The following is a 72,089-nucleotide window of genomic DNA, read 5'->3' as shown; positions in this document are numbered from 1 at the left end:
CTAAACAGGAAACATGTTTTCCTATAGCAAGTGTTTGATGTTTATTTCTAATTCCTTTACGTCATCATTATTAAATAAAACAACAATAGCATGTAATAAGGGTTTATCTCCTCTAAGCATTCTCATAGGAGGCTGATTAAATTAAATAAAATATTTATGATTATTGTTCCCTGAAAAAGTATAATATAAACAACGCTATGATGGAAATGTGTATATGAGCATGGGTATGCACAATAAAGAAGTTAAGATTAATCAAATGTTTTTATGAAATGCCAGAGGCTAAATTAATATTATTTTGAAAGAACTAGGTAAGAAATGGACTTCTATGTCAGTCTTGCTCTTCTTATTGGTTGTTGTTTGAACTTTACTTATAAAGAAAAATGACTCCATTTTATTGAGTCAGTAACATAAAACCCTGTATTGTCCCAATGATCAAATCAGATTTGGGAAAATTTTTTTTTCCTAATTAATTAATTTTGGTTGATCTATCTTCTTCTGATTTTACTGATTATTTGTGTTTCCCACTAATGCATTCCTTCTTGACATTATGGTAAGACTCTGACATTTAGTACAAATAATGCTTGTGACTCTGATTTAAGATCTCTGTGATTGTGTCTAATTCCATGTTATAGTTCTGGTTCCTCTCTGGGATACTGAATGGGTTATGGAATTCTTGGGTTGAGGAAAAAAATAGGCTCAGAGTTAAGGTTTGGGTAGTTAACAAACTATGATACAGAAGGACATTGAGAACATGGAAGAGATGGAGTCCTCATTTCCTTGGGAAATGCTAATCTGAAGTAATCAAGTTTTACAGGTATTTATATATTTTTTTCTATTTTAGACTACAAAAGTAGACTTATATAGAAGGAGTAAAAATAATTCAATGTAAATTTTTATGTTCCTAACAAATGTCCTTGAGAAATTATATAAAGATGATGGTTTCCTAGCATACCTATTATGATTTTTAAGTAGAGAAATGATGGTCAAAATGACAGATTAAAATTTTGAGAGTATTTATTTTTAGAATCATTGAGAGAGATTAGTGATAGGTGGCATTCAATGAAGAGGCTTCCGGGCAACAATATTTTTCTAGGGAAGAAGAGATTTAGGTGGCAGAATATATAGATAAGATTTCTAATATATGGTTATTTTATTTGTTATTTTATGATCAGACAGTGTTTTAAGATAGTGATATCTTGGGGTTAGATTATGGGAAAATATCATAACTTTCATATATATGAGTTATTCATTAAAATTGTAAGTTTTTTTTTTCTTTTTTACTAGTGGTGATAATTCTTGATTTTTATTGTGTCTGCAATGATACATAGATTATTCTTGATATCTTTCTTTTGAAGTTAGTAATAAACAAGAGGCTCAAGGAACAATAAGCCCACCTAAATAATATTTAAAAGTATATATGTCTAAAGGCTTATGAAATGCCTTTCCAGAAGTGGATCCATAAAATTCAGTATATACTAAAAAAGGTTCTGTTTAAAAATTAAACATGGACACATGCTTTAAAGAGTTCCTTAAAAAATTATAATGGAATATTTCTATCTTTAAATCATTTATAAGAAAATTTAAAAGCTTTATAAAGGAAAGAAAATTCATTTGGCCATGCCACATGGCATGTAGAATCTTAGTTCCCTCACCAGGGGTGGAACCTATGCCCCCTGCATTGGGAGTGCTAAATACAGGCAAGTTCCAAGAAAGACATATAAGGTTTACCCCAGAAATATAAAAGACATATAATAACAAAATTACAGCTACAAAATGTATCAAAATAGATTTCCAATTCCAGACAGAAATCTAGGAGAAAAGCATGAAAGCTACAGAGAGGGAAACTTGAAAACGAAACTAAACAAGAAGATATCATAACCCAGAGTGTGAAAAACCAAATCAGTTCAAAATTCATTGGGCAAAACTGACAAAATAATAGAAAAAAACATATCAGAGAAAAATTTAACACAAATTTTATAAAAGCTGGTACATGAAGCAAACTAAACAAATAGTGAATATGTAGGATTTTTTATAAGATTATTAGAAAGAATAATCCGTATATGAATGTAATCTTATTTCCATTTATTTTTAAGCCACCTAGAAAATTTGCAGATATTTACAGGATTTTAGCCCTGAAAGAATGAAAAAAAATTTCAAAAAATTGACATCAGACTTATTTTCAGAATACAAGATAAAACACAAAGGTTACGAAGGGAGGGGACATGGGTGTACCTATGGCTGATTCTTGTTGATGTATGACAGAAAACCACAAAATTCTGTAAAGCAATTATCCTTCAATTAAAAAAAATCATATTGAATATTATGATATACTTGTAGCTAAATGAAAAGGATACTACATATTAAAATCCAAAAGGTACAGATATAGTATCACTCAGAGGGAACTTAAAGGCAATTATTGAAGAACACATAGTTTTAAAAATAAATTAGCTAAAGTTTCAAGGAAAAAGTAAAAAAAAAAATGAAATATTTAAATATGTAAAATAAAGAGATTTTACTTAAGTAAAAGATGAAAAGAAATCAATAGAATTGTGAATAAAACCAATGGTTAATGAAATAAATAATATATTTGACAAATATGCATAGGACAAGAAAGGAACAAAATCAAGGAAGCACTGCTGGGAATGGGTATATAATTGTGATAATCAGAATATGAATATCAGATATGAAGACATCCTAGAAATACCAATGAAAACAAATTGAGATAAAAATTTTTATTAGTCATTTTGTTAAAAGTATTAGTGAGAGAATGAAAAATAATGGGAGTTTAACTTATGCAACCTTTTTTGAGAGAAATCTACAATTAGGAAATGGAAAGTTTATATACCTTAAAACCAGGCATTTGCATTCTGAAGATAATGGAGACCAATGAATATCTAGGAAACATTCTCCCAGGCAAAGCAAGTGGTCAGGTGCATCCCTGTGACCCATACTGTCTTGAGGGTTAAAGTAGATGGCTAGTAGTAAGTTGGTGTGAGCAAAGAGTAATAGGACATGAGTTTAGAGAGGTGGAGAACAGGTGGAGGGGGAGACCCGCTAGGCGAGCAAAACATTTGACTTTTATTCCGAGAAAACAAAAAGGCTCTGGAGTGTTTTGAGATGAAAATATTCATTTCAGGTTTAAAAGAAGTTATTCTGGATACTGAGACTACACTTCAGTGAACATGGCTAGAATGAGGGCACCAGTTAAGTTGGAAGCTACTGCATTAGTCCATTGCAAGTTAGTATTGGAATGCACCAAGTTGGTTGTGATAGTCAGATAGTAGATTTGTGGAAAAATCTGAAAAGTGTTGATGTAAAACTGCTAGGAATTCTATAATGTTAAGTATTTAAATTTTAGTGTTTTTAAAATATTTATTTCACATGAATGGAATATAATGAAGTACACCTAGGTATTTACAGATAGTAGGAGTAACCCTAAAATGTATACTATTATACTCTAAAGTGATATATTTCTTTGTAAAGAAAATCTGAAATTTTAAATGTTCAGGAATATATGTTCAATTTAATATACACTCACATATAAGCAAACTGTCAATAATAGGACTGATATGTTCGGTGGCATTAGATTCAAATTATCTTACAACCCATAAAGGCAATTTAGCATGCATCTCAGCAGTGTGAGTTTAAGGGATTAATTTGTATATAAATTGTATATAAAAACAAATACTGTAATCTCTATTAGTGTAACTTCAGTAAATGTAAACAATAGGGGCTTAAGGAGATTTTGGATGAAAATACCTGAAGGAAATATTTACAGGTAGTATTTTATGTATATTTGGGGGCACATAGGAAACTAAAGTCACGATTGGTATAATGAAATACAAAGAGTGATATGTTTGTTAAGAATAAATAATGTTAAGACTTTAAATCAACATTATTCACTATTATTACTCAATACTGGCCAAGCAAAAGAGAATAAAAACCTAGCTTTCCTAAGTTCATCATCTCATCCTTTGTATGGTTAAGAACAAAACAAATATATGGGGGGTTTTCTGCATGTGTAATGGGGTCGACTCTGTACCCCATGGACTGTAGCCCTCCAGGTTATCAGTTCTCTAATTCCTCTTTAAGAATCTTAGTGAACGTGAAAGTGAAATCGCTCAATTGTGTCTGACTCTTTGCGACCCCGTGGACTGTAGCCTACCAGGCTTCTCCGTCCATGGGATTCTCCGTCCATGGGATTGTCCAGGCAAGAATACTGGAGTGGGTTACCATTTCCTTCTCCAGGGGATCTTCCCGACCCAGGGATCGAACCCCGGTCTCCTGCATTGGAGTCAGACACTTTAACCTCTGAGCCACCAGGGAAGCCCTTAGTGCTACTGCTAAGTCACTTCAGTCGTGTCCGACTCTGTGCGACCCCATAGACGGCAGCCCACCAGGCTCCCCCGTCCCTGGGATTCTCCAGGCAAGAACACTGGAGTGGGTTGCCATTTCCTTCTCCAGTGCATGAAAGTGAAAAGTGAAAGTGAAGTCGCTTAGCCGTGTCCGACTCTTAGCGACCCCATGGACTGCAGCCGACCAGGCTCCTCTGCCCCTGGGATTTTCCAGGCAAGAGTACTGGAGTGGGGTGCCATTGTCTTAGGTGGTCAATATTCGCAGAATTTATATATTAGTAAAGAAAAAATTGCTGAGACTTGACGTTATAGAAATAGTCACAAAAGTACACTTTGATGAATGGTTGTGGTATCTACCACATGGTCAGATAGCGAACAAGAGACAAGAGAGAATTGGACAACAGGCACACCAAGACTCTGAGCATTTCTGTGCATGAGGATAAGAACACAAGCAAAACTCTCCTCCCTAGATGTCCAAACACAGGAGGTGGGTAGAAATCATCAGGAACATACAAGTTTTTTCCCCCCTAGAAAACCTGATATTTACACATACAAGAATAATATTCTGCTATTTCATTCTCAAGTGTTTCTTTGTGAGACTTGAAGGATCATTGTTGAAATACAGCAGGCACAACTGTGTTACTCTGCAATAATAGAAATGACAAGCATATCTCTAATAAAATTATCACATATTAGCTGAATATGTAACTGAATGCAGGTCACTACAATGCAATTGTGTAATATTGTAACAGTATTTAGAAGTGTGTTTTGCAAATCAACTAGGAAGCTCTTTTACTTCTGTTTGTTTTAGAAAATAATGTGTCAAGTTAAGATCTCATGGTGACTTCTAACACAATGGTATGAAGGTAAAGTGTTCTAAAAAATTATCTTGACAGGTATTTTTTTTTTAATTCAAAATGCAGAAAATTTGATTTGCACAAAGCCCACGTTTGAGAGGGCTTCCCAGATGGTGCTAGAGGTAAAGAACCTGCCTGCCAATGAAGGAGACATAAGAGATGTGGGTTTGATCCCTGGGTCAGGAAGATTCCCTGGAGAAGGGCATGATAATTCACTCCAGTACTCTTGCCTGGAGAATTCCATGGACAGAGGAGCCTGGAGGGCTACACTCCATAGGGTCGCAAAGATTCAGACATGATTGAAGCGGCTTAGCACACACACACATATGTTTGAGTAATTGTCAGAGTTGAAGTTTTGGAAGTGTGAAAAGGCTTATGTGAAATTAATAAAATTGTCTTTAGTGTTAGAGGTATAAAAAAGATAACACTTTGAAAGTCCTGTGGTCTTAATTTTTTTACCACAGTGGGAAATTTAGGACTGCCTAACCTTTTATTATCTATGGCATAAAGATAATAACAACAAGAAAACAATGGATATTTTTTCCATAGCTGGACTATTGTTGACTTGGTTACTGATGTTATATCCATAACTTTAATTCGTTCTCAGTACAGACACTTTTGTCTTAAAAAATACTGTACTTATCTGCAAAACAAACTCTCCTCCAGAGGATCATCTACATCTGGAAATTCTACATTATAAAATTTTCTCACCTTCATTTAAATTATTTGAGCTTTTCTTATATTAAGATTTTTGGAGCAAAATACCAAACACTGTAAAATTTTAACATACAGTATCCTTAAAGTAGAAGAGTTTTATCTAATTTACATCTAAGTAGTGGGATAATTGGAAATATAAGATCATTTACATTTAGTGCTACATAAAATCTTATGTGCAATTAATTCCCAACTGACAAATTTTAAATGATCTCATCAAAGCTCATTATCTAGTAACTTTTGAAAGGTGGCACTTCATCTAGAGAAACACTTGCAGAGGAAAAAATAATTCATTTTTTTTCTGTTCAATCAATTAATATTTGTTCAGTAAAATATGGATCTCCCTAAGAAACTTATTTTTTCTAATTCCTGTGGCTCAGACCTTGGCAAAAAAAAGAGCCTGAGCTAGAAAGGTAGAGAGCAATGTTCCTTTTGCACCTGCATGATCTCCAAAGAAGGAAATTAGTTTGTGACCATTCTGAAGTTTGTCATCTCCCTCTTAAAACTATCTTTGTATATATTAATTTTGCTTACAGTATTTTATTACTAATTATTGCCTAATTTTGTGTATTTGTAGGCAGAATTATTCTTCTTTTCACATTATTTATGACTGCTAATTAGTTAACAGAACAGTAACCTTCACCATTCAAGTAACCAGTAGCCTTGAACAGAGTGGCTGGTCTATCATTTAAGAAATCTACCTATTTTTATCTTAGCTTATTTATCTGAAGTCTGATGCTAAATCAAGTAAGAGAAATTGGTTATACTCATAATGGAAAAACATTGCTGGCATACGTAAGCATCTCATGGACTAGGAGTGTTTCTACCTACCTACCTACCTACCTATCTATCTATCTATCTATCATCATTTTCATCAATGTCATCATTTATCATCTTTCATCAACTAAGAGACAACACAATCACCTACTTTGCTTCAGTAAGCCAGTATGTCAACTTCCATACTCTATCTCTGATTATCTTTCTAGTTCCCTTTTTAGGTACTCATTTTGTTATGAGTACTATATAAATAATGTTCAATCATAAGACTCTTGAATTTAAAAATGTCTTTAGTATTAAACATTTATTTACATGTATTCTTTTAAATACTATTTAAACACATAATAAGTAATTTTTCATATCTAAAAATGAATGTCAACTTATAAAGCTAAGTGTAATAGATCTGCTAAAATAACATAGGGAAAGAACACTTAATATAGAATCATAAAATGAAATTCTTAGTCTATGTAAATCATTTTATACATTCTGGGTTCCACATCGGTGAATATATAAGATGAAAGAGTTGTCACCCATTCCATCAGTGTTCAAATAATAAGAATCCTGCATAATATTCACTTCTGATATTGTGTGTTCCTATTGGGAAGTTATTTGTCTATGTTCATTTCCAACTGCCAAGTGCTCTATATTACATGCATGCATGTGCTCATGCTCAGTTGTGTCTGACTTAGTGGTTCCAGTGAGCCTCAGCCCCCAGGCTCGTCTGTCCATGGCATTTTCCCTGCAAGAGTATTGGATTGAACTGCCATTTCCTAGTCCAGGGAATCACCCTGACCCAGGGATGGGACCCTTGTCTCCTACATCTCCTGCATTGGCAGGAAGATTCTTTATCACCTGGGAAGCCCGTATATTACATAAACCTGAATAAATTGTTGCAATAACTTTTGTAAAGTGAATTATGATGCAAAACAGAATCAATTTATCATTAATTTTCTTGTAGAAAAATATTGGAGTCTATTTAAATTTCTAAAATTGCACATATTGTGTGAGAGACATATATTTGTATTTTGTTATAAAAGAAAACTAATGTGTAAATTTGGACTTCCCTTGTGGCTCAGCTGGTAAAGAATCTACCTGCAAGGTGGGAGACCCGGGTTTGATCCCTGGGTTGGGAAGATCCCCTGGAGAAGGGAAAGGCTACCCACTCCAGTATTCTGTCCTGGAGAATTCCATGGACAGTCCATGGTGTCTCAAAAAGTTGGACACAACTGATCCACTTTCACTTTCACTTTCTTTTTTCAATGTGGAAAATTAGTAGTTCAATCAATTTCAATAATGATATATTTTGGCATAAATATAATGATATATTTTGGTAAAACAATATTTTATAAGTTTGCTGAAGTAATTGGGATAAACACAAATAAACATTAGATTCATTCTGAAATTATATGTACATAATATATAAGATCATGGATTCCCAGGTGGCTCTAGTGGTAAAGAACCTTCCTGACACTGCAGGAGGCATAAGAGATGCGGGTTTGATCCCTGGGTCAGGAAGATCCCCTGGAGAAGGGATGGCAGCCCACTCCCGTATTTTTACCTGGAGAATCGCATGGACAGAGGAGCCTGGCAGGCTATAGGCCATAGCATCACAGAGTGAAGCAACTTAGCACACACATACATGTGATTATATATATATATATATATATATATATATGTATGTATGTATGTAGGTATGAGATTTAGGATATGATATTGAGAGGGAAGCTGAATAATACAGTGGTTAAAATTTCTGAGCTCATGCAACTGCTTCCTCTTGGTATTCTGTTTTCCTAATTGTGAGAATTTGGCAAGTAATTTTCTAAATCTGTTTTCTCATATATAAAAGTGAAAAAGTAATCATCTTTACTGGGCTAGGGGTGATAATCAAATTAAAAAATCCAATTATTGCTCTGTGTCAGTGCCTGGCATATAGGTCCCAATAAATTATCAGCTATAGTGATTATATTGTATAAATAAGTATAATTCAAATTAATGTGTATATGCAATTAATTTCCTTAATTGCTATACATAAGCATTTATAATGAATGAGGGGTGTAAATATAAATTATCACACTTTATCTTCTAAGTCTATACTCAAATACCTCACACTAATTTAAAAAATATATTTCATTTCTTTTATATAACAAAACTTATGAAGGAGACAAAAGAATTTCAAAATTTTTAGAAAAGAGATTTTGATTTAGCATCATTATAATCAATATGACATTACTTAATAAACATGCTTGTTTCTGATTTAAAGAGATCTGATTCTGCAAATTCTGTTTTACAATGGTTTTACTGTTAGTATTGGTGGGTTAAATCATACATATATATACATATATGTATCATATATATATATATATATATACATACATATAAATCATACAACATCCATGGCACAGGTGGATACAAACTCAGCTGTTATTCATTCTGAATAAACCTTTGTTACTTATAAAGAGCAACCTAAGAAATGTTGGAAGGCTAGAGGGGAATGAGGAAAGTTACATATCAATATAATAGATCACACAGTAATGCTTGCTTCCTGTCCTTTCCTATGCCTGGAAATTATGCCATAATTACAGTATAACAATATTCATGCTGCTTTTCCACCTATTTTTTATAGTAATTGCCCTTCTCAGATATCTAGTCATTTTGGCCTGGTTTGTCTACAACTCTGGTGATGTATATATAGGAAAGTTCCCAAGGATCTCATGACTGCTAGCCCAGGTGAGTTTAAGGAGAAATGTGAAGAGGCTCACACACTACAGAAGAAAAGTGGCCATACCCACAAGAAAGAAAACCTGCATGAGTGTTGGAGCTTCAGCGGGATGAAGAGGGTGATCCTGTGCAGAGGAGATGTGACCTGGGATGTCAGCCCACAGGCAGGATGAGGGAGACACATATTAGGAGAGTGGCCCAGAGCAGTGTGATAAGATCCGGGTGGGGTAACGAGGACCTTTTTCAGAGAAGAGAATCTAGCAAGTGGTTTTGGACGTGGATAGAAAAAAAAATCTACTAGGAAAATTTCAAGATCCCTTTTTTTGTTTTCTGGCCTAAGACTGTATCCCACCAAGACACTCAGTGTCAGTGTGCTGTGTTCATGTCCAAGCTCTTTACATGTCAGAGCTGAAACAGGAAGTTGTGGCTTAGCTTAACCAATGTGAAGATGGCTTGATCTCCTGTGTTTGTACTCTCCCTAGTTGGAGAGAATGGATCTCAGGCCAGCATTTTAACCCTCCTGTCCTCTATCTTCTCTTACCTTGGTTGAGATCATTTTGTCACACATTTTTTTTGTAGAGAGGTTTCTTACTACTACTCTTGCAATGTTTGAGGTAATAGCTTATACAAAAAAGTAGTCTAGTATTATTTTAAAAAATAATAATTTGAACCACCTAGTACAGAATAGAAATTCATCCTATAAAGAATGTTAAGATTAACTGTGACCATGTCCCTTCACAGCTGTGATTTGTGTGTGTGTGTGTGTGTGTGTGTGTTCCAGTTTACGTAATCTTTTACATCCATTACATATAGATATTTGAAAACTTTTTTTTTAATATAGAGTGATACATTCAACAGGTATATAATTTTTCTAAGGTGAAATTCATTTTGTTTTCTAACCAGTTTCCATAATACCACATCAATCAAGGCCCTCAACTCATCAAAATATTTTCTCATACTGAGGGTCACTGTTTTCATATATCTCAGTTTTACTTAATTTTATCATTGAACTTTCAGACTCTTTGTTATACTGCATACCTATAGTACAGAGGTAATATTTGATACATTGTATTTCACTTAAAATTACCACATCATTCTCCATTCCTTCCACCCACTAAAGATTTATTTTTTAATGTACCTTATGGTTGCAGTGACTGGGATGGGTATTAAAAATCAATATTCAATAAATTCTGAGTTCTATATAGTATTCTGACATAACTCACAGACCTCATGGTATAGATTTTTGCAGGTATCTCCCATCTGTCATCCTGATTAAAGGACACAGTGTTATACCTTTATCTGTCTAACTTCATCAGTTGAAACTCAGGGGAGATAAATTATATTTTTATCCATGGTAATTGACTAATAAATAAGAGTGATAAAGGCCATAACTTGTTTCTTTCATCTCTTTGACTTTATTTTCTAGCAAACTAATCCTCTAAAACTTAAATATATCAAATTCTATATTGATTAGAACACCAGTTCTCCTTACTGGCTGATGCTGTGATCAAGGCTGTAACACTGCTGATGGATACAGAGTTTCTTTGGGTCTACATACAGACTTTTATTCACAGCCAATTTCCTGGAAGAGAGTTCTGATGAGTGATCCTATTTTGATTAGCAAGTCTGCTTTGTTGTTGTTTTTTTTTTTAATCAGGATGATGAGTCTCTGAGAAATATCTGGATCTGCCTGATTCATTCCTGAAGGTATCTGCAGAACACTTGCAATGACAAACCCAGCACTAATCAAACCGGAATATATGTTGTTGCAGACTGATGGAATGTGTTCAGTTAGGAAAAATGATCTCTACCTAAGATACCATGTGCCATGAAGTTACAACTGGGCATAATCGACACTCAGTAATAAAGTTCTACTTACTGAGGCATAAGGATTTCCATAAATATATTTTGTCAGAATAATCTGTAACGTCACAGTGCTAAGTCTGCCTCTCTCAAGACTGCATTTCCATTTTCCTTAAATGATTTCATCCGCATTCACATCTGACATATTTGAGGGAGCATGTTAAGCTATGATATACCAGGTAGGCTGCAGCAATCTGTTTCCCATCTCACCCAGGCAGCTCTCTTAGCAACACATCATCTTGATTTATGGCCACAGAAAGTACAGAAGATCAGCTCTTCAACTTCTTTTGCCCTATTGATATGAAATATAGTATTTACTTCAGGACATCTTAAAATTAACCAGAAGCGTAAGCTAAGTCTATAAACCATTATCTTAGTGATCATTGCAGTCAAGAACCTATAAATTGAGTCATCAGATGGTTCTGTGTCATGTCTTCTTTTAAGGAAGTCTTTAGATATAGCATAAAAATCAGCAGGAATCCATTTCTTCCTTAAAACCGGTTTGGAGATTTAACTCAATATTAGCCACTAATACACAATTTTAGCGTGCACACCTTTTGTTTTATCTCCTGTGTAGAGATGATGGCGTGGAAATATCATGATTACACCATACTCTGCAGTTGACATAATTTGTGACCATTTTATTCATCTGCTATGATTTATTCCTATTTCCATTAATTATCTGTTTGAATTATATAATATTCCTCCCTGGATCCCACCATGACCATACTTTCTAGCAAAGGTGCTGGCATGAATAGAGCTGTTAATAATAGCAATATCACTAATATTTCTAGTTCGCACCACACCAGGCGGATGTCTTGGGATTAGACAGATAAGTATTCACAGGACGTATAAAAATAAAGAGGGTAATTATTAGAAAATCTACTAATACCATACTAACAATTTGAATTTTTTTGTTTGTTGTGCTCATTTAAAGTTTAAGGGTTATTTGACAAATTCATCATCAGTTACAGATTTACAAATTCAAGTCTCTTCTCTCCCTCTCTCCTCCCTAAATGCGTCTGTTCATCTTCTCTGTCGTTTTCCTTTGCGCTCTCCCTCACTCTCACTTATTCTCTTATTCTCTAACTCCCATCCCTCCATCTGTCTATAGATGAACCTCATATGGAATGTGAGGTTATCAGAAATGTGGAAATATCAGAATCATAAATCAGGATTAAATCAAATTAAAACAAGTGGGCTCAAAATCACTACTGTTATTCACCAAACATTTATTTTTTTTCTGGAATTAGCAGTAAACTTGAGTATTCAAGAAAAAGAAATCAAGTAAAATAATAGAAATGATACACATTTGTAATTATTTTCTACAATGTTATTTAGTTTTTGGAAAATCAGTACTACAATTAAAGGAAAAAATGAATACCTATGATAATAAAAGTATGTAAAAGTGTTATACTATTTACATACAAATAGCAATGGCTTTTATTTAAATCAACAATAGTTGACCCAAAAATCTAACAAGAGAAAATCTTAGTACAATAACAGTAAAAATGATTAAAATAATCACACACAAAAATCACTAAGTGACAATTAAAACTTTTAAAAAAGTTTAAATTCTATTGATTTAACCAAGTAAAATATATAAATAGAAGAATGTAAGTCAATATTTGAAATATGTCAGTTCTTATACTAATTAATTTAATGTAATTTTTCTTACAAACTTTACTTTTTGTTTTGAACATGAGAAAGCAAACTATAAAACACCTATAAAGGAGTAAAGTACAGGCAAAGATGGAAAATGTAGAAAATGGGATGTAAAAATGAAAGACTAAGCTAATACTTTTTATTACTGGTTATCAAATATGTAGATTGTTTCAGGAAATAAAATACTGCCTAAAGCAATTCAAATATATGTGAAAATCCAGTGTACATTGAGATGGTATTGTGGGGAAAATATAACCAATAACATTATGACAAATTACAAATCATTTGAAGAATTAAAAACTGAGAAATCTTCCTGATTGCATATATCAAAATTAATTCCAAGTTGATTAAATATTTTAAGTTTTAAAAGTAAAGTTAGTGAAATAAATCATTGGAAACATTTGCTTAATTTTAGAGTGGAACATTTTATTAATAGTTGATTCACAGAAGAAATAGCCAGGTAAAAGTTAAGAAGATTATCATCTTTAGTTGAGTTTATAAGTTAAGGCACAATTACCATATTGGTCTTTTGTATTTACAAATACTTCAAAAACAGGATGATATGAATGATTTGGTTTTGACTGCAGATAAACAGATGATCTTATGCATTGCTTATGCAATGTTTAAGTACTTGAATGTAATACCAACTTTTTAATCCAATATTTCTTTTTGTTAGCTTATTTTTTAATTGAAATCTAGTTGATTTGCAATATTGTTTTAGTTTCAAGGAGACAATAAAGTCATTTGGCTACACACACACACACACACATATATATATATATATTTATACCTAGTACTTATACACACACGCACACATACATACAGTTCTGGTCTTTGGAAACAATCTAAATACTTAAACTTTTAAAGTTGAAGTTTGTCAAGAAGATCTCTCTTATAAAGGATATTTGAGGCAACATCTAAGAGATGCAAAGTAACAGAGCATGTGGGTTTCAGCAGAGAGAATGACAAGTTCAAGGATTATGAGGCATAAGTATGTTTGTCAAGTTTGGGAAACATTTTAGAAGCCAATGTAATTGGGTCACAGGGAGCTGGCAAGAAATGGTTTAGCAAGTGGATGAGTGGTAGAGGCATTCGACATTATTGGAAGCTTGTGAAGGTAAAAAGGCCACTTTGCCTTTAAGAGAAAGTAGAAGCCACTGCAATGTTTTGAGTGACAGAGTGTTTAAATATACCATTAACCACACTTTCAAGCCTGAAATAAAGTTTTGTTTTCAGACCTTATTATTTGGGTACATATTTCCGAAGAAATAATCTAAATAATTGTAAATGGATGTTTTGGGTTACCATTGCCTTATAAATTTTATTACTTTTAAGTACACAGAAAGCACGATGCATAAAAATTAGTCTTTATGGACAAGGACAAATGTATATATACTTAAATAAATAAATATATATATGTATATAGTTAATTTAATATACACTTATTCACTCAGTGTTATAATAAAAATATAATGAGCTAATGTACAAATGTGACTAGTGTAGAATATTGGTATTCAGTGAATTTATTTGACATTTATTTGGAAGAAAGACTTCATGCTTTAGAATTAAGGATATCTTGATTCAAACTGGGCTTCTCTGGTGGTTCAGACAGTAAGGAATTTGCCTGCCATGGAGAAGACCTGGGTTTGATCCCTGGGTCAGGAAGATCCCCTAGAGAAGGGACTGGCATGCCAGTATTCTTGTCTGGAGAATTCCATGCACAGAGGAGTCTGGCAGGCTGCAGTCCACGGAGGTTACAAAGAGTCAGACATGACTGATTCAAACTGCTGCTTATTATCTTTGGTAATTTATTTAAAGTCTCATGGTCTCAGTTATATAAGGTAGGACACAGAGATAATGAGATCAAATTTGAGGTGTCCTTGTTTAGACTGCAATTGCTAAACTTTCATGTGAAGTTCTTCCAAAGCAGATACCATATAAGATGATATACAATATACAGTATAATGAGCTTTTGCATTTAATATATATGTCATATTATATATTTGTATTTATCTCATATATATAACACAAAACATATCAAGATGACAAAAAAGAAACTGGCTTTCTATTTCTGAAGCATGCATAGAAAAGCATGATCATGTACATATGCAATGATTTTCAAAAATGCTAAAAATATTGCTAGAGTGGTTGTCATTTTTCTCTAGTTTTCTCTTTTTAGTTTCTTTGTATTATGTTTTGAAACAACTTCTTTTGAGATATGTTTGACAATATTTTAAAAGTATTTTTTCCTAGTAAATGCCAGTGAATGGTATCTTTTAGAAAATTTAATTTCAGAATTTCAACTGAATAGCCAAAAAATAATTCAAGAATACCTAACTGGTAGTTTATTTTTTTAATGACAAAAAGGGGTACAGTTATCATCAACAATTGTTTCTAGTGTTTTGGTGCTGTGCTGCTGCTGCTAAGTCGCTTCAGTTGTGTCCAACTCTGTGCGACCCCATAGACGGCAGCTCACCAGGCTCCCCTGTCCCTAGGATTCTCCAGGCAAGAACACTGGAGTGGGTTGCCATTTCCTTCTCCAATGCATGAAAGTGAAAACTGAAAGTGAAGTCGCTCAGTCGTGTCCGATTCTTAGCGACCCCATGGACTGCAGCCTACCAGGCTCCTCTGTCCATGGGATTTTCCAGGCAAGAGTACTGGAGTGGGGTGCCATTGCCTTCTCCATTTGGAGCTGTAATAAATAACAAAAAAACTTTTGTTTGGCAACCACTCAACTATTTCCCCCTTGACCTGGCTATGGATATATAGTAAATGCTCAATAAAATATGTTGTTGTTGTTTTGTTGATTAGTCATATCCAACTCTGCAACCCCATGGACTGTAGCCCACCAGGCTCCTCTGTTCATTGGATTTCCCAGGCAGGAATACTGAAGTGAGTTGCCATTTCCTTCTCCATGGGATTTCCCGGACCCAGGGATCAAACCCACATGTCCTGCATTGGATGGCAGATTATTTACCACTGACCCACCAGGGAAGCCCAACAAAAGTTGATGAGTTGTAATTTATAAGATGAGATGAAAGAGGGGAATACAGCACTTCTTGGACAAACACACTTGGGCACAGCAACTCACCAACATCAATTATAGTCAGTGTTGCCTGGGTATATTTTCCTCAGCATGAAACCTAGGTAACTGTCTACATTCTCCATAAGAGACAGAGACAAACCAGTAAATGAAGAACCATCAAAATCTGGACTCTTAGCAGACAATAATTTCTGTGACCAAGAAATATTTTTCTACATTAAAATCTCTCCTATCAAGTCTTTCTAATTTTCACTGGAGACAAGTGAAATCTGAAAATGAAAATAACTGTGAGATTTAACCAACTAGTATAAATACTAATTAAACAATAATTAAGGGCATAAAATATTTTCTAGTTTTAGCATTGCAAATGATTATAAGCTAGAAAGAATGTGTTACTATGGTGGAAGAGAGCATTTCTCTTGATATCTGTCAGAGATAAACTTTGTTATAAACTGTATTATTTTTAGTATGTTACCATACTCAACAGACAAAGTGTAACCTATTCATAACAATAATTATAATGAATGCATGTTAGTACCCTATGAGCATTACTTAATCATGAGAATATAGCGAATATTTTCAAATCTGTTGAAGTACAAAGAGCTAAGACTATGTATTTAGAAAGATTTTTCTTCCCCTTAACTGTATGTGATCCTCTTAATAATATCTATTCTTAAAGGAACTTAAGATAATTATAAGATGACATTTACTAAATGACATGTTCTTTTATAATATTTTGATTTTAGATAATATTTAAAGGCAGGAGCTAAAATAACTGCATCTTTAAACATGTTCCTGCTGGTAAATGAGTAAAATGAGAAATTTTATTGTCATATTTGCTAATACTGCCTCATTAATTAGGTTGATTTATTTTTACTTCCTTTGAAGAGTTTATTTTGTTGTGGCTCTCTGAGTATTATCAATGTCATATGTGCCAGTTATTCTAGATTCCTTAACAGCCAATTGTCATTTCATTTTATTTTATTAACTGATCAACCCTGTTATAAGTGTTAATAAATATGGCATATTACCAAATAACTAAAAACATGCTCATTTTAATTGCCAAAAAGTAAATAGATTTTGAAACCTTTAGTAATATATGAGTTGAGTTCAATATATGGTGCACATTTGATATATATTTCATGGACCACACTTCTTAACACACTGTTTTGGGGAAATGGTCTCCTGATTGCAATGATGATTTTTAAAATGTAACATTAAGTGAATATTTGATAAAATAAGCATATTCCGTCTATAATAACTAATGCTTATTGTTCTGCTTCAGCATTAGTCCTTCCAATGAATATTCAGGACTGATTTCCTTTAGGATGGACTGGTTGGATGTCCTTGCAGTCCAAGGGACTCTCAAAAGTCTTCTCCAGCACCACAGTTCAAAAGCATCAATTCTTTGGTGCTCAGCTTTCTTTATAGCCCAACTCTCACATCCATACATGACTACTGGAAAAACCAAAGCTTTGACTGGATGGATCTTTGTCCAGTGGTTATGTCTGTATTTTATCGACTGAAAATACATTTTTCAGACTCTGATCTCCACATAAATAATCATGTATTTGATCTATGTGTATATAGAGGGACTTTAACAAGATATTCTTTCCTATTTGAGCTTTTAATGATAAAGAATGGCTGAAGAAGTAAAAGAGAAATGTGTCTTTAGCTAAGCTAAGTAATTTTTTTAATTCAGTCAATGCATGCATATATAAATCAGAAAATGAGAATATGTCAATATAAGAGGTTTATATTTGTATAGAAAAATGTGCTATATTTTATTTTTAATGTATGAAATACACTTTCTATCTCTGCAGTGTTTTAAGACAACCTATTCTAATTTGATGAATATTTTTTTTAATTTGGTCAAATAAAATTTTATTAAATTAGCATCCTGTTTCTTTAAGTTTGAATAACATCTGACAATAATAAAATGGAATTTGTTCTATCTATTTTTCTTTAAGAGACTACAACCCTTTTAATAGAACATATCTTGATGGGAAAGTATATTATTTAATATAGGGGGCTTTTGTTTTTTTACACAGATTCATAAAAGTACCCAATTCACTAAATGTTCATTTTCTTTTTATATATTTTACACACCTGTGTACTCAGAAACAGATTTGTAAATAGAATTTGACAGCAAGGCAGAAACTATCCAAAGTACACTTCCAGTTACCCCACCATCAGTGGTAATCATAATTATGACCTCTAGCAGTACTGATTATATATGCTTGTCTGGCCACTTTGTACATGTATAATCATATAGTATGTATCTTATGTATGTGATTTGTTTCTCTCATCATGCTTATGGGGTTCAGCAGTTGCTATGTATTATTGTTGTAACTACATGCCATTTTATGACTATATCACAATGTATTTTTCATTCTACCCTTGGATATCTATCTGGGTAGTCTCTAGTTTGGTGCCTGAAGCAGTAAAAGGCTAAAGGAGTCTCATATTTGTATACTCTTGCCAAGTCAAGTGTGCTAGTCTATGGCAGTGGTGGTCAGATGAATTTCAATAGGACCTATACTTATTAAAGCCTCTAACCAGAGACTATCAGTCACAAAACCTGCAGTCAAGCAAAGTTGGATATAATGGTTTGTTGTGGAAATGGAGGATGGGAAAAAGAGACAGTGCGGAGTCAGTGAAGGATACTTCTAGGACATGGAGGACTAGACTTAGCTATATGATTCATTATAATGTGTAAACCAGTAAAGTGATTGACATAATCAGTCCCTTTATTTTCAAAAACATGATTCAGTGCAGAGTTACTGCTAGGCATATCAGTGGTCTTGTATACAGATATAAATGCACTGGTGAGGTGTTTGAGCTTATCTTTCATGTCATATTTGGTATTGTCTGCTTATTTTGCAAGTAGCAGTAACATTTAGAAGGTGGTTGTTTCTGCTTCAGTTTTAAGTTCTGTTATCACAGTCAAGCTGCTAGTAGGTCTTCTTCTTCTTTTTTTTTTGCTAAGATTTATGTCTCTGGAAGAGAATTGAAGCAGGAGACAGAAGCCTGAATGTGCTCATTAGTTTCCTACTACCACAACAATTTAATTTTGATTTTAAAAAGTTATTTTTAAATCAAATATTTACATGCACATGGATATCAACATACCTGACCAAACTTTGTGAGAGAAAATCTGTATATTCAATTTAGAGAAACTTTGGAGAGAAGTGAAGACGTGGAGAACATTATCTTTTCAGACTTTTTTTTTTCCAAATCATGTGTCAGTTCAAAAGTTTAGAAGTGATTATGCTTAGGCCAACTAGTTTACCAAAAGACAAATTACTACCACTTACAAGAGAATAGACTGAAAATGGAGTGATTGTAGGGCAATCAAATATAGTGCTTCTCTCTGAGAGTCATGCTGTTTCTCTGTAGGGACTCTGTTGGCTAATAAGAGGGAAAAGATATTTACCAAAAGCTCCTATTCTCTCTAACACAAGCTAGATAAATAATTTGATGGTCTTCATCAACATTTGTACTTACTGAAGTTTATTTTCTAAATTAACCATGGGAAAGGGGACAATATTTATTCTAATCTACATAGGAAATCTGTAGTTCAAATGGTAAAGAATCTGCCTGCAATGCCGGAGACCTGGGTATGATCCCTGGTCAGGAAGATCCCCTGGAGAAGGGCACGATAACCCACTCCAGTATTCTTGCCTGGAGAATCCCACAGACAGAGGAGCCACAGAGGAGCCACATAGACTGGGGCAGGCCACAGTCCATGGGGTCACAAACAGTCAGACACAACTGAGCAACTCACACACACACACACACAGAGGAAAACTAATTTTTGAGAGTGGAAGTGAATAAACAGCCTGTTGCTACAGCTTTAAAACTCTAAAAATTCTTTGAATTGTAGAAATTAAATAGGGAATGCTGTCAAATAGAATGTTTAGTCATAAACAATTCAAGCAGGTAATAACTAATATCCAATGATTTCAAAGAGGATTCAGTTATCTTCCACTTACATGTTTTGCAGTCTACAGCTATGTGTTTCACAATCCTCATAACTGCTCAAGCCAAAAACCTCAGAGAAGGTTAAGTTGTTCTCTTTTTATGACATCCTGTACCCAGTTCCCATGAAGGTATTGGGTGTAAAGAAAAAAGTGACAGTTTAATCCTGAAGTAGCCTAGAAGTCTGAGGGTTTGGCAGGCAATGGGGCCTCTGAGAAAATTAAGAAAAATCCCCCTCTTTCTCAAGACATTCTCAGCTTTGCCCTAGGGATCAGGGCTTGGAGAGTAGACAGCTTTTCCCACTACTGGAGGCCACTGTGTGGATGTCAACCTTCACACACCTAGACCACATCTCAGTATTTAATCCACCAGCAAATCCTGTCATTTTTATCTTCAAAATATATTTAAAAATATAACTCTTGTATACACTCCATTGCTGCCACCATATTCCAAGAAACTGACATTTTCTGTCATCTGCATTAAGTTGTGTCCTACCATATGGTCTTCCTGATCATACAGTTGTGCTCTTATAGCTTATTCTTCATACAATACCTTAAGGGATTATTTCAGTCCTTTTTAACATCCTCCTCCAATATCTTCCCACATCACTCTTTTCTTGAGCTCCAGAATGACTGCAGATGGTGATTGCGGCCATGAAATTAAAAGACTCTTGCTCCTTGAAAGGAAAGCTATGAAAAACCTAGACAGCATATTAAAAAGCAGAGACATCACTTTGCCAACAAAGATCCATATAGTCAAAGCTGTGGTTTTTTTCAGTAGTCATGTATGGATTTGAGAATTGGACCATAAAGATGGCTGAGTGCCAAAAATTGATGCTTTCAAATTGTGGTGGGCTGAAGAAAACCCATGAGGGTCCCTTGGAGTTCAAGGAGATCAAACTATTCAATCCTAAAGATAATCAACTCTGAATATTCATTGGAAGGACTCGTGCTGAAGCTGAAGCTCCAATCCTTTGGCCACCTGATGTGAAGAGCCAACTCATTAGAAAAGAGCATGATGCTGGGAAAGATTGAAGGCAAGAGAAGGGGGCGGAAGAGGATGAGTTAGTTGAATGGCATCACTGACTCAATGGACATGAATTTGAGCAACTCCATTAGATAGTGATGAACAGGGAAGCCTGGCATGCTCCAGTTCATGGGGTCGCAAAGAGTCAGACGACTTAGTGACCAAACAACAAAAAATCACTCTAGACAAAACAGAAACCACTTATAGTCATTAGAAACAGCCCATTGACTCTTATCAGTAATCCTGAGAAATACTAACTACAGTTTTGATAACTATAGCCATTTCTGAACTTTTTCCTTTCACTCTTCCTAGAATTATTTATTCTACAAATGAAGATGGCCGCATCTTTGTTTACCTCAGACTATCTACTTAAAATTGCAACCATAGTGGTGAAAAATCTTAGCTGGCACTGACTAGCTGACTAGTTGGCTAAATTTATAACAGCGCTAGCTAGGTCTTTAGAATGTGCCATTCACACCAACAGCAATGGCAATCTAAACCATCAAAAATGGTGCATCCAACTGCGACACATATTAAATGCTATATTTTACCTTCACAACAGACTTGAATAATTAATATAGTCCCCAGTTTTAAAAAGTAAACTGAGTTTTATAAGTGTCAAAAAATTTGCCTAAGATTATAGTATTTAAGTCAGAGTAGAAAGTGAACTCCAGGCTGTCCTGAATTAGCATCCTCATGGTTATGAAAAACCTGCTAGTAAACTTCTGTCCTTTACTATTAGAGCTTTCCTGTTATTTGACACATTAGATTTGCCTTCCACCTTGAAACACTGCTCATTCCATCACCAGATAAACAGGAAACAGAAATAAAATATTCTAAAACTGGTTAATTTTGCAGTCACTGTTTTACCTGCTGTGACACCTTAACTGTGGACACTGTCCAATACTTCATACTCATTTCTAGATTTAAAATCCTATTTTTTAAATCCTATTTTTCCTAATTTAATTGTTTCCAAATTACTGAAATAGACAAAATTAAAATATAATTGTATCTCTCCTGGGTCTCCTCATTTCTGCTGCCTCTAGATAAAGGTGTTCCAACTAAGCATTCTTATGGTCCTCACTTTAGAAATTTGTCACCTCATGAAAATCATCTGTTTTGATTTAAAAAGGGAAGATCATGGCTGAGAGGTCACACATCTTAGATGTTATAGGGCTGAAACTGGATTGTCAGACATCTGCATTTCAATATACTTCTTCTGTCTTATGATCTCATTAAATAGTTCCTCAAATGTTAATTCACAAATGGGCAGTTCTAACTTCTCATTCATGTATAAGTACATATCTTCGATTACACATTTAATCTTGGGTGACTAGCATAATTTCTACTTCAGCAAGTGTGAATTCAGTTTCATATTTTTTAGCAGCCATTTCTAGAAATTCCCCTTCTTAGTTTTCTTTATATTTCAATAGGCACAAATATCTTCCTGGATATACATACTAGACACCTTGAATATTTTTTAATTCCTTTGATCTTTATCCAGCATCATCTGTTCAGCTACAATAATATCCTTTGGATAAAGATTTATACCCTTGTTTACACATTTATTTACTCACTGTTGCTTTACTTTTGGAGAAGGCAATGGCACCCCACTCCAGTACTCTTGCCTGGAAAATCCCATGATGGAGGAGCCTGGTGGGCTACAGTCCATGGGGTCGCTGAGAGTCGGACACGACTGAGCGACTTCACTTTCACTTTTCACTCTTATGCATTGGAGAAGGAAATGGCAACCCACTCCAGTGTTCTTGCCTTGAGAATCCCAGGGACAGGGGAGCCTGGTGGGCTGCTGTCTATGGGGTCGCACAGAGTCGGACACTACTGAAGCGACTTAGCAGCAGCAGCAGCAGCTTTACTTTTCCTGAAATCCAATATATAAGTACTGTATTTTTAAAGTAATATTTGCTGGTAATCACAAAAGCTAGATGATAATAAAGTAGAACTTCTACTAGACTCTTCAAACCTATGGTATTTATTTGGATTAAGAAAAATAGATAATATTTACTTATAAGGCATTATGTATCAAGGGCTATAATATATTCTTATTCTAACTGATGTGTTTTTAGTCACTTCTCTATATTGCATGCTCTAATTGATATAAACATTATTTATTATTTCTCTTATGTCATGTTTTCATGTCTGTTCCATAATGAGTCCTTGAAAAATGTATAGTGGCAAATCATATTATTCCTATTAATTATTATCTATTAGGAACAAACTCATTAGTGTGGAAATACAACTTCTGTCTCCAAAGGATAAAATAAATGACTCATATCAAGATCGATCTTGAGAACAGTTCATCCCACCCAGTTCAATAATGGGTGTCTAATGTTTCAAGATTGGAATAGGAGGGTTGAATTGTTCTATGTGGGAGAATAGGGCTAATGTTTTATTAAGAAATTATTAATGTGATACTTTAAAATTGCAAAGTAGATTTGATAGAAATAGAAGATTTAATCCATCCAAGAGAAGACAAGGAGAAAGTAATTGAACTCAAATAATAAGTGTCATGATTGGCATCTCTCTTGCCCTTCAGCTCCAAAGGAGTTAGGAAAGATACAGAGACACTAGACATCCCAGAGATCTAGGAAGAATGGATTCAGGTGGTGCCCTGGCTCTCACAACTATCAGCCCTAGGATTGAGGTAGAATCTCCCCGTATGATTATAGAATAGTAATGTGATATATCACTAATAATTTTCAAGTTGGAAATTATTGAGATTTTAATTATGCAGCTGCTTTTTATAGGTTTTCCAGAAGAAACAAGACAGGATGCAGAAGTTGCATGCATTCTAAACTGCAGAGATAGAACAAAAGCATGCAAGCACTCCCTTAGTCTTTTAATTTACTACTAATTTTTTTGTCTTAGATTCCTCCATGAAACCACTTACTTAAGTATGTCATGAAATCTAATTTTTTCTCATTGATTTATTTCAAGTCATCTTATAATCAATCAAAGTCATATCACACTCACCTTTATTTTATATTTTAAAAAGTTATATTCTATAGTCAGTCTTCTTATACAATCATCTACTTTCTTTGAAAGTATATTCATCAACCTAAAATATCCTTTTCTGTATTTATAATCTAAGCCATTTTTGCTATTATATAGATATTCTGTCATGTTCATTGGTAATTTCACACATACTTGTGCTTTGTTCTAGAGTATATTTAAAAGGGCTGAAAATAAAATATACATCTTATTCTTGTTCCATGTCTCTTCTAGTCATTCTGGTATTTTAGCAAAGCTGAAGATTAATCATTTTAGTTGACTGACATTTTCCCCAAATGTCATCAGTCTGTTTCTGCATACAAAAGGGAGACTCAGAGTACCCATTTTGTTACTCTTTGACTTAGGTGCACGATTAATATGTATTCTAAGAAGGTATGAAATTATTTTGCATACATATTTTTCCAAAATAGAATCATAGAATTAAAGGTTTAATATTCTTTTTAAGTAAAGTTTTAGAATTCAGTAACTCCTATTTTTTAGTTAAATGCCACTTAAAGCAGAGTGCCCAAAGCAGAGTATATTGGATGATAACTAAGACAAATAGCATTATGATCTGAAAAGAAATAGAAACTAAGCTGTTTTTATTCTCTATAGTGACCAATCATCTATAAATCAAATAAATTATATCTGGGAAAGTGCCACTTTTTCCAGATTAACATCCTGGGTATTTTACAGGTAAAATAAAAACTAATAAAATATGTATAAACATAACTATTTCATTAGATGCTTAATGCACTTTAGTAGTTAAATTGGTGCATAAGATTATATGGATTATCCACTTCCATAAATCAATGTGTTTGCTAACTATAACAGGTACCTTTTTTGTATTATTAGTTGAAAGTATTATAACATTTATAGCAGTAAATTGTCTAGCTATGTGCTTCACATTTGAAGATATAACTATTATCTACTTGACCTGCATACAGATTTCTCAGGAGGCAGATCAGGTGGTCTGGTATTCCAAAAAAGGTCCAAAGCTATGGTTTTCCAGTAGTCATGTATGGGTGTGAGAGTTGGACTATAAAGAAAACTGAGTGCAGAAGAATTGATGCTTTTGAACTGTGGTGTTGGACAAGACTCTTGAGAGTCCCTTGGACTGCAAGGAGATCCAACCAGTCCATCCTAAGGGAAACCAGTCCTGAATATTCATCGGAAGGACCGATGCTGAAGCTGGAACTCCAATACTTTGGACACCTGATGCGAAGAACTGACTCATTGGAAAATACCCTGATGATGGGAAAGATTGAAGGCAGGAGGAGAAGGGGGTGACAGAAGATGAGATGGTTGGATGGCATCACTGATGCGATGGATATGAGTTTAAGTAGGCTACAGGAGTTGACTTCCCTGGTGGCTCAGATGGTAAAGCGTCTGTCTACAATGCGGGAGACCCGGGTTTAGTCCCTGGGTTGGGAAGATCCTCTGGAGAAGAAAACGGCAATCCACTCCAGTGCTATTGCCTGGAAAATCCCATGGACAGAGGAGCCTAGTAGGCTAGAGTCCATGGGGTCGCAAAGAGTCGGACACGACTGAGCGACTTCACTTTCACTTTCAGGAGTTGTTGATGGACAGGGAAGCCTGGTGTGCTGCAGTCCACAGGGTCGCAAAGAGTCAGACATGACTGTGGCTGAACTGAACTAAACTGATTATCTACTGACATGAAGAAAGGTGCATTTTTATATTAATGTAAAATTATTTAATTTTACAATAGAAAATCTGCATTAAAGTGGAAAACACTGTGGAAGCAGATTCTATTAATATTATTATCAATTACTAAAATAAAATTAGAAAGACAAGAAACTTTGATATATAGTGTCAAAGGCAGGGAAACCAAGAACACCATGATTAAAAGGATTGGTGCAGATGTCAGCCTGCATTTTCTGGACTCAAAGAAACTATAGCTATGGACTTAAATCATTTAAGTTCAATGTGGACACTAAAAATGAGTTTCTGTAAAACCATTCTGAAACTGTCAACTCTATATATCAATTTTTACTCAGCTATTAAATTCTGACTATATTGAGGCAGCAGTCACAAATTGGAGGAGATTTGAGGAGAATTCACCACTACAACAATTATGGGTTTCATGTTGCAGCATATTTCAAATGAAATCAAATGTTTTATGAAGTGGAATTCATGATTTTGATCTAGTTCTCTCCTCCCCCCTTTCCCTTTGGTAACCATAAATTTATTTTCTATGTCTATGAGTCTGTTTATGTTTCATAAATTTATTTGCATCATAGTTTAGATTTCATATATAAGTGATATCACATGGTATTTGTCTTTATCTTTCTGACTTACTTCACTTAATATAATCATCTCTAGGTCCATCTATGTTGTTTCAAATGGCCTTGCTTCATTATTTTCTGTAACTGAATGATATTCCATTGTGTATACATATATATACATATATATATATGTATACACATACAAATATGAACGTGTTAGTCACTCAGTCGTGTCTGACTCTTTGCAAGTCCATGGACTTTAGCCCTCCAAGCCCTTCTGTCCATGGAATTCTCAAGGCAAGGATACTGAAGTGGGTTGCATTTCCTTCTCCACGGGATCTTCCCAGCACAGGGACTGAACCTGGGTCTCCCACATTGCAGGCAGATTCTTTACTGTCTGAGCCACCAGAGAAGCCATATATATATATATATGCCACGTCTTCTTTATCCATACATCTGTTGGTGGACTTTTAGGTTGCTTCCATGTTTTGGTTATTGCAAACCCTTCTGCTCTGAACATTGGAGTGCATGTATCTCTTCAAATTAGAGGTTTCTCTGGATGCATGCCCAAGAGTAGAATTTTGGGATCATATGGCAACCCTATTTTTAGTTTTTTTAAAGAATCTGCACACTGTTTTCCATAGTGGCTGCACCAATCTACATTCCCACCAATAATTAGGAGGGTCCCATTTTCTTTGCATCTTCTTCAGCACTTATTATTTGTAGAATTTTTAATGATGGCCAATCTGACTGGTGTGGGGTGTCATCTTATTGTAGCTTTGATTTGCATTTCTCTAATAATTAGCAATTTTGAGCATTCTTTTCATGTACCTATTGGCCATCTGTATGTCTTCTTTGAAGAAATGTCTAATTAGATCTTCTGTCCATTTTTTGATTGGGCTGCTTGGTTTTAATTTTTTTATTAGATTGTATGAGCTGTTTGTGTATTTTAGAAATTAAGCCCTTGTCAATTGCAGCACTTTAAATGTTTTCTCCAAGTCCATAGGCTGTCTTTTGTTTTATTCATGGTTCCCTTTGCTGTGCAAAAGCTTTTTGGATTAGCTTCTATTTGCTAATTTTTGCTTTTGTTTCTGTTGTCTTGGGAGACTGACCCAAGAAAAAACATTAGTACAATTTACGTCAGAAAATGTTTTGCTTGCATTCACTTATAGGAGTTTTATCTCCTATAAAGTATCATGTCTTATAAGTCTTTAATCCATTTTGAGTTCATTTTTGTGAATAGTATGAGGGTGTGTTCTAACTTCATTGACTTACATGTGGTGTCCAACTTTCCCAGCACCAGTTGCTGAGGAGACTGTATTTCTCTTATTATATAAGCATGCCTCCTTTGTTGAAGGTTAATTGACTGTAGGTGTGTGGGTTTATTTCTAGGCTCTCTATTCTGTTCCATTGATCCATGTGTCCATTTTGTGTGTGCATGTGTGTGTGTGTGTGTGTGTGCCAATACCACACTGTTTTGATTACTATAGCTTTGTTGTGTAGTCTGAAGTCTGGGAGGATTATACTTCCTGCTTTCTTCTTTGCCTTCAGGATTGTTTTGGCAAGTCTGGATCTTTTATGGTCCCATAAAAATTTTAGGATTATTTGTTGAAAATCTCATGGATAACTTGATAGGGTTCACATTAATCTGCAGATGCTGTGGATTTTATGGCCAATTTAATGATATTAATTCTTCCAATCCAAGAGCATGGGACAATTTTCTATTTCTTTGAATCATCTTTAGTTTCCTTCATCAATGTTTTAAAGTTTTCAGTATCTAAGTCTCTGTGGGAAGTAGCAAAATGAATCCATAATGTAATTTAAGTAACATCAGTCATTGTTATTTGAATATATTACTGTATCTGTTATATATTTCATTATAAAGGCATATTTGAATATTCTTAATGTTGACTATTGGAGGTTTAGATATGCTTTGAATGGTATAAGGAGAGAATCTGTAACTTGTGGTCCTGTAAATTTTCTTCACTGTATAACTAAACAGATATTGAGATCAAATATATTTCAGTAGCCAGACACTGAATATAAGTATCAATAGAATCTGTTCTTCTAATAGAGAATACACTTCAATTAATACTAAATTTGACATTGTGTATACCTGAGAACCTTCAATAGCCAACTAAGAAAGATGACTTACTGAAGACAAATCAGACTGAGTTATGAAAGCAATTATCTATAAACGAGAAATGAGAAATCTTAAATCCTTTTTATTCCAATCTCAAGTGGTTAATACATGACTCTGCATAAATCATAAAAATATTCTTTGAATTTCCAAGCTGACCTCATCTGGAAAGCTGAATTTGTCATTTAAATATCCCATCTTCCTGAATATGAAGAAGAACAATAACCAAAAAAACCCCTCACAATGTCTAATGTCCCTTTTACATTTATTCAAAAATTTTACATTAATATATAAAAGCACATGGAAAAATCACAGTTTGAAAACAATGCAAAGTGAGTTAGAATGTGAAGATATTATAAATGTTGCTTTTGTTCTGACTTGTTCTATAGCATACCACTAAATTTTAAAGTACTCAATCTCTGATTTTTTAATATCTAGGGTAAAGGTTTGATTTTAAAGCTTTAATGAAAACTGTTAAATGTTTGTTTTTATGTTTGAAATTATGCACTTAGTTTATGCCATTTCTAAACCTAATTATTCCATGAAGTCTGAAAGAAATTACATTATTTTTCCCTAAAATTTAACTTCTTGACACAGTGCATGTACTTTTCAGTGTGTATTATTGTGAGTATTCCAAAGAGAGAAGAGACTATCCATGTGAATTTTCATGCCATGTGTGGGTGAAATGGAGAAAGATGAGAGGAGGGGTAGGACGTGGGAGAGAAAGGATGGTAAGGATTTGGGAGGGGCTTCATCTCTCAATACATACAAGATTCTCTGTATTTTCAGTTTATTAGATGTTTTCTGTCTAAAAAAAGTGAAATTCAAATTTCAATGGGTGCCCATTAAATAAAATTTTATTGAAATCTTATCTTAGAGAAACTTGGTTAAGAAAATATAAATGATGAAAACAATTTTTCCATTTATTTGTTGTCCATAAATTATTGGCCATCTTCCTAGGCAACAATTTATTACCAATTTAGCAGGAATCTCTTTCACTGTACTCTTACTTGCTAAGATCCTAATGACCTAAATATTATATATTTATACATAGAAACATATATTATTAAAATTACTTTGGGCTTAATGATGCTGCCATATACACTTAAAGAAGTGCGTCAACTGTACATGTACATCTTATTAAATTAAAGTGAACAGACTCACCAAATAAGACATTACTATCAAACTAGAAACCTTCTTACTCCTGTCCCCATTTATCACTTCAGTCCTCCTCCTGAGAAATAAGCTCAATTCTGACATGTAAAATTATAGATTAGTTTAGCTGACTTTGGAAATGTATGCAATGGGAACCATGAAAATATACGATTTTGTAAGTGGCTTAATGTTCTCAATATAATTTGTCGTATATTTTGAATACTGTCCATCACTATTTCTTCAACTAATGCTCTTGCCTCGTGTCTCTTTCTTTTCCATTGAGACCTCAATATCATTTATGTTATACTCATTATATCCCATATTTTAATATCACATGTGCTCTTTTTTTAACCTTATAATTGTCTCTCTGATCTTCAGACTGTGCATTTTCTTCCAATATATCTTCAAGTCAACTAACTCATTTTTCAGCTTTTTAAAATGTGTTGTAAAACCTACTCATTGAATTTTGAGTTTTAATTATTTTATCTCTAGTTTTGGAATTTTGGGTAAATCCCAGGAGTTGGTGATAGACAGGGAGGCCTGGCGCACTGTGGTTCATGGAGTTGCAAAGAGTCGGACACGACTGAGCAACTGAACTAAACTGAACCTTTGGGTTGATTTAATTTTTTCACTTGGCTTAGTGTCAGTTCATATATACAAAACTTATTATTTGGATTATCAGAGCTTTGAATGAAAATGGAGTTATAGTTTGAGGTTTGGGATGCTATCTTACATGGAGATGGTTAGGGTAATTTAATCTTAGATTGTATAGTGGGGACATGCTACCTGGATCTATTTAGGCACTGAACTAGTTTTAAATCTTTAAGAGTTCGTGAAGTGGCTTAATGGTAAAGAATCTGCCTGCCAATACAGGAGACAAGGGTTCAATCCCTGGTCTGGGAAGATCTTACATGTCATGAAGCAACTAAGCCCCTGAGCCACAACTATTGAGCCTATGCTCTAGAGACCGGGAACCACAACTACTGAGCCCACGCACCCTAGAGCCTGTGCTTATCGAAAGAGAAGCCTGAGCACCGCAACTAGAGAGTAGCCCCCACTCACTGCAACTAGAGAAAAGCACATACAGCAAAAAGACCCAACATACCCAAAAGATAAAAATTAAAATAAAGTTTTTTTTAAGTTTGTGAAGTATTGTCTCAGTCTTGTGTACCTTATCCCAGAGTCACTTTCTCCATATTTCCCATTCTAAAGCTTCCTTGCAATAGTCTCTTCTCTTTGAAAGACACTACTTTTCAACTTTTCCTCTACTCAGTGAGGCCCCTGAAAACCCTGTATAGCTTTGTAGCATCTTAACAGATTTGGGCTCCATTTTCAGACTTTCAGCTACACTGTTTAATAAATAATGTCTTAAGGAACTAGCAATGCCAAATAATTGGACTGACATTTCTTGGCTTCCCCTATTTCTTTCATTTTGACCCTAAAAGTCTGCATTGATTGACAGCTTTCTAGAGTCATCAAGCATATTTTTAACACTCGAGTCATCAAGCATAATATTTTAACATTCAGAGTTTTTTTTTTTTTTACTAGCATTCTTAGTTCAAAATAACTTATGCCAGAAACAGAACTAATGCATTGTAATATTTATTGCCTGAAGGAATGTGAGATAAGCAATTTACATGTTTTATTACAAATAAATCTTGTAAGAACCTTGTAAGTTGTATAATGTCCACTGTTAAAGGTATTCACATTTATATTATCCAAAAGTCTTTAAATTAGAGGAAAACATATTCTTGAATAATTTGAATGGAAGCATAAAAATGTGACTATATACAAACACATGGCTTCACAGTGGGTTTCAATAGAATGTAATTTGATATGTGTTTACCATCAAAATAGACTTTGAAAAACTTATTTAACGGTTGAATGGCTTATTTTTATGAAACTGTCTGTGATACTTAAAAAATACATTTTTGGTCAAGTATTTACAGTGTTTAGATTCATATTTCAAAGACTGTTTGATTTGATATGTGTCTGATTGGGAAAGAAAAGTAACTTAAAGATGACCAATTTTCTCATTTCAGATTTTTTATAGGTAGATGAAAAATTATAGACATAAAGAGGTATGAGTAGCAAACAAATGTAAAAAGTAGGTTATTAAAAATTGAGTTTCTCATTTTATAAATTATAGTGGTTCTCAAATAACACTCTTTAAGCAATAGTAATATAGATAAGGAGGTGATACTTGAAATTAATGATTAAAGATTTTATATATATATATATATATATATATATATATATATATGAATTCTCCTTTTTTTTCAATCCAGAGTGATTAGGTATATGAATGTATATGTGTGTCTCTGGACATGTATTTTGTAAGCCTATGTACATATTACAGATGCTCACATAATCCCATTTGCACAAACTTGTTTTTATGTCTACCATGTAAGAATTTACAATATTGGTAATAGTTCTCCAGAGAAAAATAATCAATAGGATATGTGTTATTTAGTGGCTAAGTTGTGTGAGACTCTTTTGGGACCTCATGGATTGCAGCCTTCCAGGCTCCTCTGTTCATGGGATTTCCCACCCAAGAATCCTGGAGCGAGTTGTGATTTCCTTCCCTATGGGATCTTCTCAACCCAGGGATCAAACCTGTGTCTCTGGCATTGGCAGACACTCTTTACCAGTGAGTTACCTGGGAAACCCTAGGATATGTGGGTTTATAGAAAAACATTTTAAGGAGTTTGGTCACATGACTGTAGGGGTTGCCATGTCTGAAATCTGCAGGGTAGGCTGGCAGGCTGGAGACCCAGGGAAGAACTGATATGGTAGCTCAAGACAAAAGGCAACCTGTAGGCAAAATTCTCAGTTTTTCTCTATTTTGGCCTTCAAGTGGTTGGACCATGCTCACCCACATTATGAAGAGTAATCTGGTTTACTCAAAGTCTATAGATATAAACATTAATCTCCTTTAAAATATTCCTTCACAGCAACATCTGAACTGGTGTTTGAACAGACACCTTTGTACCATGGCATAGTCATATTGATGCATAAAATTAACCAACAGTTCTTAAATCATGACCTTATACATCATAATATTGAACTTCAGTTTTTTCTTTAATTAAGTAATGGAAGTCAAACAGCAAGTTCAGACTGTTCAATGAATTATGAAGTCTAGTGTTTAGAGTAGTCCAAGAGCTTTATGTAAGGAGAGATAAAAAATGTTTGATTTCATGATATTCCCAGATCTTGGCTGAGCAGAAAGAATAGAAGGAAATGATAGGTCTCCTGAACCTTACTAAACATAAAATAGAAATGATTCAAGATGCATATTCTTCTATCAAACCCTGAAAGGGAGATGGCAAGCGGGTTCTCAGAAAGAGATAGAGGCCTTATTAGTAAGGGATCCTCAGAACTCAAGGTATTTGTTCCCATAAAGAGAAGTTGATGAAGAAACTGCAATTATTCAGTAAAAAAGCACAACTGATGCATGTAAATATAAAAAGTCAGTCATCATTATTCATGGATTCTGTATTTGCAAATTTTCCTACTCACTAAAATTGATATGTAATCCTCCAATCAATGTTTCTTGGCCCTTTTGTGTCATTTGCAGACAGGCACAGAGAGATGGAAAATTTGAATCACCTTCACATTTCAATCTAAGGCCAAAAAAGGTGGTTCTAATTTATTGTTTCAGCTCTTATACTATAAATATATCCTTTCCATGATATGTTTAATATCGTATTTTTGGGGTTGTTATGCCTTTTGCTGATGATTTCACTGTTTAAAGTGTCCCTGAAGGAAAGTTATGACCAACCTAGATAACATATTCAAAAGTGAGACATTACTTTGCCAGCAAAGGTCCATCTAGTCAAGGCTATGGTTTTTCCAGCGGTCACGTATGGATGTGAGAGTTGGACTGTGAAGAAAGCTGAGTGCCGAAGAATTGATTCTTTTGAACTGTGGTGCTGGAGAAGACTCTTGAGAGTCCCTTGGACTGCAAGGAGATCCAACCAGTCCATCCTAAAGGAGATCAGTCCTGGGTGTTCATTGGAAGGACTGATGCTGAGGCTGAAACTCCAATACTTTGGCCACCTCTTGCGAAGAGTTGACTCATTGGAAAAGACCCTGATTCTGGGAGGGATTGGGGGCAGGAGGAGAAGGGGATGACAGAGGATGAGATGGCTGGATGGCATCACTGACTCGATGGATGTGAGTTTGGGTATACTCCGGGAGTTGGTGATGGACAGGGAGGCCTGGCGTGCTGGAATTCATGGGGTCACAAAGAGTAGGACACGACTGAGCGACTGAACTGAACTGAACTGAACTGAAAGTGTAGTGCTAAATTTCTGTTCAGAGTTCCTAAGCACAAGGTTGTGATATGTTTAAAAAAATTACAAGTGTTAGATAAACTTTATTCAGGCATGAGTTGTAGTACTGTTAGATAATACATATTAAATAATGTGTCTAAAATGCACATAAAAGAAGATTATGTGTTAATCTGCTGATGAAACTGTTTGAGACTGGTGTCATACCTAACTCTACATTTCACTTAGTAGTAAGGTTTTAGTAGTAAGGTCTTTGCTAATTGAGAGTTCCTGGTTCAGTTAAGTTCAGTTCAATCGCTCAGTCATATCTGTTCTTTGCAACCCCATGGACTGCAGCACACCAGGCCTCCCTGTTCATCACCAACTCCCAGAGTTTACTCAGACTCATGTCCATTGAGTCGGTGATGCCATCCAACCATCTCAGTCTCTGTCATCCCCTTCTCTCACCTTCAATCTTTCCTAGCATCAGGCTCTTTTCAAATGAGTCAGTTCTTCGCATCAGGTGGCCAAATTATTGGACTTTCAGCTTCAGCATCAATCCTTCCAATGAATATTCAGGACTGATTTCCATTAGGATGGACTGGTGGATCTCCTTGCTGTCCAAGGGACTCTCAAGAGTCTTCTCCAATACCACAGTTCTTCAGTGCTCAGCTTTCTTTATAGTCCAACTCTCACATCTATACATGACTACTGGAAAAACCATAGCTTGACTTGATGGACCTTTGTGGGCAAAGTAATGTATGCTTTTTAATATGCTGTCTAGGTCGGTCATAACTTTTCTTCCAAGGATCAAGCGTCTTTTAATTTCATGGCTGCAGTCACCATTTGCAGTGATTTTGGGGCCCCCCAAAACAAACTCTGTCACTGTTTCCACCATATCCCCATCTATTTCCTATGAATTGATGGGCCTGGATGCCATGATCTTAGTTTTCTGAATGTTGAGCTTTAAGCCAACTTCTTCACTCTTCTCTTTCATTTTCAACAAGAGGCTGTTTAATTCTTCTTTGGTTTCTGCCATAAGGGGGGTGTCATCTGCATATCTAAGCTTATTGATGTTTCTCCCAGCAATTTGATTCATCCAGTCCAACTGTGCTTCATCCAGTCCAGCATTTCTCATGATGTACTCTGCATATAAGTTAAATAAGCAAAGTGACAATACACAGCCTTGATGTACTCCTTTCCCGATTTTTGGAACCAGTCTGTTGTTCCATGTCCCATATCATAGTTCTAGCTAAAGTAGAAGTGCAAGAAGCTAAAGTGGATGTAACTCCCAAACATCATCTTTTAATCTCTCTAAGTGGTCTACCTGTTGCATTTTGACCTGCATACAGATTTCTCAGGAGGCAGGTAAGGTGTCTGGTATTCCCATCTCTATAAGAATTTTCCACAGTTTGTTTATATCCACACAGTCAAAGGTTTGACATAGTCAATACAGTAGAAGTAGATTTTTTTTTGGAACTCTCTTGCTTTTTCAAAGATCCAGCTGATGTTGGCAGTTTGATCTGTGGTTCCTCTGCCTTTTCTAAACCTTTCTTTAACATCTGGAAGTTCATGGTTCAGGTACTGTTGAAGCCTGGCTTGGAAAAATTTGAGCATTACTTTGCTAGCATGTGAGATGTGTGCAATTGTGTGGTAGTTTGAGTATTCTATGGTATTCCCTTTCTTTGGGGTTGAAGTGAAAACTGACCTTTTCCAATCCTGTGGCCACTAATGAGTTTTCCAAATTTGCTGGCATATTGAGTGTAGCACTTTTCCAGCATCATCTTTTAGGATTTGAAATAACTCAACTGGAATTCCATCATCTCCACTGGCTTTGTTCATATGATGCTTCCTAAGGCCCACTTGACTTTGCATTCCAGGATGTCTGGCTCTAGGTCAGTGATCACACCATCATGATCTTTTTAATATGGTTCTTTTGTGCATTCTTGCCACCACTTCATAATATTTTTTGCTTCTTTTAGGTCCATACCATTTCTCTCCTTTATTGTGCCCATCTTTGCATGAAAATTCCCTTGGTATCTTTAATTTTCTTGATGATATCTCTAGTCTTTCCCATTCTATTGTTTTCTTCTATTACTTTGCATTGAACACTGAGGAAGGCTTTCTCATCTCTCCTTGCTATTCTTTGGAATTCTGCATTCAAATGGGTATATCTTTCCTTTGCTCCTTTGCCTTTCACTTCTCTTATTTTCTCAGATATTTGTAAGGCCTCCTCAGATAACAATTTTACCTTTCTGCATTTCTTTTTCTTGGGATGGGCTTGATACCTGTCTCCTGTACAGTGTCACGAACCCCTGTCCACAGTTCTTTGGGCACTCTGTCTATCAGATCTCATCCCCTGAATCTATTTGTCACTTCCACTGTATAGTCATAAGCAATTTGATTTAGGTCATACCTGAATGGTCTAGTGGTTTTCCATACATACATCAATGTAAGTCTGAATTTGGCAATAAGGAGTTCATGATCTGCACCACATTCAGCTCCTGGTCTTGTTTTTGCTGACTGTATAGTGCTTCTCCATCTTTGGCTGCAAAGAATATAATCAATCTGACTTTGGTATTGACCATCTGGTGATGTCCATGTGTAGAGTCTTCTCTTGTGTTGTTGAAAGAGGGTGTTTGCTGTGACCAGTGTATTTTCTTAGCAAAACTCTGTTAGCCTTTGCCGTGTTTATTTTGTACTCCAAGGCCAAATTTGCCCATTACTCCAGGTATTTCTTGACTTCCAACTTTTGCATTCCAGTCCCCTATAATGAAAAGGACATCTTTTTTGAGTGTTATATCTGGAAGGTCTTGTAGGTGTTCATAGAACTGATCAACTTCAGCTTCTTCAGCATTGTTGGTCGGGGCAAAGACTTGGATTACTGTGATATTGAATGGTTTGCCTTGGAAGTGAACAGAGATCATTCTGTCATTTTTGAGATTGCATCCAAGTACTGCATTTCAGACTCTCTTGTTGACTATGATGGCTACTCCATTTCTTCTAAGGGATTCTTGCTCACAGTAGTAGATGTAATGGTCATTTGAGTTAAATTCACCCATTCCAGTCCATTTTAGTTTGCTGATTCCAAAAATGTAACTGTTCACTCTTGCCATCTCCTGTTTGACCACTTCCAATTTGCCTTGGTTCATGGACCTAACATTCCAGGTTCCTATGCAATATTGCTCTTTACAGGATCAGACCTTGCTTCCATCACCAGTCACATCTACAACTGGGTGTGGTTTTTCCTTTGGCTCCATTTCTTCTTTCTTTCTGGAATTATTTCCCTACTGATCAGTAGCATATTGGGCACCTACTGACCTGGGGAGTTCATCTTTCAGTGTTCTATCTTTTTGCCTTTTCATACTGTCATGGGGTTCTTAAGGCAAGAATACTGAAGTGGTTTGCCATTCCCTTCTCCAGTGGAGCACATTCTGTCAGAACTCTCCACCATGACCTGGTGTTCCTTTTTACTTTACAGTGTACAAGTACTATAGTTAATGAGAATCAACTGCGTGTGTGGCTTCAAGTGTGTGTGTGTGTGTGTGTGTTGAGATACCTATCTACAAATATATATACGATTAATTAATGACAGCATTCATCAGCTAAATGTGTGAGCACTTTCACTGAAAATGGAGTTTCAGTTCAAACATAGTGTACTTAATTGCTGATGACTATTATTTCACATCTTCACCTTTGATGCACAGACCTGATATTTGTACAATAAATATTTCAAACTGTATATATAAAATTTTGTTGATGTTTATTGACATTTTAGCCATCAGAGGTACTGTAAGACTAATAGTTATTGGAATTTTAACCATTTTCTCCCTTTTATCTGATGAGTCACTTTTGTTATTTAAACTAAGATCTTCCTAGGGTTGAGGTTTAATCACAGGAAGTGATCACAACTCTAAACTCTCAGTGAGCTCACAGACAAAAATCCTTTCACATTGCTTCCCAAATGGATTATATAAATATTTTATACATGATAAGAATATATTAATATATATTAGTATTATAATAATGCTATAGACAGATATAGCAAGAGATTTCAGGAAAGATTTATTTTAACTTTGGAGTAAGGATTGGTGAATTTAACTTTCAGTGAGTCATTCTCATTACATGATTTCGGAAAAAGTCACATAATTCCTTTAACCCTAGTGTGTCTCAATTATAAATCAATAATAATGATGCAATTTTTAATTAACTTAGGAATAATTTATACTCATTAAAACTTTTAAGTGTACACATCCTTGACTTCTGACAAATATATACACTTGTGTTCCACTCTCAGGTCCAGAGTAGCTGCTCTGCTTATGTGAAACATTTGGTTTTGTCCATCTATGTATATAAACCCTAGCTCTCCCCAGGTGACTTTCAGGGGATCCCATTAACTCCTCGCATAACATTTCTAAGCAGCTCCCTACTTTGGTGTGCTCCTGCAGATGACAAGTAGTCTGCTTCCCTAGACTCTGATCTTGCCTCCTCAGTTTACTGGGACCCCTGTGCTGTATATGAAATTCTGTTCTCTGTGTGGCCATTGGGAAATTTTTCCCATGCATAGATCTGGCCTGATCCATGGAGCTTGCCTTTTTCTTTCTCTCCTCTCAGGGATTACAGTCTTGCATGGTCATTCATCACTATCTTAAAGTAGTTGCTTCAGATATTTCACCCAGTTTTATGGTTTATTGGAAGATAGGCATAATATATATTCTATCATTGATGAAAGCCAGTGTAGATTTTGCAACCGTATTGGAGAGGAGAAATCTGAAGAGGCTTATAAGTTTATTTATTCCTCTTTATTTAGGTAAACATGCTCTATTTATTTTTAGCGACTTTGTTCCCTATTCCCTCTCCCTCTAGAGATTTATGGTGCTTCAGAGGGATCTTACTATAAAACTATTGCTATAACATATCATTTCCCCTTATCTATAAACAAATATTGGAGAATGCAATGGCATCCCAATCCAGTACTCTTGCCTGGAAAATCCCATGGACAGAGGAGCCTGGTAGGCTGCAGTCTACGGGGTTGCTAAGAGTCAGACACGACTGAACGACTTCAGTTGGACTTCACTTTCATGCTTTGGAGAAGGAAATGGCAACCCACTCCAGTATTCTTGCCTAGAGAATCCCAGGGATGGGGGAGGCTGGTGGGCTGCCTTCTATGGGGTCGCACAGAGGCGGACACGACTGACACGACTTAGCAGCAGCAGTAGCAGTATAAACAAATATTCTGTGAAATAATTAGGAATCAGAGAGGCATTCACTCTCTGCTGATCCTTGGCTTGTAATTCTTGGCTTCCACAATAATATGTAATTTATTTACATTCCATGGAAGGAGTGATAGGTTTACCTACTCCCTTGTCATCATTTGGGCTCTCTGGAAAGGTGAGAGAGATATGGATTTAGGCATACAGAATAGTATTGGTAGTAACACCTGTGAAAAGAAAAGTGGACCAAGAGGACAAGACAGAGTTAACCACATGCTTGGAATGCAAATATGACGGAGCCGAGTTGGGAGGTCTAAAGTATAAATTGTCCATTCGAGGTGTGCCAGTTAGTGTAGAAATCAGAAGGTCATAATACCTCTTTTCAACTTAGTCATTGGCTGGGGCTATACTGAGAAGAGAGTGTTCTCAATAACTACCATCATGCTCATTCATTGGCAGAAGGGCACCTTGAGAATAGCATGTCCTTGGCTTGCCTGGGTCATGATTTTGGAAGGTGTGCTAGAGTGGCAATTTTGAAGAATGGCCATATCTGAACTTTCTGCTGATGTGACAGAAGATTGAACAAATACAGGGGAAACTGAGAAAATAAGTAAATACTTATTGCTGATTGGAGCCAGATTTAACTTAAATAAAATATGTCATGGTATAAATGATAAAGCACTCTATGAGTAATATTACTTAATATATTTTCGTTAGTACAAATTCCTGTCTTCCAGCCTTTTTCTTCCTGGATTTATGTTCATATTAAAGAATTTGGTCTTTGGTATTTCCATATCAATTTAGTGCTGAATTTAATTTTCATTATACTTCTTTTTGTATTTCTGTTCTTTGCGTTTCTATAATGATTTTGATACAGTAACTTAGTCAAAGTTTACTTGGTGGCTGGGAAAAGTTAATTCAGTTTCTATAAAGTATTTCATTTCCTATCAGTAGCTCTTTTAGGCCCTGGGAGAATCTGCCTTATCTCTATTATTTTCACTCTCTTCAAAGTAAACAGAGGCAGGTATTGTTATCACATCTTAGGAACAGGAAAGTTGAGCCCTGGAAATTTAATAGCTTGCCAAGGTCATTTTCACTTGAAAACACAGCTGAATCCATATTTCATGTATAGAATAAAGATTTCTTTAAAAATAATTTAATATAATTATATATTTGGGTATTTGCAAAAGGTTATGATTTTTAAAATAAGCAGAAAAATAAGCTGTGTCTTGGCACCTAGCCAATCAATGCATTGACTATTATGTAGATTTATGTACCACAATGAGGTAGCTAGGCAAGGCTTTAAAACATAAAAAATATACAGTAATTTCTCATTTCCATTTGTGCCATGAACTCATTAGAAAAATGAAGACCTCCTCTGTTTTTACAACTCTCAAATCCTACCCTAGTGACATCTATTTGATTGCTTATAAGGCTCTAATACAGGTAACTACTAACCATATTATTGACAACCTAGCTTCCATTAGCCGATTTCATGGAAGACTAATCTATTTGCATTTGCCCGGATAAAATTATTTCTGTATCTGTGCAAATTATACTATTTTGTAATTTATATTACAACTTTTGATTGCCCTGTCAATGTAATTTGTAGTATTTATATTTTAAAGCTTAGATTTTATGTAGATATTTAGATTAGCTAAAATAATCACAAATATAGTATTTTTACAATATTAAAGGTAAACTTTTGAAATTAAAATTTCCATTAAATAGTTTCAAATATTCATTATTATAACATATTTGAAGTTTGAAGTATATCCACATCATTGTTTGATGCCTGCTAGAAAAATTAGAAAAAATTTCTGATCTACTTTAAAAGACAGGTTTTTAAGTATATGGATTGTATGGAAAATTAAGAATTGCAGAGAATTATTTCTGTTTACTATTGTGTTTCTATGTAATGGCTATGTGATGTTTGCTGCTGCTAAGTCACTTCAGTCCTGTCCGACTCTGTGTGACCCCATAGACGGCAGCCCACCAGGCTACCCCCTCCCTGGGATTCTCCAGGCAAGAACACTGGAGTGGGTTGCCATTTCCTTCTCCAATGCATGAAAGTGAAAAGGGAAAGTGAAGTCGCTCAGTTGTGTCTGACTCTTAGCGACCCCATGGATTGCAGCCTACCAGGCTCCTCTTTCCATGGGATTTTCCAGGCAAGAGTACTGGAGTGGGGTGCCATTGCCTTCTCCGATGTGATGTTTAAGAGGTTTCTAAAACCCAGGCATCTCTTTCTATTCCAGTTTTATTTCTTTTTTTTTTTTTTTGTATGTCCTTTTTTTTTTTTAATTTTATTTTATTTTTAAACTTTACAATGTTGTATTGGTTTTGCCAAATATCGAAATGAATCCACCACAGATACATGTGTTCCCCATCCTGAACCCTCCTCCCTCCTCCCTCCCCTCCCCTCCCTCTGGGTTGTCCCAGTGCACCAGCCCCAAGCATCCAGTATTGTGCATCGAACCTAGACTGGCGACTCATTTCACACATGATAGTATATATGTTTCAATGCCATTCTCCCAAATCTTCCCACCCTCTCCCTTTCCCACAGAGTCCATAAGACTGTTCTATACATCAGTGTCTCTTTTGCTGTCTTGTATACAGGGTTATTGTTACCATCTTTCTAGATTCCATATATATGCGTTAGTATACTGTATTGGTGTTTTTGTTTCTGGCTTACTTCACTCTGTATAATAGGCTCCAGTTTCATCCACCTCATCAGAACTGATTCAAATGGATTCTTTTTAATGGCTGAGTAATACTCCATTGTGTATATGTACCACTGCTTTCTTATCCATTCATCTGCTGATGGACATCTAGGTTGCTTCCATGTCCTGGCTATTATAAACAGTGCTGCGATGAACACTGGGGTACACATGTCTCTTTCCCTTCTGGTTTCCTCAGTGTGTATGCCCAGCAGTGGGATTGCTGGATCATAAGGCAGTTCTACTTTCAGTTTTTTAAGGAATCTCCACACTGTTCTCCATAGTGGCTGTACTAGTTTGCATTCCCACCAACAGTGTAAGAGGTTCCCTTTTCTCCACACCCTCTCCAGCATTTATTGCTTGTGGATTTTTGGATTGCAGCCATTCTGACTGGCATGAAATTGTACCTCATAGTGGTTTTGATTTGCATTTCTCTGATAATGAGTGATGTTGAGCATCTTTTCATGTGTTTGTTAGCCATCTGTATGTCTTCTTTGGAGAAATGTCTATTTAGTTCTTTGGCCCATTTTTTGATTGGGTTGTTTATTTTTCTGGAATTGAGCTGTAGGAGTTGCTTGTATATTTTTGAGATCAGTTTTATTGACCTTGCAAATGTGATACATCATTGTTTACTTTTTGGGGCTGAAGCATTTTAAAGGACATGCTGGGTCATTTTACAATACATTTTATAAAAATATATCATTTTAATGACCAGCAGTTATCCTCCTTTAATAGTATTCTTTTTCTTTTATGTCAAGATTCTTGGAAATTTCATGATCATAATTAGAAGGAAGAAGCAATTTATTATAAGCAAACAATTAAGTATTTTCTCTTTCCAGAAACAGTAAGTTGAAAAACTTTAAATATGGTAATAAACAACCAAAGAAATAAAACTTAAACTTTTATTTATAATGCAATTTTATATTTCTTTTCCCATAAAGTAGATTTTCTTTAATCCCTTTTTCATGTGTCAATTAATTTCTTACCCTCTCACAAATAATAATGAGTTAATGTAACCCAATGTAAAATATAATTCCCTAATTTTATCTTGGAGACAAGTAGCTTATTAGTTCCAACAATTCTATTGTGATCAAAACATAGAAGTATTAACATTCCCTTTTTAAAGCTTCACTTGGTGAAAGCAAATACTTTTACCGAGAACTTGCACTGCTAAATGTTAGATTATATTTTTAAACAAAATTACAAGTGTGTTTAAGGTTCTCCAGAGACACAACCAATATATGTAGATCATAAATGGATAGACTGAAATAGATATGTTTTCATGGGATAATGAGGATTGACTCACATGATTGTGGAGGCTAAGAAGGTTCACAATATGCCATCTGCAGGCTGGAAACCCAAGAAAGCCCATGATGTAGTTCCAGTTTGAGTCTGAGGGCCTGAGAACCAGTAGAACTGATGGTATAAGTCTTGTTCAAGAGCAAGAGAAGACTGATATCCCAGCTTGGCAGTCAGGCAGAGAGAGTGAATTCTCTCTTCCTCCACTTTTTTTTTTGTTTTATTCAGACCCTCAGTGGATTAGATGATGCTCACCACCTTGACGGCCTTCTCCTTTACTCAGTCTGTGTATTCAAATGCTAATCTCTTCCTGAAACATCCTCATAGATACACTCACATATATATATATATATATATTTTTTTTTTTTTGGCTAGGAATCCTAACAAATCTGGGAATCATGTGGAAGCTAACACAAAATTAACTACACATTTTCTATATTTCAAAACTTATGTAATTCAAATTGCAGCTCAGCATTCCTCAGTCAGTGCCTTCTGCATAGGATAAATGCTGTCTACATGGTATACACAAAAGTATTTTTATATTTATCTTATAAAAGAAAATTACATTAGAAAAGCATCCAATCAAGAACTTTAATGTAAAATAAAGTTCGACCTTGTAACTCAGGTAATTTTGGCATTCTGTGTTTGCCCCAATTATGTGATTTATTAAGAAATACGGTTCATATAAATATGCCTTCTGTAGAACCAGCAGACAAAATCTAATCATGAGCACATAGAAATACTAACCCTGTTGGCCCAAATTAACTGATCCTATGCTCTAATGAGTGTGAAGCAATCAAGAGAAATTTTATTTTAGCATATTAGTGCAATTGAGGGGCATAAATTTATCATTTTACATATTAATGTTGTTTTATATATAATATTTTATATATAATAAGATCTAATATATAATAAAATCTATCTAATTTTAAAAAGCAATATTGCCACGAATATGTTGCAGGAAGGGGGGCACTTTCCAAGGCCCAAGAGTGAGCTCTTGTTAACACTTGGAGAAGAATTTTCTGAGGAGACACACTAGCTGACAAAGCAAGAGTCTTTATTGGAAAGGGGCACTGGGGTGGAGCAGTAGGGTTAAGGGAATCCAGGAGAACTGCTCTGCTATATGGCTTACAGGCTTGGGTTTTATGGTGATGGGATTCGTTTCTGGGTTGTCTTTGGCCAATAATTCTGACTCAGGGTCCTTCCTGGTGGTGCATGCATTGCTCAGCCAAGATGGATGCCAGTGAGAAGGATTCTGGGAGGTGGAAGAACACATGGTGTCTGCTTTTGACCGTTTCCAAACTCTTCCATTTGGTGGTGGTTTGTTCGTTCTGTGACCTTTACCAGGACCTCCTGTCGTAAAATAACTCATACAAATGGTTACTATCATTCCTGGCCAGGGTGGGTGGTTTCAGTCAGTGTGCTTCCCCTAACAACTAGATATGTTTATTTAAGGTGATAAATCAATTAATAGAAAACTTTGGACGTATGCATTCTTCTCCTTGTTGCTAATACAGTATCTTTTTCCATTTGTTTACTTCTGTAATTCTTCTGACTTGAAATAAAATCTTCACTGGTTTTCCTTACTCCTAAAGTACCACAGCATACAACTCAGTTGGGGTGAATTTTGTACCTCGGGCTTGTTTTCCTGCTCCTCTTAAGAATTTAATTAGCTAATTAGCTTTCTCAGGTGTAAGCAACAGATGCCTTACATCTGTTCATAATATGTGACTAGCCAGGAGCACTTTTCCCCCCAAATTTGGACTGAAGAAATTCATTATGTCTTTTTAGTTGGCTTTTTCTTACACACATGATTCCAGCTAGTCCTGAAGCTAATACGTTGGTCCTTAATATTATTTCTCCCCAAGGAATCCAATCTACATTGAATCTTCAGTTGTGCTAAAGAATCAGTTATTGTTTCTCTCTATTCCTATCTAGGTCCCTAACTTTTGCCTATGTCTTCATGCTACTTGCATATAAAGAATGCATTTTTGTTGTTGTTTTGATGTAGTTTAACTTTTACAGAACAGATACTTTCTCACTATCTTTTGGCACATGTGCAGACTTTTTTCCCCACCACAGAGACATACATAATCTATTTATATGACCTGGTGTCCTTAAAAGCAAGCAACAAAAATGACTGACTAATCTGAGTCAAAATTATTTTATGGACTTCATATTTTCCTTAAAGAATCATCCAGAAGAATCGAGGGATCTGTTGGGAAATAGAAAACAAAGGGAAGCTGCAAAGTCAGAACTAAGGCAAAATCATAGGACAGAACATTCTGAGTAAAAGTCATCTTGATTGCCCACCAGCACTGCCAGCACTTAAGTCCTGGTGGTTACCCTGCAAAATGGATGTTGCTGCTTTTATTGTGGCTATTAACATGGAATCTTCACATTTTTGTCACTGTAGTTCCTGATTCAACTCTGGTACTGAAGCCATTTGGGCCTAGATCACAAATTCACATGCACTGATTTTTAGCTTCTACAAAAGAAGTTTAAAACCAGAAGTTTACAAGAAGTCTTTCACTGGAAATTAACAGTGGAAGGCAATCCAAATATTAGCAAATAGTAAGGAACCACACTAACTATACAAATGCAGAAATCTACTACTTCAGTGCAGAAAAATTTATACCATGTAGAATCATAAATTCAAATACCTAAAATCATACAGCATACATCTGTTTTTGTTAAAAGAACTTCCTAGGGTGATGAAAAACTTGTATATTCTGTTGATAAATGGTAAAGTATTTGCCAAAAATCCATCAAATCCATCAAATATATATGTGTGCATGCACACATATGTTAATAGTGAAAAATTACATTGTGTAAGAATTTCTGTCTGTATAATCCAGTTTGATATATACTACTGAGTATATCTGATATCCCATTTCTAATATACACACCTAATATATAGATCATATAAGCATTATATATTTATTATATATTAGAAATTATATAAGTATAATTCACATGTACATACACATATCCACATACCCCAAGGTACAGATGTTCATGAGAATAAGATCCAATAGAGAACAAAATCAGAATTTTCAAATATCCTATTTAATGAGTGAAAATGTGTCATTTCTTACTATGATCCACATATATACTTCAAGTACAAATCTATGCTGTACTTAATTATTTTTAATTTCATGTTTTAGAGCCCACTAGATAGTTTTTGTCAATATTTTTGAGCCAAAATGTCTTTATTGTTTCTAAATTTTATTCCTCTTTTTTAAGTTAAAAGCATAAAGGATTTGTCTGCAATTTCCAAGATAAAGCAGTAATACTTAGGCTGAGCTCAAGTTTTATCATATCACATTTGTACCACTATAATTAAGAGTCCTCAGGCCTTTCAACTACCCTTTTCTTATATATTTTGTTATTTATAATTATACTTTAAGAAAATCACTTCTCAATTATTCAGAATTGAGGGAAAAAATCAAACCTTATTTTGAGCTAGAATATTCAATAAATTTTTCAAAGGAATAAATAATTTCTTCTTCAAATACTACAGCTATCCGTCTTAACAATACCACTTTAGCTAACAATTATTTTGTTTGACAGTCCTAGTGTTCAAAAACACAGTGCAAAAAGTACAACTAAATAACAATTTATGATCATTTCTACACATTGTAGATTAAATAGACAAGAATATCTTTATGCAGATATGAAAATTAATGATTTAACAAAATAAAAATCATCTTAAAACAATGTATCATCACTGAGTTGTATCACATATATAGTATATATATATATATTCACTTATTTATAAATATGAATTAAAATTCCATAATTATTTCATAATATTTTTTAGAGTAAGTTAATACAAGGCAGCTGTGGAAGTTCAATACAAAAATGAATGGCAGAGGAGTCAGGAATATATGAAACATTGTGAATCTTTTTCAGATTGAGCCCCTACTCCATCCACAATTGTGTTATATTCCAGCCTGTGCTGAGATTCTTTTTCATCCTTTACCCAAACATTTTCTTTTTGTACACTTGGATCTGAGGCTAGAAATTTTATTTATCAATTCATTGTATGCTTTAAGTAATAAAACGTAGACTTCTCGCTACTTCTTAGAAACTTTAGTTCAATTCAGTAGCTAAGTCATATCCGACTCTTTGTGACCCCATGGACTGCAGCACGCCAGGACTCCCTGTCCATCAACAACTCCCGGGGTTTACCCAAACTCATGTCCATTGAGTCAGTGATGCCATCCAACCATCTCATCCTATGTTGTCCCCTTCTCCTCCTGCCTTCCATCTTTCCCAGCATCAGGGTCTTTTCAAATGAGTCAGCTCTTCACATTAGGTGGACAAAGTATTGGAGTGTCAGCTTCATCAGTACTTCCAATGAACACTGAGGACTGATCTCTTTAGGATGGATTGGTTGGATCTCCGTACAGTCCAAGCGACTCTGAAGAGTCTTCTCCAACACCACAGTTAAAAACCTTCAATTCTTTGGTGCTCAGCTTTCTTTATATTCCAACTCTCACATCCATACATGACTAGATGAATGTTTATAGGCAAAGTAATTTCTCTGCTTTTTAATATACTGTCTAGGTTGGTCATAACTTCCCTTCCAAGAGGTAAGAGTCTTTTAATTTCATGGCTGCAATCACCATCTGCAGTGATTTTGGAGACCCCAAAAATAGAGTCAGCCACTGTTTCCATGGTTTCCCCATCTATTTGCCTTGAAGTGATGGGACAGGATTCCATGATCTTAGTTTTCTGAATGTTGAGTTTTAAGCAAAATTTTTCACTCTCCTCTTCCACTTTAATCAAGAGGCTCTTTAGTTCTTCACTTTCTGCAATAAGGGTGATGTCATCTGCATATCTGAAGTTATCGATATTTCTCCTGGTAATCTTGATTCCAGCTTGTGCTTCATCCAGCCCAGCATTTCTCATGATGTAATATAAGTTAAATAAGCAGGGTGACAATATCCAGCCCTGATGTACTCCTTTTCCTATTTGGAACCAGTCTGTTGTTCCATGTCAAGTTTGAACTGTTGCTTCCTGACCTGCATACAGATTTCTCAAGAGGCAGGTCAGGTGGTCTGGTATTCCCATCTCTTTCAGCATTTTCCACAGTTTATTGTGATCCACACAGTCAAAGGCTTTGGCATAGTTAATAAAGCAGAAATAGATGATTTTCTGGGACTCTGCTGCTTTTTTGATGATCCAGCGGATGTTGGCAATTTGATCTCTGGTTCCTCTGCCTTTTATAAAACCAGCTTGAACATCCTAAAGTTCACGGTTCATGTATTGCTAAAGCCTGGCTTGGAGAATTTTGCGTGTGCTGCTGCTGCTGCTAAGTCACTTCAGTTGTGTCCGACTCTATGCGACCCCAGAGACGGCAGCCCACCAGGCTCCCCCATCCCTGGGATTCTCCAGGCAAGAACACTGGAGTGGGTTGCCATTTCCTTCTCCAATGTATGAAAGTGAAAAGTGAAAGTGAAGTCGCTCAGTCGCGTCCGACTCCTAGCGACCCCATGGACTGCAGCCCACCAGGCCCCTCCGTCCATGGGATTTTCCAGGCAAGAGTACTGGAGTGGGTTGCCATTATGTGAGATGAGTGCAACTGTGCAGTAGTATGAGCATTTTTTGGCATTGGCTTTCTTTGGGATTTGAATGAAAACTGACCTTTTCCAGTCCTGTGGCCACTGCTGAGTTTTCCAAATTTGCTGGCATATTGAGTGGAACACTTTTACAGCATCATCTTTTAGGATTTGAAATAGTTCAACTGGAATTCCATCACCTCCACTAACTTTGTTTGCAGTGATGCTTCCTTAGGCCCACTTGACTTCACATTCCAGGATGTCTGGCTCTATGTGAGTGATCACACAATCATGATTATCTGGGTCATGAAGATTTTTTTTGTACAGTTCTTTTATGTATTCTTGCCACCTCTTCTTAATATCTTCTGCTTATGTTAGGTCCATACCATTTCTGTCCTTTATTGAGGCCATCTTTGCATAACATGTTCCCTTGGTATCTCTAATTTTCTTGAAGAGCTCTCTGCTGCTGCTGCTAAGTCGCTCAGTCGTGTCCGACTCTGTGCAGCCCACCAGACTTCTCCATCCATGGGATTTTCCAGGCAAGAGTACTGGAGTGGGGTGCCATTGCCTCCTCTGGAAGAGCTCTCTAGTCTTTCCCATTCTATTGTTTTCCTCTATTTCTTTGCACTGATCACTGGGGAAGGCTTTTTTTTATCTCTCCTTGCTATTCTTTAGAATTCTGTATTCAAATGGGTATATCTTTCCTTTTCTCCTTTGCTTTTCACTTCTCTTCTTTTTTAATTTATTTATTTAATTAGAGGCTAATTACTCTACAATATTGTATTGGTTTTGCCATACATCAACATGAATCTGCCACAGCACTTCTCTTCTTTTCATAGCTATTTGTAAGGCCTCCTCAGACAGCTATATTGCTTTTTTGCATTTCTTTTTCTTGGGGATGGTATTGCTGCCTGTCTCCTGTACAATGTCATGAACCTCTGTCCATAATTCATCAGGCATTCTGTCTATTAGATCTAGTCCCTTAAATCTATTTCTCACTTCCTCTGTATAATTGTAAGGGATTTGATTTAGATTATACCTGAATGGTTTAGTGGTTTTCCCTACTTTCTTCAATTTAAGTCTCAATTTGGGAATAAGGAGTTTATGATCTGAGCCACAGTCAGCTCCCAGTCTTCCTTTTGCTGACTGTATAGAGCGTCTCCATCTTTGGCTGCAAAGAATATAATCAATCTAATTTTAGTATTGACCAACTGGTGATGTCCATGTGTAGAGTCTTCTATTGTGTTGTTGGAAGAGGGTGTTTGCTGTGACCAGTGTGTTTTCTTGGCAAAAGTCTATTAGCCTTTGCCCTGCTCATCTGTATTCCAAGGTCAAATTAGACTGTTACTCCAGGTGATTCTTGACTTTCTACTTTTGCATTCCAGTCCCCTATAATGAAAAGGAATTTTGGGCGGGGGGGATATTATTTCTAAAAGGTCTTGTAGGTGTTCATAGAACCTTTCAACTTCAGTTTCTTCAGCATTACTAGTTGGGTCATAGACTTGGATTATTTTGATATTGTATGGTTTGCCTTGGAAATGAACAGAGATCATTCTGTCATTTTTGATATTGCATCCAAGTACTGCATTTTGGACTCTTTTGTTGACTATGATGGCTATTCCATTTCTTCTATGGGATTCTTGCCCACAGTAGTAGATATAATGGTCATCTGAGTTAAATTCACCCATTCCAGTCCATTTTAGTTCTCTGATTCCAAAAATGTCATTGTTCACTCTTGCCATCTCCTTTTTGACCACTTCCAATTTGCCTTGATTCATGGATCTAACATTCCAGGTTTCTATGCGGTATTGCTCTTTACAGCATCAGGCTTTGTTTCCATCACCAGTCACATCCACAACTGGGTGTTGTTTTTGCTTTGGCTGTGTCTCGTCATTCTTCCTGGAGTTATTTCTCCACTGATCTCCAGTAGCATTTGGGGCACCTACTGACCTGGGGAGTTCATCTTTCATTGTTCTATCTTTTTGCCTTTTCATACTGCTCATGGGGTTCTCAAAGCAAGAATACTGAAGTGATTTGCCATTCCTTCTCCAGTGGACCACATTTTGTCAGAACTCTCCACCATGACCCATCTATTATGGATGGCCCTACACAGCGTGGCTTAGTTTCACTGAGTGAGTCAAGGCTGTGGTCCATGTGATTAGATTGGTTAGTTTTCTCTGATTGTGGTTTCTGTCTGTCTGCCCTCCAGTGCCCTCTCTCAGCACCTACCATCTTAATGGGGTTTCTCTTAGAAACTAAATGAACCTATAAACCTGAACGGAGAATGAAATTAAAGATTTATTATGTTAGTAGTGGAAACAGTTTGAGATGTGATTTTCATGTTTATCTTTTTGTGTAAGAAAATATGTACTGGGAGGTAGAGATACTGATGAAAACCTTCACTGACAAATTGCTTGTAAGCTGAGCATTATTATAATAGCAACATTCCAAATCAGTTATGAAATATGCTTGCTTTCCTGAAATTTAGATCTTCAAAGAAGTTTTTAGAAAGTTCCTGAAAGGCTTACACTGAGATAACATTTTTTTTTCTAATTTTATTTTATTTTTAAACTTTACATAATTGTATTAGTTTTGTCAAATATCAAAATGAATCCACCACAGGTATACATTAAAATGCTTATTTTTTAAGTAGACATTTTTGTATGACTTTAAATATATGAACTATTTCAAGTTTATTTTCTGGTTTACTGATTAATTAGTAGTCTTATGAAGGACAGTATACAGTCAGATTATTTTTCTTCATTGAAAATTGCACATTGCAATAATTCAAATACATACCAATAAATATCTAATTACTTAGAATTTAAGTTTTTTTCAAATGCAACTAAAGTAAATTTTAAAACTTAATTCAAACTTATTTAGTGTGTGACCAACTGATGAAGTTTTACATTCCTACAACTTGAATATTTGTAGTTATACATCAAACTATCATAAAAAATTGTTTTTATGCTATTGAGTCATCTCTAGGAAGTCAAAAAATCTAGCTAATATATATGAAAAAAATTACTGATTTTTCCAATGATAACTGTTTTGAATTTATTTCATGTTTAATTTATAAACTATAACAATATAAATCTTTATGAAATTATATTAAATAATTTAATTTAAATATAAATCATTTTCTCTTTAGCATATAAGCATAGTCTTTTAAAATAATGTATTATATATTATATATTAATATGGAGAAGGCAATGGCAACCCACTCCAGTACTCTTGCCTGGAAAATCCCATGGGCAGAGGAGCCTGGTAGGCTGCAGTCCATGGGGTCTCGAAGAATCTGACACGACTGAGGGACTTCACTTTCACTTTTCACTTTCATGCATTGGAGAAGGAAATGGCAACCCACTCCAGTGTTCTTGCCTGGAGAATCCCAGGGACGGGGGAGCTTGGTGGGCTGCTGTCTATGGGCTCGCACAGAGTCAAACACGACTGAAGTGACTTAGCAGTAGCAGCAGCGTATATTAATTACTAATAATTTAAACTCATCAAAAACAATATGTGCTTTCAGTTCAGTTGCTCAGTCGTGTCCGACTCTGCAACCCCATTTATCGCAGCATGCCAGGCCTCCCTGTCCCTCACCAACTCCCGGAGTTCACTCAGACTCACGTCCATCGAGTCAGTGATGCCATCCAGCCATCTCATCCTCTGTTGTCCCCTTCTCCTCCTGCCCCCAATCCCTCCCAGCATCAGAGTCTTTTCCAATGAGTCAACTCTTCACATAAGGTGGCCAAAGTACTGGCTTACTATTGTTATATTTAAGCAGCATATTTTCAAAACAATATTTTCTTATTATGCATTAAAATTGTACTTAAAATGTGACTGTTGCTATATAATTTTATCATCATTTGACATATGATATAAAAAGAAAGAGTTTCCCTTGTAGCTCAGCTGGTAGAGTCTGCCTGCAATGCCAGAGCTCTGGGTTCAATCCCTGGGTTGGGAAGATTCCCTGGAGAAGGGAATAGCTACCCACTCCAGTATTCTGGCCTGGAGAATTACATGGACTGAGGAGAGTGACAGGCTACAGTCCATGGAGTTGCAAACAGTCAGACACAACTGAGCCACTAAGTACACACCCACATAAAAAGAAAATGATGACTAAAACCTTGCAGTAATGCAAACACACACACACACACCATGAGCTAAAGTATGTTTACCTACTGTAGGTCTTTATTTCCTGAGAAAGCAATAGTCTAATTGTTAGGTTTGGACACATATTTTAAAGAAGGTCACAATACATAAGAATTTCTGAAATTTAGCTATCCAGTATATGCAGATGACACCACCCTTATGGCTGAAAGTGAAGAGGAACTAAGAAGCCTCTTGATGAAAGTAAAGTGAAGAGTGAAAAAGTTGGCTTAAAGCTCAACATACAGAAAACGAAGATCATGGCATCCGGTCCCATCACTTCATGGGCAATAGAAGGGGAAACAGTGGGAACAGTGTCAGACTTTATTTTTGGGGCTCCAAAATCACTGCAGATGGTGACTGCAGCCATGAAATTAAAAGACGCTTACTCCTTGGAAGGAAAGTTATGACCAACCTAGATAGCATATTCAAAAGCAGAGACATTACTTTGCCAACAAAGGTCCATCTAGTCAAAGCTATGGTTTTTCCTGTGGTCATGTATGGATGTAAGAGTTGGACTGTGAAGAAGGCTGAGCACCAAAGAACTGATGCTTTTGCACTGTGGTATTGGAGAAGACTCTTGAGAGTCCCTTGGATTGCAAGGAGATCCAACCAGTCCATTCTGAAGGAGATCAGCCCTGGGATTTCTTTGGAAGGAATGATGCTAAAGCTGAAACTCCAGGACTTTGGCCACCTCATGCGAGGAGTTGACTCATTGGAAAAGACTCTGATGCTGGGAGGGATTGGGGGCAGGAGGAGAAGGAGACGACAGAGGATGAGATGGCTGGATGGCATCACTGACTCGATGGATGTGAGTCTGAGTGAACTCTGGAGTTGGTGATGGACAGGGAGGCCTGGTGTGCTGTGATTCATGGGGTCGCAAAGACTTGGACACGACTGAGCGACTGAACTGAACTGAACTGGACTAAACAAAAATACAAACATATAAGCAAACAGTTTTTGGCATAAAGCATGGACATGGTAATTCTAAGCTGTAAACCAGTAATAAAACAAAGAATAAAAATGTGAGATTACCTCTCTCTTATTGTTCTTTGTGGTGATGAAGTTATTCAGTTTCCATAAAGACAGTTGCTATCCACAGGGAAGCTATGTAGAAATCAGAAAAGAAAATAAACATTTGCACTATAATAAATATTGAAATTATCAGTAGATTTTCTGTTTCAAAGTAGTTTTCTCAATGTAAATGCACATGCAAATATATATTTTAAGGTCTTTAGTAATAATAATAACACAATGCCAAATATGTTCATTGGTAAATAAGTATTGAATTATGAGCTTCTCTACCCAAAGGCAGTAGACTGACAGATTGTATCATCCATACTGTTTCTCTATTTTCTGAAGATTTTTGTTCTTTAATTTATAAATTTATCTCTGTAGAAAAGTAGTACTTTTTATTTACAGGCAAGACAGTTGGATGATTAAATAATTATAGCTCTGTGACAATTCCACTAAGTGAAATGATGAAGTAAAGATTAGAATACTGCAAAGTTTTTGATATCATAGGTTTCTGATTCATAGATTCAGTTTCCTTGCATTGGATAAATTCTCTCATTTTATGGAAAACTTAAAACTCCCTGTGCCAGAACCTTTTACGAAGTCTCAAAATTGTTAGTAAAGCAATTTTATTGACTTTGCATTACCTGTATATGACCCTAAGGATATTTTTAAGGTTTTCTTTTCTCAATATCCAAGCAGGCATATTTAGATTACAGATCACAAACACAAAATGTAAAGTAACATACCTCAATATTTTATTAAAAGTATTTGTTTTCCCACTGGCATCCAAGTTACTATAAGTCTTTTGTGGATAGATTATTCCCTTTACTCATTTAAAGAAGAATACAAATAAAGCATTAAAAGAATTCCAATAGTAGAAGCTTAGAAGATTTGCTCTAGCAAATATTAAAACAATAGCTATCAGACTAAGGGTTTCAGGGTGGGATAAATTCTTCTTGATACAGAAAATATATATTATTTTATGATCTCATAAAATGATATATTGTACAGGCAAGTGTGAAAAGAAAAAGAAAGAACTTCTCTTAATAGGAAGAGAACATATAAAATGTTTCAAATAGAACATTCTATAGCACTGAGTATTCACTGAATTTAACTATTTTTTCCTAAAGTTTAGAGGAAGGAGACTGTTAGATTGTTTGTTCATGGATTCAACACATTGATTACATAATATTTATTGGGAGTATTTTAGGTACCAGAGGTGCAATAGATTAAAATCAGAAAACTTCCCTGCTCTCTGGAGAATGCATCTATAGGAGAAAATATAACAGATGAATAAACAGACACACAAAACAGTTTCAGTGTAAGTTCTGTGAGTGAAAATCATGCACGCTGAGTGGACTGACTGCTGGTTTAAATTGAAGAGATGATATTTGACCGGATCAGAATCAAACAAGATCCAGCCATGTTGTGTGCATTAGGAAAGCACATTTCAGGAAGCTGGGGGGAATGAGCAGGGGGGCATCCTAAGATTCTTTAACCTCATGCTTGTGTGGAGAGTTTTATGATCAAACTACTGGCTAATGATGAAAAATGGGGGATATAAGGTTAGAACTTTACAGCAGTTAGGTCTTGTTGCAAATTCCATTTCAAGTAAAGAATTCATCCTATATAGGAAAATAATCTAAAAAATAAAGGGTGAATATATGTGTGTGTGTGTGTATATATATATATGGTATATATATATATATGATTCACTGTTCTATACCCAAAACTAAAACAAGAATGTAAATGAACTATACTCAAGTTTTTTTTCTTTAATAAATTCATTTCATGCAAGTGGAAGAAAAGACTTTCAAATATAAAATTAGAGAAGTGACAAACTGTAGTCTTTTTTTTTTTTTCTCTTGGTTTATGGAAAATGAATCAGGAGATTCAATGGGAAACAAGTAAAATCAGAAACAGGGAATAAGTAGTATTTTGCTAGCCTAAGTGTACAATCTTATTTTGTTGGTAATGATTAAAATTTGTTTAGAATGAGGTCATATTTTCAGTATACATCTAAAATAAACTTTTAAATGATTGAAGATGAATTTAAAGACAGAAGATTAAAAGATGATAATTGGGAAATTACACATTCTTTAGCTTCATGTACTTCTATTTTAGCTAGAAGGAGAAGGACATGGGACAGGGAACAACAGACTGGTTTCAAATCAGGAAAGGAGCACACCAAGGCTGTATATTGGCACCTTGCTTATTTAACTTATAGGAAGAGTACATCAGGTGAAATGCCAAGCTGAATGAAGCACATGTTGGAATCAAGATTGCCCAGAGAAATAACAATAACCTTAAATATGCAGATAACACCACCCTTATGGCAGAAAGTGAAGAAGAACTAAAGAGCCTCTTGATGAAAGTGAAAGAGGAGAGTGAAAAAGTTGGCTTAAACTCAATATTCAGAAAACTAAGATCATGGCATTCAGTCCCATCACTTCAAGGCAAATACGTGGGGTAACCATGGAAACAGTGACACACTTTATTTTCTTGGGCTCCAAAATCACTGCAGATGGTGACTGCAGCCATGAAATTAAAAGACACTTGCTCCTTGGAAGAAAAGCTGTGACCAACGTAGATAGCATATTAAAAACCAGAGGCATTAGTCCATTTAGTCCAAGGAAATGGCAACCCACTCCAGTATTCTTGCCTGGAAAATCCTGGTAGGCTACAGTCCATGGGGTTGCAATGAGTCGGACATGACTGAGCAACTTTACATTGACTTTGATAGTTTTTACAGTAGTCAATCATGTATGGATGTGAGAGTTGGACTATAAAGAAAGCTGAGAGCCAAAGAAATGATGCTTTTGAACTGTGGTGTTGGAGAAGACTCTTGAGAGTCCCTTGGACTGCAAGGAGATCCAACCAGTCCATCCTAAAGGAAATCAGTCCTGAATATTCATTGGAAGGACTGATGCTGAAGCTGAAGCTCCAATACTTTGGCCACCTGATGCAAAGAACTGACTCATTGGAAAAGGCCCTGATGTTGGGAAAGATTGAAGATGGGAGGGGAAGGGGATGACAGAGGATGAGATGGTTGGATGGCATCACTGACTCCATGGACATGAGTTTGAGTAATCTCTGGGGGTTGGTGATGAACAGGAAAGCCTGACATGCTGCCGTCCATGCGGTCACATAGAGTCAGAGACGACTGAGTGGCTGAACTGGCTCTAGCTTCTTGAAAATTGCCCTAAAATATCCCTATAGATGTGCTTCCCCCAGTGTCTCAGCAGTAAAGAATCTGCCTGCAATTAGGAGCCACAGGAGACAAGGGTTTGATCCCTGGGTCAGGAAGATCCTCTGGAGAAGGGAATGAAAACCCATTCCAGTATTCTTCCTTGTAGAATCCCACGGACAGAGGAGCCTGACAGCCTACAATCCATGGGGTCACAAAGACTCAGACATGAATGAAGCGACTCAGCAAGCATGAAGGCATTGCGAAAGACAGTGATTCCCAGCATGTGTGTGGGGTGGGAGAGGAACAGAGTTTCCGTGTCCTATGGATCGTTTGAAGTTTTGCGTTTTGTTGTCCTTATGATTGAAGGGACCCAACTAATACTTATTCCTGTGAACATTTATCTTTGATGTATTAGATGTCCTGGCTTTCAGCAGGTCCCACATAATTGTCCTGTGCCTTGAACAAATTATCAGAACTTTATTCATAGATCCAAACATATTTTAAATAGATTTAATATTCACTGATACTTCCAGAATTGTACCTAATACTCAAAATAAGAAAAATATTTACCAGAAATTCTCACCATTTTGGAAAAAATCATACCATCAATAATAATTCTACTTAGGGCAAATTTGAATCAAGAATACAATAAAGATGTATCAGTTTGCATTTTTATTTGTTGCATACAATTATGTACCAGAAATTTTTGAGGGTTCTTTTAACAGTTTCAAAACCAAAACATTGTGACATTTGAAACAAAATGAAAGAATCTCTTTGCTGCTGCTGCTGCTGCTAAGTTGCTTCAGTGTATCCGACGCTGTGCGACCCCAGAGACGGCAGCCCACCAGGCTCCCCTGTCCCTGGGATTCTCCAGGTAAGAACACTGGAGTGGGTTGCCATTTCGTTCTCCGATGCATGAAAGTGAAAAGTGAAAGTGAAGTCGCTCAGTCGTGTCTGACTCTTAGCGACCCCATGGACTGTAGCCTACCAGGCTCCTCCATCCATGGGATTTGCCAGGCAAGAGTACTGCAGTGGGATGCCATTGCCTTCTCCGAAGAATCTCTTTAGCTTTTATCAAAAGAGGTTATATTCAAAATGAATTATATAGTTGTCATTTCATATTTACAGTTATAGTAGAGCAATGTTAAGAATGATGTTATAAAATTCTGTATTGAAATTATTTACTTTTTTCTTGCACTGATAAATATTTACCTTGCCCAAAGCAATGAAGAAGACACTTTCCAATATTTTCCTCTGAAAGTTTTACTGTTTTTCCTGACATATTAAGAACAGTCCCTCTGCATTTGACTTATACCATCTCCCACATTGTATTCCTTTCTTACATTTGTATTCTTTTTTTGATCTTTCTTTAAATTTGGATTATTTTTATTTATCTATCTTTAGTGTCAATAATTCCATCCTACCCCATAATCTTTTGCTAACCCTCTTTTTTTAATTTTGATTTTAAATATGTCTTTTTTTGATCTTTCTTTCAATTTGGCTTATTTTTATTTACCTATCTTTAGTGTCAATAATTCCATCCTATCCCATAATCTTTTGCTAACCCTCTTTTTTGAATTTTGACTTTAAATATGTATTTTCAAATCTAGAATTTCCATTTATACTTTTAATGTACTCCTATACTCGATTTTCTCCATATTTTTAACTAGCTTTAAACAGTGGCATGTCCTCTGTTTTATTTACTATATTAACTGTATTTAAAAATCTTGGATGTACATATTTGTGTAATTAGAGAGTATGATGTACAAAATGGGTCATATGACCCTGCTAGCACTTTGAATAATTTTTTATTTTGTGTCAGTCACTTTGGGTAAATCTTCTGGTCCTAGATGAAGTGATCTTCCTCTAGATGTGGTTATTTATTTCCTTTATTAATTAGAGATATTTGGGAGCTCATTTCCTTAAGTTAATTAGTGATAAAAATGAGCTACATTTAGGTAGATCTCAGAGTTCCAGCTGAGATCGTAGTGTATGCACTTGGGTCATGCCCTTAGGGATGCTCAAGTGTCGTCTTTGCCTTTTCAGGGCTGTAAGCCTGCCAAAGTTCCAGTCAGCTTAGATTTTAGACCTCTATGCTGCACAGAATTTAAAAATGTTTTGAAAAGAAAGCATTTTAACTACAAGACTTCAAAAATGTCCTTTATTTTTCTCTGTCCCTGCAGGAGTAGTTCTCTGCTTCTACAAAGCGTAAACTCTTGGCCTCTTAGGACCACTTAGAATTGCAGAAGCCACCGGGGACTCTCAGGGTACACATGATTAACTCATCACTGTAATCTTATCCTCCAGAATCATAGCCCTTTTCATCAATCTTGAGTTAGCCATCTCTGATACCTGTAAGCAATTTATTTTGGTATTTTGCATTTTATCTGCTTTTTGTTTATTTGGGTTTGTTTTTGTTTTTTAACCTTTTCTATACCATAGGGAAGAATAAACATATGCCTAGGCATAATTCTCAAAATTACAACATAAATTGGCCACATTACAAGCACGTGTTTTATTAAGAGATACTCTCAAGAAAACTCATAAGTATTACATTGTATTTCATGAAATATCTCTTCAATTTTAACATGAAAGTGATACTTTGCCAAAATTTTGTCTAAAATTAACATTGCAGAAAAATAAACTTCTTTGCCTTTTTCTTTTGCCCACTTCCACTCATCAAACCATTGATTCCTAACTGGGATCTATATGTACCTGTTTGAGAAGCCTAAAATGTGAACAGTATTTGAACATAGTTCAATATGTTTGAAAAATGGGGTAAACTTTTCTGTTTTAAATGTGCTAAAATGGTAAAATAATAAGGTTAAATCCTGAGTAGGGAATTTTAAGCAAGGATTTGAACTGTGATCAGAGTAGATTTTGCATGTGATTCCTGGAAATTGAAACTTTCTTCTCTTTTATGTTAGTTATCTTTGGTCAAAAATAATTGCTTGTTTAATTACATTTCACAATTTTTCCAATAAAAGGGAATATTAATAGATAATTTGTATATATTAAACTATAAGAAAAATGAACACATCTCATTAGTTGTAGCATGATAAACATGTACTACGAAGTCCTGGGTTTACGTTTAAGCCCTGCCATTTCAGTTTTTTGCCACCAACCCTTAGTGTCAACTATTATTTTCATAACAGTTTACAACCTATATTGTGGATTACAAAGACATGTCTCACAATCTTTCAAAAACAAAAGGAAAATTCAAATTGAAATGATATTTTAAAAGGCATCTCTGTTCATATGTAGCAATTATTATCAAAATCATGAAAACATTATATTGATACCTATCACTTACTGTAATGGCTCCCCAAAGATATCTATATCCTAATTTCCAGAAACTGTGAATACATTAAAGTTTATGGCAGAAGAAGAGTATAAGTGCTGTTGTTTTTGTTGTTTAGTCACTAACTTGTTTCCAACTCTTATGAAACCTCACGAACTGTAGCCCACCAGGCTCCTCTGTCCATGGGATTTCCCAAGCAAGAATACTGGAATGTTTTGCCATTTCCTCCTCCAGGGGATCTTCTAGACCCAGGGATCAAACCCACACTTCCTGCAAGTCTCCTGCCTTGCAGGTGGATTCTTTACACACTGAGCCACTGGGGAAGCCCCATAGTGATATAAAAGTAGTAGCTTTACTGATATTTATTGTCCTTCCTATTACCCTACACTGTGTTATATCATTATTTAGTTTAATGCTCAAAAAAAAAACCCCTCTGAAATATTGCTCTTTATATCTCAGCATCATAGGTAATGAAGCAGAAGGTGAGGGAGGTTAATTTGCCCAAGTATTGGAAACCCCAATGTAAAATAATTGCCAAACAACAAGGCTAACTTTAATAAATTTAAGAATTATTGCTTTCCTGTGTATCCAGTCTTGTACTGTTCTAAATGTTCTTTTGTCTGTACTGGAAGTGTCAGTAAATTGTGGCCATTAAGTCAGAATTCAATTTGAAAGGTCATTCAGAAGAAGAAAAATCAAAAACAAGAAAAAAGAAGGGTATTTCTCAGTATTGTAGAAATACATGTTTTTGACAAAATATTGAGCGTTGATGCCTCAATTCTTACCCCTCCTTTTACAACATTATATCATCTCAAATAGGCTGTCAGTTGAGCTTTAATTTACAAAAACAAATTTTATTTTTCATGATTTTACTTCTCTATTTCTGGTCATCTCAGTAGCTTCTTCAATGGCTTCCCTTACTTCCCATATTCTCACAGACTATGCTCATAGATTAGTTACAGAAATGTTCTTAAAATATAAATTAAATAAAATAATGTACTTCACTTAAAACATGATGATTTCCATGTATAATATGAGTACAATTGTACCACGTACTTTTTGCCTTTTCATACTGTTCTCAATGCAACAGTATGAAAGGGCAAAAAGATAGGACACTGAAAGAGGAACTCCCCAGGTCGGTAGGTGCCCAAGATGCTACTGGAGATCAGTGCAGAAATAACTCCAGAAAGAATGAAGAGACGGAGACAAAAAAAAAACAACACCCAGTTGTGGATGTGACTGGTGGTGGAAGTAAAGTCCAATGCTGTAAAGAGCAATATTGCATAGGAACCTGGAATATTAGGTCCACAAATCAAGGCAATTTGGAAGTGGTCAAACAGGAGATGGCAAGAGTGAAAAATGACGTTTTCAGAATCAGCAAACTAAAAAGAACTGGAATGGGTGAATTTAACACAGATGACCACTACATCTACTACTGTGGGCAAGAATCCCTTAGAAGAAATGGAATAGCCATCATAGTCAACAAAACAGTCCTAAATGCAGTACTTGGATGCAATCTCAAAAATGACAGAATGATCTCTTTTCACTTCCAAGGCAAACCATTCAGTATCACAGTAATCCAAGTCTGTGCCCCAACCAACAATGCTGAAGAAGCTGAAGTTGATCGGTTCTATGAACACATAAAAGACCTTCTAGAACTAACACCCAAAAAAGATGTCCTTTTCATTATAGGGGAGTGGAATGCAAAAGTTGCAAGTCAAGAAATACCTGGCTGCTGCTGCTGCTAAGTCACTTCAGTCATGTCCGACTCTGTGTGACCCCATAGACGGGAGCCCACCAGGCTTCCCCGTCCCTGGGATTTTCCAGGCAAGAACACTGGAATGGGTTGCCATTTCCTTCTCCAATGCAGAAAAGTGAAAAGTGAAAGTGAAGTCACTCAGTTGTGTCTGACCCTCAGCAACCCCATGGACTGCAGCCCACCAGGCTCCTCCGTCCATGGGATTTTCCAGGCAAGAGTACTGGAGTGGGGTGCCATTGCCTTCTCCGAGAAATACCTGGAGTAACAGTCTAATTTGGCCTTGGAGTACAGAATGAATAAGGCAAAGGCTAACAGAGTTTTGCCAAGATAACACACTTGTCACAGCAAACACCCTCTTCCAACAACACAATAAAAGACTCTACACATCACTGGACATCACCAGTTGGTCAATACCAAAATCAAATTGATTATATTCTTTGCAGCCAAAGATGGAGAAGCTCTATACAGTCAGCAAAAACAAGACCAGGAGCTGACTGTGGCTCAGATCATGAACTCCTTATTGCCAAATTCAGACTTAAATTGAAGAAAGTGGGGAAAACCACTAGACCATTCAAGTATGACCTAAATCAAATCCCTTATGACTATACAGTGAAGTGACAAATAGATTCAAGGGATGAGATAGATGGAGTGCCTGAAGAACTATGGACAGAGGTTCATGACATTGTATAGGAGACAGGGAGCAAGGCCATCCCCAACAAAAAGAAATGCAAAATGGCAAAATGGTTGTCTGAGGAGACCTTACAAATAGCTATGAAAAGAAGAGAAGTGAAAGGCAAAAGAGCAAAGGAAAGATATACCACTTGAATGGAGAATTCCAAAGAAAAGCAAGGAAAGATGAGAAAGCCTTCCTCAGTGACCAATGCAAAGAAATAGAGGAAAAAGATTAGAGATCTCAAGAAAATTAGAGTTACCAAGGGAATATTTCATGCAAAGATGGGCACAATAAGGAGAAAAGTGGTATTGACCTAACAGAAGCAGAAGATATTAAGAAGAGGTGCAAGTATGCACAGAAGAGCTATAGAAAAAATATCTTCATGATCTGGCCTAGAGCTAGATATCCTGGAATGCAAAGTCAAACATTACTATGAACAAAGCTATTAAAAGCGATGGAATTCCAGTTGAGCATTTCAAATCCTAAAAGATGATGCTGTGAAAGTGCTGCACTCAATATGCCAACAAATATGGAAAACTCAGCAGTGGCCACCAGACTGGAATAGGTCAGTTTTCATTCCAATCTCAAAGAAAGGCAATGCCAAAGAATGCTCAAACTACCACATAATTGCACTCATCTCACATGTTAGCAAAGTAACGCTCAAAATTCTCCAAGCCAAGCTTCAACAGTATATGAACCATGAACTTCCAGATGTTCAAGCTGGATTTAGAAAAGGCAGCTTAGATTTAATATACCTCTCTTATATGTTTTATATAGCCCTTCAAAATTAAGCAATTTGAAATAAAAATGTTATTGGAGATATTGGATATATAAATTTTTTTTAATCCAGTATTTTACAAAACTACCATATATATCCTTAATTCCTTTCAGTTTAGTTCAGTTCAGGCACTCAGTCGTGTTCGACTCTTTGCGACCCCATGAATCGCAGCACGCCAGCCCTGTCCATCACCAATGCCCAGAGTCCATTCAAACTCACGTCCATCGAGTCAGTGATGCCATCAGCCATCTCATCTTCTGGTGTCCCCTTCTCCTCCTGCCCCCAATCCCTCCCAGCATCAGAGTCTTTTCAAATGAGTCAACTCTTCGCATGAGGTGGCCAAAGTACTGGAGTTTCAGCTTTAGCATCATTCCTTCCAAAGAACACCCAGGGCTGATCTCCTTTAGAATGGACTGGTTGGATTAATTATTATTATACACATAAATATTAAAATAAAAATAAGATTCATATATTCATTCAATATATTCAATAAGAAAATATGGGAGTACATATATATTAATTTGTATTCCCATTGAAAAATCTGAATTTCACATTCTCAGCATCAGTGTAGAACTATATTCAGTTCTCCAGTTTTATTGTAAAACCAGTATGAAACAGTTCTAATTTAAAAGCCATGTGGCCTTAAAATCAAACCCTAGCAATGAAATTGCTTCAATATTAAGATAAGCTCCAGGGATGGGTTTTAAATTCCAATCTTTAAAAAATTTTATATGTCTTTGATGAGCCATTTCTCATGTTCATTCCAATGAACAATAAGATCAGAGTAATCAAAAACAAGAATTTCAATTCCAAACATATCCCTAGAGATGACATCAATATAAAAGCAGTTTTATCTGGATAGGTTTTGAATTTTCATTATTTCTAGGGAATTTGTGCTATTTCTTTATTGATGGTAATTGCACAGTAATACTTATTTTGATCCTAAGGCAGATTAATGTATTATGCCACATCATATTAGTTTCATATGCCACTCTAGTGAAGAAAACATGATTTTTAAATCCTTCTTGTCTCTTCATTTATCAGTTTATCACTGTCTACATTTAATATGTGTTTCAACTGATATTTTACTCTATTTTACTCTTTGTTACAGAATAGTTTATGACAGCTTTCATTTATTATGTGTTTATACTGTTCTGAAGACAATGCATGTCTCACTTAATTCTCCAAATAACTCAATAAAGAATCAAGTCATGGAGAGAACATATAGGAACTTCTAGATCAAAGAACAAGTCAGGGTTAGGACAAAGATTTTAGGCTAACAGCCTGAATCTAGAGTCTGTTCTAATCTTAATGAACAAGCTGTAAACAAACTAATTTAGTGACTGTATATATGTGAGTTTGTATTTATACATAATGTGTGACATATTATAATTTTACCATTTAAAAAATTTAAAGAATATCCTTCAATATTTAAGTATATATTTGGCATTTAATTTTTCTCTTCTGTGTCTATGAATACACTTAACTATGAGTATATTGTGTAAAACAGTGCAGAGAAATAATGTCGTTTATCTTCTTGCTTGAATAAGTGAATATTAATAGAAAAGTCAAAGATATCTTTAAGTATTCTTTTAAAAACTTAATAATTCATTTTACTTTTGTAATTTTCTATCTAGGCTTATTCTAATGTAGTTTTAAATAAGAATAACATTATATAAATCAGATAGATTGATAGAGATATACAACAGATCATTGTGACAAGGGGTGGGGAAACTGTAGGACTTTCAAAAGAGAAAGGAAATACACAAAGGAGACCAAAACCCAGAAACAACAAGGATTTAAAAAGTTAGCCAGTTTTGCTTAGTCAGAGTTGATGTTTGTAAAAGGTTCACGAGAAAACTTGATTATTAACAAGAATAGAGTTATCTTTGTATGCCTGGTTTAGTCATATTTGACTGCAATTCCACCAGAGAAAATAAGAAATCATATTAGCGTCACTTATTTCAGAAAAGTGAAACCTACAAAGAGAGAAGGCATAAATGTAAATAAAAGAGATCAGTAGTAGGAAATGGCATAAATGGTAATAAATGAGACTTTCAGCAACATAACATCTCTCTGACAATTGCTTCTTTCTGACCACAGTCAGGAAAGTATATGGTTTTTTAGGAATATATGCGACTGGGTTAAGCTTATCTAAAAAATTCAGGGTTAAATCTTCATCTCAAGGTCCTTAATTTAATCAACCTTGGAAAATTATTTTTGATATTGTGATATTTTTGGTTTATAAGAAATATGTCAATAATAATCTATATTATTGGCCTTGTTTCCTGTTTCTGGCACAAAGCTTCTAAAACTCTTGATTAAATTTCCTAAATGATAGGATAGGGGAGGTATCTTTTGTTAGATAAACATAAGGTGACTTTTGGAAATTCCCTAGTAACACAAGTGCTTCCCTGGTAGTTCAGGTAGTAAAGAATCTCTCTGGGTCAGTAAAATCCCCTGGAGAGGGGAATGGCAACCTACTCCAATATTCTTGCCTGGAAAATTCCATGGACAGAGGAGCCTGGCGGGCTACCATCCATGGGGTCGCAAAGAGTTGGACACTATTGAGCAACTCACACACACACACACACACACACACACACAGACACACAACCTAAGGATAGGGGCTGGTTGCCTGCAAAGGAAACCCACTTTGTGATTAGAGGGTGGGAACTCAGTCCCACTCCTGGACCTCCAAGGAAGGGAGAATAGATGGAGATTGAATTCACCTGCCTCTGTATTATACCTGATTGAACTCAATCATACCTCTGTAATGCAGGCTCCATAAAATTCCCAAAAGACAAGTTTCTGAGAGCTCTGAGACCCTTCCCAAAGACTTAGCCCTATGCATCTCTCTGTCTAGCTGTTCCTGATTCTATCTTTTTATATTAAATTTCTCAGTTCTGTGAGCTGCTCTAGTAAATGAATTTTATCAAGGAGGGGTTTGTTGGAACATCTGTCCTATAGCCTACAAGTGAGAACAGGTATAACCACAATTTGATATTGGTATCTGAATAGAAGGGGATCAGTCTGGTAGAACTGAACCCTAAACTTGTGGTATCATCTCCTATTAGACAATGTCAGATTTGAATCAAATTGTAGGATGTCCAGTTGGTTTCAGAGAATAGCTTGATTTCTGGGGAAAACTCACACATTGAAATTGCTGTCCGAATTGTAGAAGTATCAGTCAGAATCATAAGCAATATATATTGCCAAGTTCTGAGATTAGAATTGATATCTTAGGGAGCTAATATTCTCCCTACTGATGCTAACTGATGCTGAAGCCGAAGCTCCAATATTTGGCCCCTGATGCAAAGAGCTGACTTGTTGAAAAAGACCCTGATGCTGGGAAAGACTGAGGGCAGAACGAGAATGGGGTGACAAAGGATGATCAGATGGATGGCATTACTGACTCAATGGACATGAGTTTGAAAAAACTCTGGGAGACATAGAAAGACAGGAAAGCCTGGTGTGCTGCAGTCCATGGGGTGGCAAAGCCTTGGACACAACTTAGTGACTCAACAACAGCAACATTCTGCCTATCAAAAGAGTACCTACATTTCGGGAAATTACTGGCAAAAAGATCGCTTTGTTATGATAAATGATTTTGTCTAAACCCTAAAGTGTAGACATTATTATTCCTTTTAAAGTATCTGTAGCATGTATAGTCACACTGTCAAATAAATAAATAGATATTTCATGAAAGCCTATTGTGGGCAACACATTTAGCATTTATATAAGGATATAAGTAGCTTAAGACAAATTAAAATATTTAAGCAGTTATTCTAGACAATTCATCATTTAAGAAAATATACATAATTATTAATTTTGTTTAAAGACTATTCAAACATATCATTTCCTATAGGAACAGGCAAGAAAAATGCATATAATTAGAGTGTGATAATATAGGAGGAGTTAAGGTAGAATTCAGAATGAATCTTGAAGTTTAAATAAATAGTAGGGAGGAGGAAAAATAAACATTGAAAACTATAGGGCAACACTCAACAAAATTCTATAGAAAGATAGAAAGAAGTACATAAATGAAAGTCTAATAGGAAACACTTTCTAGTGAGCAGAGGTTCTCTTCATGTGCTCTAAGAGTTCTGTGTAAATGATACTTAGCATCCAAGTTGTGGGACTTCAAGTTTACCTTCAGTTCCCTTTCATTATCTCCTATGAATCCTCCTGCTGCTGCTGCTTTTCTTTTCATGCAATGTTTGTGCTCATAAATTTATCTGATCAGTATCTGATTAGTTTCTTTTATTACTCATATAATGTACTTGAATCCTTGTTAAGGCTTTATCATTCTAATCTCTTAAATGATGGCACAGTAATTTTAAATTGTGCCATCTAACACAGGCTATTCTCTTTAGGAATAAGTCATGATTATTTGTAACAGGATATATAAATATGGCTTTGACCTCCCGTTTTTTGAGATATTTGCATAACTCTTCAGTTTAGTTCAGTCGCTCAGTCGTGTCCGACTCTTTGCGACCCCATGAATCACAGCATGCCAGGCCTCCCTGTCCATCACCAACTCCCGGAGTTCACTCAGATTCATGTCCATCGAGTGAGTGATGCCATCCAGCCATCTCATCCTCTGTCGTCTCCTTCTCCTCCTGCCCCCAATTCTTCCCAGCATCAGAGTCTTTTCCAATGAGTCAACTCCTTGCATGAGGTGGCCAAAGTACTGGAGTTTCAGCTTTAGCATCATTCCTTCCAAAGAAATCCCAGGGCTGATCTCCTTCAGAATGGATGGGTTGGATCTCCTTGCAGTCCAAGGGACTCTCAAGAGTCTTCTCCAACACCACAGTTCAAAAGCATCAATTCTTCTGCGCACAGCTTTCTTCACAGTCCAACTCTCACATCCATACATGACCACAGGAAAAACCATAGCCTTGACTAGACGGACGTTTGTTGGCAAAGTAATGTCTCTGCTTTTGAATATGCTATCTAGGTTGGTCATAACTTTCTTTTTTTTTTCTAATTTTATTTTATTTTTAAACTTTACATAATTGTATTAGTTTTGCCAAATATCAAAATGAATCCACCACAGGTATACATGTGTTCCCCATCCTGAACCCTCCTCCCTCCTCCCTCCCCATACCCTCCCTCTGGGTCGTCCCAGTGCACTAGCTCCAAGCATCCAGTATCGTGCATCGAACCTGGACTGGCAACTCGTTTCCTACATGATATTTTACATGTTTCAATGCCATTCTCCCAAATTTTCCCACCCTCTCCCTCTCCCACAGAGTCCATAAGACTGTTCTATACGTCAGTGTCTCTTTTGCTGTCTCGTACACCGGGTTATTGTTACCATCTTTCTAAATTCCATATATATGCGTTAGTATACTGTATTTATGTTTTTCCTTCTGGCTTACTTCACTCTATATAATAGGCTCCAGTTTCATCCACCTCATTAGAACTGATTCAAATGTATTCTTTTTAATGGCTGAGTAATACTCCATTGTGTATATGTACCACAGCTTTCTTATCCATTCATCTGCTGATGGACATCTAGGTTGCTTCCATGTCCTGGCTATTATAAACAGTGCTGCGATGAACATAACTTTCCTTCCAAGGAGTAAGCGTCTTTTAATTTCATGGCTCTAGTGTCCAAATATTCTTTCTGAGTCTCTTCTGGTGCCATTGTTTGTTTTGAAACATACCAGCTAGCACCAGTTGTCATTTGCAAATACTCTATAAGGACAAGGCAAGAGAGCCAGCATAGTGTCCTGGGTGATAACCATACTCTGTACTCTGTAGTAAGCCTGTCCAGACTTGGATCCAGGTTAGCTACATATCAGTTTTGTGATCATGGGCAACTTAGACTTCTCAATTCTTCATTTTTCTTATCTGTGAAAAGTGTACAGTAATAGCAAGCATTTAATCCAGTTGTCATATGGAATTAAAAAATTAGTATCAGAAAGCAAATTGTGTCTAAAATATGACAGATTCTATATAAATGTTAAATAAATAAAACAAACTTGTCATCTAGTTCAGTAATATGATGCAGTAATATAGTTATTTACAGGTTGCCAATTTAAAGCTTGCATAATTGATTTTTTTCCTTCATAACAAAGATTTCATTAGTTGATACATATAATAAAGATAACACAGTACTTGTTTCATAGAAAGTACTCAATTCGTTATATATATTATTCATCTTGGTATTATTATAAGACAATAACTTAATTTTATTTAGTGAAAATCAATCCATTTAGCTCATGAAATGTAGCACAAATGAGCACATATGTTTAAAATAATCATATCTTTAAAAAGAAAATATGCTCCTAAGGCTAAAGAAGAAAAGAAGGAAAGAACATTTAAAAACAGGCATTTATAGTAGTTTATAATAGATATGTGAAAAATTTAAAACAAAAAACTACTAATTTCATTGTAATTTTTTAATATTGTATAGAAAATGGTCAAATGAATTAAAAGACTGAAGATCATGTACAAAATCTATTTTTTATGGCACAGTGAATAAAATAAATGAAATGCTCCAAGCAGTGGAAATTATTTTTAGTTGAAAGTTTATTAGGAGAGAATCCTTTGGCCAATGGAAAATTAGTATCTACCTCGCTTTATTCAAGCATGATTTGGGGAGTTATCAGAGTGAAAGTTGCACAAAGACATGAAGAGCCAACTGGGAACATCAGCTTAAGTGTAATGGGTAGTAGTTACCTAGGAACAGAAATTACCCCTAGACCATTAATAAGAAAAGAAGTTCTTTTGAAATACATAGGCAATGTATTTTAAAAATTGTCCACAAAGTGACAAGCAGAAGATAACTAATAGACTGCTATGCTGAAAAAATTAGGCTGGAAATGTGGTGAAACTGTGTAACATAAGGATATGACATCTTTATATCAAAAGACTATTCATTAATGCATAAATGTCTAGGAAACTACAGGCCAAAATAATTAAGAAACTGACATCTACATGCTGAAAATCTGACAAAGATATAAAAACAATGAGTCTACGTCAATATTTATTTAAGAAGAAAAAAAAAAGCAATAGTAACAGTAATATAAAATCATGGAAAACACAAGGCGAGTTTAATCATAACTTCAGTACCCTAGAAAATTTTTTGCAGACTTCTCTCCCAGGAGGAGCGTTCCTGGTGGCTCAGACGGCAAGTCTGCCTGCGGTGCGGGAGACCAGGGTTTGATCCCTGGGTCGGGAAGATCCCCCGGAGAAGGAAATGGCAACCTACTCCAGGATTCTTGTCTGGAAAATCCCATGGATGGAGAAGCCTGGCAGGCTCCAGTCCATGGGGTCATGAAGAGTCGGACACGACTGAGCGACTTCACTTTCACTATCCCACCTGGCGCTAGTGGTAAGGAACCCGCCTGCCAAAGCAGGAAACTCAAGAGCCCCGGATTGGATCCCTGGGTCAGGAAGATCCCCTGGAGGAGGAAATGGCGACCCAATCCAGTATTCTCGTCTGGAGAACCCCATGGACGGAGGAGTCTGTTGCGCTACAGTCCATAGGATCACGAAGAGTTGGACCTGATTGTGCACACATAATACACAGAGACGTCTGTTTTTAGAATAAAAAAACAATACATAAGAGTCCTGCAGTGTTACATGAAAAGGAGAAACTTTGCTAAATTCCTAAATTTAAAACGTTGGAGATCTCTAGTGTATACTTTTAATATGCTAGTTTATGAAATTCAAATGTACTATCATTTAATAAGATTAATGTATTTTTGAGCCATATGAATGGGCAGCATACAAAAAGAATTTGAGTAATACTTCCCTAGGTGTTCATAAGAATTACATGATTGACACTTTCTTGTAATTTCATCACCTCTCATACTATGTAAAGTCAAGAAAGGAACAAAACAGGCGCTATTTATCTGCTCCAAAAGTTTTTTAAAGCCAGTTGGAGTGACTCATCTTTATAATCAGATGCCTAGCTAAATGACATTGAGTTTCACTCTACTCTTAAATTTCTGAGTACAGGAAGGAATTTGTCTTTGATGCAAAATAGAAAGCAAAGAGCTCATTTGGGCATTGCACAGAGAATAAAAAAGAAGGGGCTGACCTGGTGAAAATTACGTATTTATGGAATATTTTATATTAAATTGCTCTGTTTCTAAATGCAATCCTATAAGCTTTAAATGGAAAATTTCCTTTGGTTATAGTGAGTTTTTCCTGTATATAGACTACAATATTACATTTTTACTTGTTTGTTAATGATATATGTTGCTCATTTTTCAAAAGCAAGCCATTTTGGAAAATTTATTTGCAAATAACAACATAAAATTAGGCAATATTTTCTTCAAATGGTTATTTTTATAAATAGGTTATAATCTGATTTTTTTACTTGAAAAAATTACAATGGCCAAAGACCACTATTGTTTTCATCATGGTATTCTTAATAACTGAGCAGTATTTTTTAATAATTGTGCATACTGAATCTTTCAATTTAGTGTTTCTCTTACTTCTAGGAAAGAAATAACTGCTGTACTTTTTATTGTAATTAAAATTCATTTAAACTATATATACCAGAAAACGGATGAGTGGAACATGACTGAGCTAATAAGCACATACAAGATAATATTTAAGATTGTGTTGTGTCATAGGATTGGATG

Source organism: Bos javanicus, chromosome 17 (assembly GCF_032452875.1).
Source record: "Bos javanicus breed banteng chromosome 17, ARS-OSU_banteng_1.0, whole genome shotgun sequence".
Classification (NCBI taxonomy): Eukaryota; Metazoa; Chordata; class Mammalia; order Artiodactyla; family Bovidae; genus Bos; species Bos javanicus.
The sequence above is the reverse complement of the archived record's forward strand: the minus strand, read 5'-3'. Positions refer to the sequence as shown.